At 43.5% G+C, this 71,593-nt stretch overlaps 3 protein-coding genes across 10 annotated transcripts in view; all 3 read left to right on the plus strand.

Annotated features, from left to right (window-relative positions):
• The first annotated feature begins 7,022 nt into the window (after positions 1–7,022).
• Positions 7,023–34,514, plus strand: LOC135917867 (RNA-binding protein 25-like). Of its 3 annotated transcripts, XR_010569445.2 has the most exons (9): positions 7,024–8,072; positions 11,980–12,061; positions 13,875–13,910; positions 14,405–14,440; positions 14,542–14,577; positions 19,230–19,268; positions 24,532–24,663; positions 28,529–28,682; positions 32,036–34,514. XR_010569445.2 is itself a non-coding variant. In XM_065451475.2 (8 exons), exons 1-7 carry the CDS (start codon positions 7,282–7,284, stop codon positions 24,613–24,615), a joined length of 1,104 nt encoding a protein of 367 aa, XP_065307547.2. In that variant the 5' UTR covers positions 7,025–7,281; the 3' UTR covers positions 24,616–24,663; positions 32,036–34,514. The 3 variants fall into 3 exon arrangements, 2 of the variants coding, with proteins under 2 accessions (XP_065307548.2, XP_065307547.2); XM_065451475.2 differs by lacking the exon at positions 28,529–28,682 and having other exon boundaries at positions 7,025–8,072; XM_065451476.2 differs by lacking the exons at positions 14,542–14,577; positions 28,529–28,682 and having other exon boundaries at positions 7,023–8,072.
• A 6,149-nt stretch (positions 34,515–40,663) lies between these two features.
• On the plus strand, positions 40,664–59,661 carry LOC135917869 (zinc finger protein 260-like). Of its 2 annotated transcripts, none has more exons than XM_070527763.1 (8): positions 40,664–41,115; positions 46,036–46,071; positions 46,179–46,214; positions 46,319–46,354; positions 50,825–50,966; positions 53,241–53,352; positions 58,268–58,393; positions 58,831–59,661. In XM_070527763.1, the coding sequence occupies exons 1-8, from the start codon at positions 40,759–40,761 to the stop codon at positions 59,390–59,392; spliced, it is 1,407 nt and encodes a 468-aa protein (XP_070383864.1). In that variant the 5' UTR covers positions 40,664–40,758; the 3' UTR covers positions 59,393–59,661. The 2 variants fall into 2 exon arrangements, with proteins under 2 accessions (XP_070383864.1, XP_070383862.1); XM_070527761.1 differs by having other exon boundaries at positions 40,665–41,115; positions 53,238–53,352.
• Positions 59,662–62,326: 2,665 nt separating this feature from the next.
• LOC135917863 (zinc finger protein OZF-like) overlaps positions 62,327–71,593 on the plus strand; it is a 19,220-nt gene continuing 9,953 nt past the window's right edge. The window contains exons 1-7 of one of the 5 annotated variants that reach the window (XM_065451466.2): positions 62,349–62,484; positions 64,621–64,723; positions 65,553–65,646; positions 67,257–67,292; positions 67,402–67,437; positions 67,539–67,574; positions 68,841–68,982. In XM_065451466.2, coding sequence (XP_065307538.2) covers positions 65,608–65,646; positions 67,257–67,292; positions 67,402–67,437; positions 67,539–67,574; positions 68,841–68,982 — 289 coding nt within the window. In that variant the 5' untranslated portion in view covers positions 62,349–62,484; positions 64,621–64,723; positions 65,553–65,607. Of the gene's footprint in view, positions 62,485–64,620; positions 64,724–65,284; positions 65,403–65,552; positions 65,647–65,679; positions 65,871–67,256; positions 67,293–67,401; positions 67,438–67,538; positions 67,575–68,840; positions 68,983–71,593 lie in introns of those variants that run through there. The other 4 variants (XM_070527764.1, XM_065451467.2, XM_065451469.2 and 1 more) reach the window with 4 other exon arrangements.

Genomic DNA, 71,593 nt, shown 5'->3' on the forward strand with positions numbered 1-71,593 from the left:
TCAAGGGGCCCTGAACCACTTTCAATCGAAGTGGAGAAAGACATTTGAAGTAAAAATGGGCTATTTCAGAAATACTTTGCTGCAAAAAGTACTTCATTGTGTTCAGCAGAAGCAAAGCTATTGGCAATCAAACACTGCTTCCTCTGTGCTCTGATTCCTTTTTCAATGCCTTGCACTGCGAAGGCTATGTTGGAGTAGGGCATGCCCACAATGGTTTGCCTTCTAAATGTCACTGTGGCGCGCAGTTCAAATTTCATTTTGGATGTTAACGTAGATGCCATAACTTCCGAGTTTGGTGCCTACACCGCGCTAAACGTAAGCCAAATGTGGTTGTACTCGGCAAGCTGCAGTGTGCGTATCCAGTGGACCTGTGGCGGCACCCTGTGGCAGCCATGGTATCTATGCTGTACCAATAGCAGCCACGTATGGGAATCCGCTTTATTATGAAATAAAGCATCCAGAAGAGAATGAGGAGCAGGCTTCTGTTGAAAAGAGCGCATTTGAGAGAAAAGTGACTCCACGCTCCACTTGCGAGCTCCACGCTACGTATACGACTGCAAAACTTGGCTGAGATGTTCACAGCAGCGTATGCTACCCGCGGACTATGTTATATTTCACCAAGCCCAAGGAGTGGTTCAAGGCCCCTTTAATGTTTGACAAACTTTCCCAACAGCAAATTGCAACTGCTAAAATCACCTTCGTGTACCTATAGTATGCTTAGTTCCAAATTTTCACTGGTTCACTCTTGCGGAATTTTTATTTGCTTTACAAGTGGTCCCTATTTTCTGCCTCTGTAATATCCTTTCTTCTCAGTCTTCGCTCTCCTAGGATCCATGTCGCCAATCACGAGAGGGCCAACACCGACTAGCGGCCTTTCACATGTGACATCTTCCACAAGTGCTTTAATACGAAGAAAGTTCTCAGTGTGCAACTGAGAGAGTCTACACAAGAGAAAAGCCTCACGAGTGTCCGGACTGTGGCAAGTGCTTTGCTGAAGCAACGACGTTGCATGTTGTTATAAATTGCAAATAAGCAGTGGCGAAGACTGTTATGTGTGCCTGCCATGTGACAAGAGCTTCACCTTCAAGACCAGTGTCACCAGCATGGAATGACCCACTCGGACGAGAAGCCCCATGCCTGTCCGGTGTGCAGCAATGCTTCATGCAAAGAAGCAGGACTAAGTTGCATGGGAAAGGGGTGCACAATGGCCAGCACCTACTCCACTGTCCTCATTGCTGAAAAGGTTGCTGGGGCATAGTGAAATTGACAACGTGCTTCTGTATCTTAATGGTCACAATGAAGACGATAACTTAGCTTCACATACAATGAATGGTGAAAGGATTGTGACCACAGTTCTATGACTGAACTGGGCGGCAGAAAGAAAAACAGAAAGAAAAGTTTGGCGGAAATATGAGAGGGGCGAGTACACCTAAACATAGAAATGTCGAACTTCCAGCACTGAGGGAAGACACTTGACCCGGGTGATAAGCCAAGTACTAGTGTGGCAGGAAGAACATGAGTAAATAATTTATGACCAGCTTCTTAATATATGGTAGTATCAAGAAAATGATAGGAAAAGAAACAGCATTAAGCTCGAGGCACAGAATGAGAAGACAGGTGGTGTATGCTAAACTTCAGTTTACCATATAAATAAGCAAATGCAAAGACAGACACGAAATAGAAATCAATTTCGTGTCTGTCTGTCTGTCGTGTGATAACCTTGAGTTATCTTGGCCAACAACAATACCACGTCAACTATAATGGGTGTGTACCTATGTTACTGCTGCTTCAAGAAATGGTTCTATATTATAAAAATTTTGGGTGGTGAAATTGTTCTATCACAAGGCTTAATTGCAGAGTGATTTATGCTTATGCATGTGCCTGCTTGTTATCTTGTCAAGTGCTATTGGTGATATTTCGGAATTTTTCATGAGTGATATAAGTGTTGTTATTAAAGGGGGATATTACAAGTTAAGGAAACTTTCACAAAATATCCTGCAAACAAATGCCTAACAAACGATATTCTCTTGAAATCTTCATAAGTTCTTAGTAACTCCACATTTTTGAAAACCTAGGTATGTAAATGCTGCACCTTCATAGATTCATTTCTATGCTCTCATTTCTTTCGGCACATATATATGCCATCAAGCATTTGTGCATACTCATACTGACTTCATTGCAGAGCAGTCATCACGACAAGCCTGTGTCGTGATGACTCTTTCGTGCTGTGTACCAGCATTATCATTTGCTTTAAAGGGCCAAGATATTAAGCTTCATCGACTTGTACATTACATGTAAGAATGTGATGTGCAGAGAACACCATTCGTTTTTATTGCAGCCACATGAAAAATTTTTAAAATTAGCTTTGCACATACAGTAAAGGATGTTGACAAACGGCATCGGGGCTAGAAGTAACTTCACTCCAGAAATGTGGAAGATCACCGTTTTCGGGCTCAACAGGAGGCAAAACCAGCGGGGTGATTTCTTAGTGGGTCAAAAGGTGTTCTTCAGCAGCAGAGAACCTGCGTCGCCACCCTGATGCATCGTAAAATGTCACACACGTGGTCTGAAGACGCAGGAAAGTGGGTGGTGTTGGGAGCCATTAGGCCCAGAAGCACGGACGGAGGCTTGAATGGCTGCCCTCTCGTGCTTTGCCTAGGATTAACCATGGGCAAAACATCATTAGGGTTAGGGCATCAATGGGCATGCCTCAGTGGCAAAGGAGCGATTTCAGAGTCAGAAAGATCATGTAAACCGTTATGCAGGCGCTTGAACGACGGGCTGGCACTAGAGGCACAGTCTATCTTTGGACTGATAGTTTTATGGGCCCGCCCATGATGGATCACCTACAAATCAGCATTGTATCGGTGGGTGCACTTTCAGCAGAGATGCCCCTTTACGGTATACAGCACGCGATTTTTAATTAAGATGCGAAAATGGGGCAACTCGGATGTTTCTTTCTCCGTTAAGTGTTCTGGAAAATGCTGGGAGATTTTAACATGTCGCAGAGTAGAACGGTTTGTGTGTTATTAGTGTATTCCTTGTTCATTGTTTTCATTCTCTCCCTCTACCTTTCTGAATGGTCCGAGAAACGTAGGGAGAGAGGGAGAGAAATAGCGACCAGTGAGCGACAGCCCAGTTGACCCAATCAGGCCACTGGGGTGTTGTAATTTGCCATAAGGGGATCTGGGAGGAGCAACCGAAGGGTTAAAACCTGGCTCCCGACCACTCACGGGGGTTCCGGATGCAGGAAAGGTGCTCTGCACTTTCGGCTCTGCTGAGTTGAAGTGCGGATTCCAGTGTAATGAAGGGTCTGGATAGATGAACAAGGTTATGCACTGTCGGCTATGTCGAGTTGCTATGTCAACACTGTAAATAGCTGTTGATGTATATGTGTACATAAAGTCTAATCTCAAAGTACAAACGTCTATGGCGTCCCATCTCTCATTGAAGAAAAGAAACGAAGATGACGGCAGCTGAAGAAAAGTTTCCATACCAATTAAGCTGGTCATGCCAGCTTGGAGCACTTTGTGCTACGAGTAGGAAGATAGAAACTTTAGTCATACATTGTGGCAGCGTGGTCATGATGCTCTTGCTAGTGCTATAAAACGATGAAGACTGTAGTTGCCATTAGTGCAGCACATACATTCACTTTGCAAGGTTCAAAGCACTACTATCACTCCTCTTTCATATACAAGCAACTGCAGCACATTGCTGTAGTTCGAATGGTGACTGTTGGCTCCTAGATTTTAGCGCACAGATTTGTTTTTCAGCCATATGCATACATTTTCTTTTGTTGCACATTTTGACATATGACACACAACAGGCTTCAGAAAATTGCACATGCTATTGGGCCATTTGGTACTTGTTTAAGGACATAATGCAGCACAATGATGCACCGACAATGAAAGGTATATACACACATCAGAGAAATTTATTTTTTTACTTGTGATGAGTGTCTGCGTTCCTTAATTATAATTTTTTCATTGCTCTACATTATGTTTTTCAGTATTTATACAAGCCACTTCATGGTCAAGTGCAAATATCGAGTAACTTGCAAGTAAAGCTGTCCAACTTTGTACAAATGCATGGTCAAACAACACAAAATAAATCTGGTGGTGAAGGAGGAACATACGTGAATGCCCATGTTTTCGTCTAGTTCTCTTATTGATAACAAGGACAGAGGGTCCCGATGCAGTCTTTGACTTTGGGACCCTTGTCTGTATATTGTATCTTGCCAATTCATTGCATTTAAAGAATAATAAACTGAAGCTGGATCACTCTATCCTCACATGTAAAAACTCAAACTCTGATGAACTTTCAGTACAGTAATGCACGTAGGCAATGGCCAGTGCAAAACTGTTTAGTTCTCTTTACTCCACTTAAAAATTAAATCTGCGAGTTACTGCTCAATCTTGCTGATGGATTTACAGGCAGCAAGTTAGCTGCATTAGCATGGCCTGCAACTTATAATTGTGCCAAACTAGTGCTGTAAAGTGGACTTCTTTAATATGACTTATGTCAACATGTTAATGTGCAATATGTTTCATGGCCAATGAAGATATATCCTCACAATCCGCCTCCGCAGTCCCCCTGCCCTGCGAGGAACCCTTGCTCACGTTCCATAAGGTTACCGCATACTACTATCTCAAGACGGGCATTTCCCCTCCCGCACCCCGCCTTATGCAGAGCGCGGGCGGTGAACCTTAGACATTTACAAGCCCGTGCGTATCCTAACCTTGCGTTCCTTCATGCAATATACCCTGAAAGGTATCCCAGTGCGGACTGCCCTGCCTGTGGACTAACGGCAACATTGGACCATGTGTTGTGGGAGTGTGAAGCCATCAGCTCCTCCTTCAGCGAGGATAGCTGGGCTGCGCTCTTGGGCAGCCCCGAACTCGACAACCAAGCCCTGGCCGTCCAGAGTGCCCGTGATCGGGCCGTCAAGCTCGGCTTGGTGGTCCCTACGTGGGACTAGCCGGGTGGCGCGGGGTCTCCCTTGCATCTTCTCTGGGCCTATTAAAGTTATTTCACTCACTCACTCACTCACTCATAGTGCCCTTAATGGGATGTCATCTAAAGCCTGTTTCATGCGATTTGATAGGCGCTCTCTTGCTGACTAGGTGCATAACTAAAGAGAATTGGTCTAGTTTCTACTGTTGCTTTTGCTGTGACATTGTTTCTAGTGCAACTTTTTTTTTTCATCAGAAGAAAGAGGGAAAAAGATTAGCACTCTGTCTTGTACACTCTCTTTTAAAATTTTTTTTGCTCTAGAAACTGTTTCATCAAAAGTGGACTACCTGGTTCATACTGAACAAGCACTGCATTGTGTAAAATACAAGGAGCATGGCAAACAAAGTACTGCACTAGGGTCATTTTTCCCATAGACGAAAACAGTTTCTTATTTTTGTCTTAAAAAACAGGCGACTAGTCGTGCCAAGTGTTAAACTAAATGAAGTCGCCGCCAAAATGCGATTGGGCATAATTTGAGCAACAGTGCAGCAGTGAGTGCAAAATCTTTTTTTGAACATGCGCAGACAAATATTCAAGAGCCTGTATTTTTGTTTTTGTGTTCAAAATAACTTCGTAATAACATTTTTTTTTTCAAAAGGTCACCAACTCCCTCGTCATTTGGCCACTTCAGGGCTCCCTCGCAGGCTGTGTAGCTGGACTACATCGTTAGCTTTTGCCGCTGCAGCTGTGCTCCCACAAGGGTTCCCACAAGGGTTCCCATGTCAATAGCTCCTCAAGACTCCTAGCTGGTCTCCAAACTGGAGCTGGTAAAACTGGACGTGATAAAAAAGAAATTACGATACACTGTCTACGTTTCAAAGCGAAAATTCGGGGCACCGACGAGTTGCTGGCACTTCATTGATTGACATTTGATGCCGGCCGCGCTGGCGCCGCATGAAACTCTTTGTTAAAGTCTCCCGTAGCCATGGGGTTTTTTCCTTCCTCCGTGCCCGCAGCCCAGCTCAATGTCGTGGGTTTGATGCCAGTTGCGCCAGCTGTGTTTTGATGAAGGCGAAATGCAAAAACGTTTGAGTACTTACCTTTAGATGTACATTAAAGGAACCCACGTGGTCAAATATAATCTACAGCGAATCTTAGTTTCAGCAGATCATTCGTGGCATTAGCCACTCCTCGTTTCAAAGGGAATGCATATCCATCCATTCGAGAGATACTCTGAGTGATGCTCTGTAGCTGGGCTCTGTTATCACAAAATGATGTTTGGCATCCTTCAAGGTATTGGTTGCCTCGCTTGGTACATGTCATCAACATGGGCCTGCATATCGTGAGAACAGTCGGACTAGTTTGAGTACAAGATTAAAGGGACGCTGAAGGCAAATACTAAGTCGACGTGGACTGTTTAAATACGTTTCCAGAAACCTCGCAACGCTTGTTTCGTGCCAAGAAAAGAACTAGTTTACGAGAAAATTGTGTCTGAAGGGTCCGAATACCTTTTTCGAAATTCAAATCTCCCGCCATCCAACCGCGGGAGTGGTGACGTTGCATACGCCATCACCGCCCTTTGCTGCCATCGGCGAGTAAAACGGCGCCCAACAGACGGCGGCACCGAGTCAAGACAGCGGCGGATTCGCCGCTGCAGCTGCTTTTTGGTCAAGTGGCGTTGGCCGTTCGGGCATCCCGCGACATCACATGGAAGTTGTATTCTCTGCTACTTGTAGTTTGTGCGAGTTTCGCGAGCCAGCAAAACCAGCGCAGCGCTACGCGATCAGAGAATAAAGTAGGAACCTACTCAAACGCGAGAGCGTGGGCGGCACAATCAAGTGAAAACGAAACCTTTCGACCGCCCGCGTCGTTGTCAACGGTAATTTCAATGAGTACTTTATTTCTAAATATGAAATCGAACTACACAAGTAGCATTTTATTTATTCTTATAATACAATATGAAGATGTTTTTTTTTTTTGCCACCAGTAGATGAGTACTAGCATTTATTCTATGGTACTAGTGCCAGAATTTACCTGAGTAGTGCTTTTGTCATTGGGCAAGTGCTTGAATGTCCCGGGGGAGTCTCACATCATGCCCTGCATTTACCTCGATTTCTCGATTGTTAAGGCTCTGTTCGCTCTTTAAGCACGGCGGGTGCGCAAACGTCGTTTGTATGTCGTTTGCACTAGGGTATTCATAGCATCCATCCATTTGCAAAGCGACGCTTGCTCCATAGAGAAAGAAATTTCTCTATGCTTGCTCGGCTACCCAGACGCTCCGTGCGCGTACCCGCGTTATCACAAGATCTCGGCCTGCCATGAAGTAGGATGATAGTTGTCCAGAGGTCGCCTTGGTTGCCACGCTTGCTTGTCAATATGGGTCGTCCACGTATTGTGAGGACACCATCGGAGGAGCGCGAGTTCAAGATTAAACGTAAGGAAGCAAGGCGGGCCCGAATACGTGCCCAGACGGAGGAACAACGTGCCGTTTCGCGTTCAAAGCACGCTGAACTTCAGCGCCGCAGGCGCCAAGATGCGGCATTGCGGGAACGTGAGGCCGAGGAAAGGCGACTACGCCGACAGGACCCCGTAATTCGGTACCTGGAAGCGGCCAAACATCGCGCCCGCCGTGAGGATGCGGCAGTGCGGGAACGCGAGGCCGAGGCTAAGCGGCAACGCCGACAAGACCCCGCAGTTCGGCAGCAGGAAGCGTACGCACACCGCGCACGGCGGCAGGATGCTGCAGTGCGGGAGCGCGAAGCCGAGGCAAACCGACGACGTCGACAGGACCCAGCAATCCGGCGGCAGGAAGCGGACGCACATCGTGCACGGCGCGAAGATGCAGTTGTGCGGGAACGTGAGACCGAGGCAAGGCGTCAGCGACGGTTGATAGAGCACACGGCACTATTCGGAGGACAGATCTTCAATAACCCATTTGGATATGCGTGCGATGTTTGCCGTCGCCTTGGTTTTAAAGCAGACCTTTCGCCTATCTGCGTTCCTCACGTGCCTCTGCTGAGTGCCGCGTTTCCGACCGAAGACGTGCCTTCCTTCATGCTGTGCTCCACATGCCACAGCGCACTGGAAATGGGTACAATTCCTGTGCCTCATCGTTCCACGTACGGTACCATTGTACTTCATTCAATTAATCTGCTGAGTTATTTAGAGCTTGGCTGCCTGCTTAGCTGCAAATCGCATTTCAAGCAAAAAAAGAAACAGCAGCGCCGTATTTTTAGCTGCGTGAATGAACTGAGCTAATATTCGCTTTAATATAAGGTCGATTCGTCATCAACTAGCCTACTTTAAGATCTTTTCAACATGTTTGATAAGAAAAGCTACAAGAACATGCAAACTAAATATAATAGCACGTTTTGCCAGCAGCTGGCAGAGTTGTGCGATCGAAACTTTGCCAGCAGTTTCATAATCCATGCAAACAGAGGCCCCATAAGAGCACCGAAATTATAACAAATTGGGCTGTGCAGGATCTCCAAGGCACCCAAGGGGCAGTCAGGGAGGATAACAGCTCAGACCCATTGTGTTCCTGAATTGGAGGCTTGGTGAGGCCACCATTTGCCGGGGCTGTTTAAGATTGCCCGTCCATGACTCGTGGACCAGCCTCGGGTACCGACCTTGCTGGGCTTGTTGCCTCTTTGGCATCTTGAAAGCGCCACCAAAGTATACCAAATAATGATATGTTTCTTACACTTACTACTTGCACAAATTCTCTGTTCCCTTGCAGCCTGACCTATACCAGCCAGTGTGAACGAACTGCTGACAAAATTTCTTTAGAGCAACTCTGCCAGCAGAATAACCATTCCCTAAATATGAACAATTTTAATATGTTTAAATAAAGTTATGTCCATTTTGTATTGTCAACCACATCACTAGACTAGAGTCACTTCTGGCGACACTTGCTTTTATTGAAACACAATTGTTTCATCGAAAAAAAGAAAATAAGAGAGAGAGAGCCATGGGATTTCATGGGTCATCTTCAATGGTGTGCTTTCTTGCAGGCCTTCGATTATAATTGTCACAGGAGCTCATTGCTTGTGGTCCCTTTTACAAAATTTTTGCGCTGTGCTCTTGATGTTTTACTGCAACATTTTATAGTTCATGGAAATAGAATAGCCTTTTTGTAAATGTATGAGTGGTTTAATTGCAGGGGGGAAGAAAGAGTTGGCAATATGCGAGCACAGATGCTCGCATATTGTAAACATGTGGGCATTCGACAGGGGCGAAGGAAGGCTTGACAGCTGCTCTGTCAAGGACAGACGCTCAGAACGTCTGTGCTTGACAGAGCTTCTGTGAAGTCTTTCTTCACCCCTGCCGCTGAACGCTCATACGTTTACAATATGTGAGCACCTGTTCTGTCAAGTCTTCCTTCACCACTGCTGTTAAACAGCTCATAGGTTTACAATATGCTGCACCAACTGACCCTGCAGACTACTATCAAGAACTAGCTTTTCTTTTGTAAGAACATATACCTAACGTAAACTCTAAATCACACACCTGGATAACATATTTTCCAGACTACATTCCAGAGGCCATAGTTTGTAAATAGTCCCCACAGGTGTTAGCTGCAGACTATGGTTTAAAAAATACGGTACTTAGCCCATACATTTAAGTGATGGTACTTTGCATTGATACAACACTGAAGTTTATTCATGGCAGCAATTGTGCTTAAACGTACTTGGGATTTATGCTACTTAACATAATGACATTGAACTCGCAATACAATTATGCAGCTGTGTACCATGTGAGCTTACGAGCTCATGTTGCCATAGGAAGTGAGCAATTGAGCTGTGCTCCTTTTTCAATGCAATTTCATCTGTTCACATGACATTGCTGTTTAATACATAATGCTGAAGTGAATAGCCTGTTATTCTCCATAAAGGTGCATACACCTGTGGTATCTGATACAGCAATTATCTCAAACTGTTGTCAGTTCTTTTTGTACGTGTGCTGCTTTACTTTGCCGTATCTATTCAGTAGAGGAGGGAGTCCCTGGTGGTTCTGATTGTCGTCGCTACAAAAGCGTTAAATGCTTTGTTGTGCTTCTTGAGGACATATGAGCTAGGTGACAAATGTTGAGAATTGTCGTGCTCTACATTGCATTTATATGCAGTTATTTGTCTTTTTTTTTTGTTCTATTTTAGCTTGTGCCTTCTCTCACCTTGAATTTTGCTTGCCTATCCCACGACAAGGTAGCCAACCAGTTCATAGACAGTCTAACCACCCACCCTGTCTTTCCCTCTCTTCCTCATCCCTCCTATTGAGTTTTTCATTACTTTGTTTTTGTTTCTTTTGGTCCTAGAACTGGCAGAGGCTTTGTGAAGTTGACCATATTTGCATAATTATGTTGTGAAAGCTTACTCCTAGAAGCAAGCATTGTAATATCCTGATTCACTGCCAGCCTCTTGCATAACCACCACTGATCCCGATGTTTCGCGAATGCTAGCTAGTGGAGACCCAAAATGTTTTGTTTCAATCAAAGCAATCATCTGAAGCATCACCACCTGTGCAAGAGACTCAGGTGGCCTCAGAATTAGCTTGGTCATTCAAGCAATGCAACATTAGCTGTTTCATATGTGGGCACCAGTAATCAGTCCAGCTAGTGCATTTTGTTATTTTTGTTGCAAACAGATGTGCTCGTGTGTGTTATACTGACATGATTTGATTCTTGTCATGGTCTGAAAGCAAACCAGAAGGAGAAAGAGTTAGCAAGTTTAGTTCACATAGGTTTTGTACTTCTGTTCATCGTAATTTAAAATGTAAATATTTTTCTGTGCACAGAATAATTTTTACCATGTCACATCAAGCTGACATGTTTTTCAAAAATAGTATGATCAGTAAATTTTACTATATTCAACTATTGATGCCTGAATGCACTCATTATCAAATAATGTTGTCACTTATGCTATCATTGAATGCAATCAGCTGTCAAATAAATTTTAGGCAAGGGCCTTCGTAAGTTGAAGAAACTGTGGCTTTTTGCTCCTGTCCTGGCATATTATTTCTGCAACAAAATATTGCTGAATAAGGGAATGTTAATGGTCAAATTTGAATTAGTGGCACCTATTACAAATGTGCTTTTGTTAGAAACATAAACAAACGCAAACAAACTAGTGGGTAGAAGCGCTGTGTATGTAGTCACTAAACAACAAGCAACAAGAGGACAACAAGCAGATATCCTATCTTCCTCCTCTGTTTAAAACACGTTGGCGGGCTAGTTGGTTAGAATCCATGGTAGAGTGTGTAAGCGCGACTGTACGAGGACGTAGGAAGAAACAGATGCACACACAGTGCTTCACTTTCAACTATAGATTTTATTTTTGCACGCATCGATAAATATATACCGTCTAAGTGGAAACAAATGTAACAGCAAAAAAGAACATTCAGTGGTGAATTTCGATAAACTGTGCACATGTGTAAGGCATGGGGAAGACATGTACTGCAGTGTTCACAAAGATAAACTGATGAATCGTATGTCCTTTTCAGATAGTGATACCGAAGACTTGCTTACCCACTTTTCCTCTAATTTTGCAATCTCGTAGGCCTCCACAATATCCCTCGTCATCCTGCTATGAGCCCTATACAAAATGGAAGTACTTTCAAACATGGGCATGCAGGAAGAATCTCGGCAGTGAATACCCAAATGACCCGAGATTACCCTAGTGACGTCATATCGATGCACTTTTAATCTCTCATTGATGCATCTGCCGGTTATCGATGCGTGCGAAAATAAAATCTATTGTTGAAAGTGAAGCGTTGTGTTTGTGTATCTGTTTCTTTCTAAGTCCTTGTACGATCGCGCTTATAGTACACTCTACCATGGATTCCTCCTCTGTACTAGAACTGGTCACTGAGTTGTGTATGTTGCCTCTTAGTGCCACATTTAAGCTATCCAGAAACTGCATCTGCTTTGTTTGACAACCTGCCTTATTTTAAGCATATGAGATGTGCATTGTGCAGCTAGTTGAGAAACATGCACCAAAGGGGTTTACATAGTTCTCTTCTTTATTGCAGAAGCAATGATAAAGATTTACAGAGTGCTTTGCAGAACCTTGCTAAAGAAATCTACTCCAAACAAAATGCTCAAGAAGGCAAGGTAAGGTTGTTATTCTTGCATGCCTCTAAGACTGACTGAAAATATTTCATTGGCTTTAAAAGGACAATAAGAAACGTTAACTTAAGTTGTATTGAATAATTACACTTCTGCAGTTGCAGAACAGCCCCTCTTGGCATGAATGGCAAATGGTTGCTAGAAAAAAAATTAAAAAAACATACTTGTCAATACTTAGAGGTGCACATGAATACATATTTATATGTGTAGATTATTTGTGCACTCTTAGTAATCTTTCCGGGCAGAAAAAAATGATTTCTTTTACCACACTTGTTCCTCTGCATAATCCCTTTTGGGAGGTGGGAGTTGCCTGTAAATAAATGCTAAATAAATAAAATTGTGCATATAGTAAACAAAAAAAGGTGCAATACTTTACTGGTAATCAACTTTCTCCTGCTAAATAGTAATGTTAAAAAAATTCAGCAAAATCCATCTCACAATTACTGTCGTTGGCAACGTGATTAGCATTCAAGCAGTGTAGCAAAATAGCATATTGCTGAAGACATTTATTTAGAATCAGTAGTAGTTATTCTGTAGCTTCCATTGCTTCGGCTATATGTAGCATGCATTGTTGCCGGTAGCAGCCCACTTTGCTATGACACTCGCATGACCAAGGCCGGCCATGAACATGACAATGACGCAGGGATGATATGGAACGACAAAGAAGGAATGACATCAATAAAATGACGAAGGCAGTTTGACAACAGTGTGATGACAAAGATGATTCTGAAATGTTACCAACACATAACAACGACAATGTGACGACTATGGCATGAGGACAATGTGTGACAATGATGGAGTCGTGATGACTGTATCCGGCAGATAGTATGTTGTCTAGAACCGGATGACTAAGATGGGATGACTGCGATGGCATGACAACGACGGTATGATAACAAATGCAGGACTATCATGAATGAACACAACGCAATGACAATGATGGCATAACAACAGTATGACAACAACAAGATGAACCCCAGTACATGATGACAATGACGTGACGACGATGGTGTGAAGACGACATGACGAGAGTCAGATGATGAAACTGGAGTGACTACGACAGCATCACGATGGTGGTGTGATGACAAATGCATGACGACTGTATCAGGACGATGTCATGACAAGAGTCAGATGATGAAACTGGAGTGACTATGATGACATCACAATGGTGGCGTGACAACAAATGCATGATGGCTGTATCATGACGATGGCATGACGGCAAAGTTATGATGAGAGTCCGATAAGAAAGCTGGAATGACGCCGATACAATAACCACTACGGCATCATGATCTTGAGCACAAACACACTGGCCCAAGACAACTTGGGCCATTGTGTCGGTGTAAAAAGGGTGGCGACGAAGCATGATGAAAATCTGAAGACGAAGCTGGAATGACAATGATGGAACTACCCTGTCAGTATCACGACCATGAGCACAATGAAGTAGCTCAAGCTAGTAGGCAACTTATGCCAATGGGTCAGCGTAAGTAGCTAGTTAGTTAGTTATTTAGTTAGACAGAGAGACAGGGACGGACGGACGGAATGGATGGATAGATAGGCTCAAAGGGCATAAAGTAGATAAAGAATGCCAATCACATCAATAAAGTCTTAAAACAACCTGTTGCCACTGTTTGCTAATTTAGTATTGCACCTTACTGTTCTTTTAATTGCTCTTTTTTTTTCTATTAAACTCTATGGAGAGCATTTTGCCGCAGAAGTCTGCATTTTTAAACATCAACTTGTATTATCATGTGTTTAAACTGGAAGCACCACTAAATTTATACAAAAAATTTATTTGTCACAGGTTGACTGTTGCTTGCAGACAGATGGCACTGGAAAGGTGAGTTTTTGAAAGCTCTTTTTACAGCAAAGCTGTTTAGTGGTGTTCCGCAACGGTTTTGACACAGTGGTGAGGCACAGCGTGTAATGGCAGGGTCGATATCAAATTTAAATAATATGCGTTAGAGCTGGAATTTGATTTGAAATGAAGTGATCAGTGATTATAAAGTAAAAGTTATGTTGCGTTATATCATTAGAATGGACAACTTACTCGCGTGTTTTTTTTTACCACTGAACCATAAATTTTCTATGTTGCCTTATAAGGGGTCCACATTGTAGTTCACCTAGCTGTTAATACGGCCGTAGTTGTGAAACCTGATGCCATAGTGCTGCAACACCACCTGCGTGGAGACTGCAAGCGAGCAAACAGACCCCTTAGTACTTCAATCTGAGGGTGTGAGAACTCACTTATACAGCTTTGCTATCCTTGTCTTAATATTTTAAGCGTTGGGAATCAAAGTTTGCCATATCTGTAACAAACATTATTTCTTCCAGACTGATTGCTTTGTGCAGACTGAAGGTGCCTCAAAGGTAACGTGTGCAAGTTCTTAAGTTCATTCTGAATTAACCTGACATCATGTTGCGAGCCATTTTTGCCTATGGCGATATGTTTGTTTTCTTATTATCCACAGAAAACGTTTGAAGTGCCAACGGTGAAATGCGTGAAGGTAAGAGTGTGTTTTATAGCAATAGAAATTATATTGACTGTCAGGCAGATTTTTGCCGTCATTCTCACGTGCGATAAGATTGCACTCCGCGCATTGGCAGTTGTGAGTGCAAGGGTAAGCGATCAAGGGTGAGAGGGATGGTGACTTAGGCTTGATGCGTACCCAGTGTCGGAGGTCACGTGATCAAGCACTCACTAGGGGAGGAGAGCATGCATCTTTTCCTCCAGCTTTCTCTAGCTTAGCTGTGACAGTGCATGCCTGTTGGCATGACAATAACACAGCTGAACGCATATGCTTCCTATGCGCCATATCTAGGAGGTTATCTGCAGTGGGTGCAAAAGGCTAAGGGTGAGTCAGAGATGCCAGCATAAGTTGCCTCTTGCACATGCCCCCGACTTAGGCTTAGTTCCACCCTTTGATGAGGGTGATGCCATCATGCTGGCCCCGTGGGACGCGCCGCCACCATTATTTTGGCCACTCCTCTCTGCGACGCCAGTGGTAGTGCTAGGAGGTGCTTTTCTCTTGAATTTCCTTCTTGGTATGCATATCCAAAGCAGCAAACATTCTAGAAATAGTTGGAGGATGTTTCTTTTAGGCTTGTACAGGCCTTGAAAATTGAGACTCTATGTCAGAGTAGTGCCATATTCTTTCAGATCCCCTTGGTCGTTGCGTGCTTGTGGTTTTAAGCTCAATACTTGTGCAATCCGTTGTGTAAGAGAAACATGTCATTTGTCTCATTTATTGCAGCAGAACTGATAGTTGGGCGAGTTGAGCAAGCGCTCGTGTGTCTCCCTTCGCTGTGTCCTTGTCAATTGTGCGCACTAAATATTTTACTATGAAATCATTGCATTTTCATGCTGACAGAGGCTTGACTTGAGATCACGTTACTTCATGTAAGCCAGAGTGGCGTTGTCCATACGACATGCCTTCTTCACTATTAAATCATGTATGTACACAGAAAACATCTGTTTCCTGTGCGGACACTTTGCGTCTTGGAGCACATTGCCTTTGGTAGCAGACACCGAGTGACCAAAATTAGATACAAAATGGAAAAGACTACCATTTGCAGTAAGCAAAGCGCGCAATGTTTCTGCTTGTGTGCTACTGTTTTATGCAGATTACCTAATGTTACTTTCTCCAACTTTTGTCACTTTGCATGATAGATGTAGTGCACGACTTATAGTTGTTTTTAAGGTTTGGGTGACAGCACTATGTAGTGCTTATCATAAAAATTACAGGTGCCGATAGAAACCCGAGTAAATTGTGGAGGTTGCAGGTCTTGTGCATGAAATGCAACCCAGCCATTATCCCTGCTAGCAATGTGCTCTTTATTCCCCACATTCCTGTCTGCCATTTTTATATTTCCTCACTACATTAACGCTATTTTAAACTTTCAAATTGGCCAAAAGACCCGCTTTGAAGAACGCAGCTGCGAACCTAACCCCACGGTCTGGTGAAGGAAGCTCAGATCAACGGTGTTGCCCTTCAGAAATGAAGTGATTGTTGCGTTTCGGTTCACTGTATGCATTAACAGAGGCTGACTCTTACAGCGAAACTATTAAGGGCCACTTTCCCCATTACTGTGTCTGCGTGTAGAAAAAAATCCTGAAGATGGTGCAATGCTGGGCTGACCGGTGGTGGAGGTGACACTGGCATTAAGCACTCCCCATAAGTGGGCTGATCCTGAAGATAGTACACAATACCGGGCAGATCCGTGGCAGAAGTGAAGCTAGGTAAACACTCCCCATACGTGAGCCGATCCCAAAGGTAGTTCAATGCTGGGCCAAATCGCTGTGGAGGTGAACCACGTGTTAAGCACTCCCCATACATGAGCCGATCCCAAAGATAGTGCAATGCCGGGCTGACCTGCGGCGATAGTGCAGTTCACCATTAAGGGGCCCACATACATAGCTTCGCTGGTCATCCTTCTTCACAGAGTGGAAGGACACCGAGTTTTTTTGACAATGTCACATCTGCAGCATGCTTGTGTGGTGGGGCCATTGAGTGCTAAGCAAAGTACAGTAAAAAAAAAAAGTCAGAAAGCTGATATTTCTTACCTTATGTTTTTAGCGAGGATGCACATGTATAAACTCGCATAGTTCTCATTTTTAATTGTCCATATCTATTTACCATTGAAGTGTAAAGAAAAAGTCTTCTGCAGAACTGCCCTCATGCTTCAGTTACTAAGTGCCGTGTTCTGCACATTTTCTGACTGCTGCTCTGCTTAAAATGCAACAGCCACCAAAAGAGAAAGCTGTACCTGGAGCTTTTAATGAACAGATGGATGAGCCATATGATGAAAAAAAATTTTTTACATTGTATATAGTTGAGATTGGCTGCTTGAAGTAAACTCTATGCTTGAGGTATCTGAGCGAACTCACATTGGCAGTACAAATTGATATTGATGACTTCAAGAAAAAGTATGCTGAACTTTTAAGAACAGCACGCTATGACTAAAAACTGTGCATTACAGAAAAAATCTAAGTGAATGCGAAGCTAGAAATTTTGCAAAGAACACGTTTTTGTCACTGAAGACCAGCCCAACTGCTCTTTCTAGAAAATGAGATCCAAGAGAAATCTTATTCACAAACAGCACAGCAATTAAAATTTGTAGCTAATTTTGCTTGTTGAACAACAATGCACATGACACTGAAAAAAGGACATCTCCTTGGAAGAGGGCCTCGTAGTATCTGAAATATTGTTTCATGAGATAATATATGTAAGTGTATACATCTAGAAAGTTATATATAAAATATTACCTAGATATGCTTGCCTTGGGGGGAATGACTCAAATGCAAGTCTGTTTTCTGATGTATGGAGGGGAGGGAACTCCCCTCTTTGTGTGCATTACTGAAATCAGTTCGATTCTTTTTTTGTTTTACTGTGGCAGCATTAAAGTACTCAAAATTGGGTTTCCCTTGTCCATCCGCCTGTCCATTTCATAATGCTGGTGACAATCTTTGTTGTAATTGATGTGTGTTGCTATTGTGAGATCACAAACATAGGTTTTGTAAAGTTACACATTTTCTCTAAATGAACATAACCTATCTAGGCATGTTTATCTGAGAATACTAAGGTCTGTCCACATATATTTAATTTCACAAAATTAATACCCACGTCATAGAGAAAAGAACTTGCATACAGAGAAGATAGTGTCACAATCTACCAACTTAAACACTTTTCTTTCCCTAATATCACAGAATTAATAATTATCATTTAAATATTATATCATAGATATCATTTTCCAGCTTCCTACTTAAAATTGCGTTACTTTGTTCTACGACCACACCCATCCCCATTCCAACCTAGAACCCTGTAACCACTGGCTTCTTGCACATCCCCTTGCTCTGGGTGAGTGAGTGCAGTTGTTTGAGGATAAAGCAGGCAGGCAAAAATCGGTGGTGGTCTTTGTTGTGGGCAGATGCTTCCATCACAATAAATGAGTGATAGAAGAGGCGAAAAAATTGAAGTCTGGTACCGCTTTTTCTTTTCTTTTTTTCTTTCAGTTAGATCCAGTAGCAAAACTTGACGGTGTGGTAGCTGTGACTACTCAGTTATGTCGTTAGACACCCGAACATCGTTTAGTGCTCGCACCGCTCTTTCCAAAAAAACAGCCCGCATACGTCATTGGCAGCTTGGTTTGTCTTGTACCATGTAATGACATTCTGTATGCTTTTAGTTGCGTCAAAATATAGCAGAGCATTTCATTTTTCCTTTTGTTAAAGTGGGGGCTTGGCGCGAGGGAATCGGAGCTCTAAGCACGCCACTTTTCTTGCCGACTGGTGAGTCAAAGAATCGGGGCTGCCATAGCAGATGACGCAGTTGTTCTTAAGTTTCAGCTGAAAGCGTGCGCATTGAGGCACCCTACGCTAATGTGTTCTGACCGCGAGTGGTTGTGGTCATCGAGTGAGATCCATTCATGTTCGCCACTACAGACATTACACCATGCTTGCTAACTTAATTAGTTTACTAATGTTTACTGCAATTTATATGGCTGATAAAACTAAAAACCTTACTCATGGCAAATTGGTTCTGTGAAATCCTGCAGGGGGCCCAGACCAGTACAAATTTTTCTTCAACTGCAAGGCTTCTTTCTGAGAAACCCATATGGGTTTCCTTTGTAGCTTTATGCTACATTTGAGTGGATGACAATTTTTTCTTTTGTAAACCTTACTTGTGTAACTATATAATACTTCGCTATCACTATCAATGCTTTGCCTTTCCGACTAGACTGCAACCTTTCGTTCTTTTTTTTCTTATTTTTTATGGCCTGAGTTTATCTGCACCCTGACTTATCTAATATGTACTACAGTCGGGAGCAGTTAAAAATTGTCACGTTGGTGGTACATTTTTGTTTGTGAGACAGCAGTAATGAAGTTGACATGATTTGTCATGTATGACTGCCGTAAATAAAAAAATGCATGCACCATTGTTCATCCTGCTCAAAGAGTGCAATGAAGAGAAATAATGACCAGAGCTAGTGATAAAATTTTTGTTTTTTGTTATGTGATAATGACATGGGGATGTAGGCCAGACAAATCATGGGGTTGGCAGTTTTCTGTGTTTGAAATTGTTACTTACCTTTGTCGTTTGTTCATTTGGAAAACTAGGTGGGCATGTATGTGAAATGTGTGTATATGATGCTTTTACAGATTGCTGCAGTGCAGACTGAAGAATGTCCAGAATTAAAGGTAAGCTAGTTGCCTACTTGTTCATGACTTCCAGTACTGACAAACAAATGTCAAATAAGGACAAGGCTCCCCTGTGTGCTAAGCTAAAGCATAGACCAAATAAACTGAGCATTAACAGCCATGTTTACTAGTGGGCTTCAATGAAAACCTCTTCCATGACTCTATTGAATGTAAGCCAGATGCTCTGCCTGGAAGCACAGGGCAACAACATGACTGACTGCTAACATGTGGCACTCCCCTGGGCTAGGTGTTTCAATACGAGAGCCAAATATTGAGAAGCGCAATGCAACTATGAGGTGCTACACAAAAGTTCTGGGAATTTGAAACACGCTGGCAAACTGAGAGTTACAAATTTCCACCGCTAGATATAGCTAGCAGTATGCCTTGTGGATCAGTCTAAGAAGCATCTAAGAAGTATTGTTTTGCAAAGTGTTGTTTTGCAACACAATATTTCACTGATTTGGCGCATTTCTTGGCAACCAATATGGGAGACTTCAAGGAGCAAAGGATTTGCATCAAGTTTTGTTTTAAACTTGGCAAAACTGCGGCAGAAGCTCATCGTATACTAGAGGACGCTTTTGGAGTTGACACCGTGAGCCAAAATTTTTATGGCATAAACGTTTCAAAGAGGATCGAATATGTGCTGACGAGGAACGTTCTGGACACCCATAAACAAGCGTGACTCTGAAAACAATAGCGGAACTTTGTAAGGCTATCCTTGGAAATAGCATACTAACTACAAAGGATGTCTGCAACATTGTAGGACAAATGTACGCCACAGTTCAGTGAATTTTGTCAGATGTTATGAACATCAGGCGCATTGCTTCAAAATTCGTGCCAAGACTGCTCAGTGCCGAACAGAAGCTACACAGTGTTTCTGTCTGTACGGAACTGAAGCAGCAAGTCAGAGACAATCCCACATTCCAATATAATAACTGGAGATGAGAAAGGGGTTTATGGCTACAATCCTGAAACCAAACAGCAGTCGTTGCAATTATAGTTGCGAAATTTTCCACAGCCAAAAAAGGCATGTCAAGTTCGTGGCAATATGAAATCCATGCTCCTTGTTTTTCTTTGCCTACATGGAATCATCCACAGGGAATTCGTACCTCCTGGACAAACCATGAATAGCGAGCTTTACTGCGACATTTTGAGGTGCTTATAAGAGAGCATTCATCGTTAATGTCTGGAGAAGTGGAAGTACAACTGGCTTCTTCATCAAGACAATGTCCCCGCTCACACATCACTCATTTTTTGACAGTTCCCGACTTTCAGACAAATCATAGTACTTCCGCACCCACTGTATTCACCTGACCTCGCCCCTTGTGACTTCTTGTTCCCAAAATTGAAGTTGAGGCTGAAAGACGTTGGTTTTACAATGTTGAAGATATCCAGTTGGAATCAGAGGTGGTCCTCAGCACACTGTTGCCTGGATAGTTCCACGAATGCCTGAAATTATGGCAGAAATGCTGGTATCGGTGCATACATGCTCAAGGTGACCACTTTGGAGACGGAGCTGATTAGGCATATGGTGAAAACAAAATTTTTTTTTACGATAAAATTCCCGGAACTTTTGGGTAGCACTTCGCATGTGCCAGAGAAAACGTACAGAAGACAAATGCATGTGTCAGCAATTTACATGGTGAAGCAGTAACTACATGTAGCTAGAGCATGTGGATAGGGCTTTGTTTATCCCAATGTGCGCTAATGTCATGGCCACTATTACAGTTCTTGTTTTTCACCCATGCTTGGCAAAACTTATCTCGATGAACTTTACTGGGTTAATTTTTCAGTGAATTAATAGCAATAATGAACGCTTTGTTCATCTGTACACTTGCATACTGGAGTGTATCTCTGTTACACTACGAACCAAAGCGCAGTTGTCATGGACATAAATATCTCGTACATTTATTCTTCTTTATCTCATTGCGGGTTTAATTCCCAGCATCTTGGTTGCACCGAGGTGACAGTGAAATGTAAAAACGTGTGTGTGCTTAAGTATAGGTTCACGTTAAAGGGACCTAGGTTGTCAAAAATATTCCAGAGCCACTACAGTAGCTGAGGTTTTTTAGCGCACAAAAAGGAAAGAGACAGAGGCAAGACATGGACACAGCGCTAAAAAACCTCAGTTATGGAATACCAACATGCCCTAACCTACGCTCTTTCACTACAGTAGCTCAGTGGCTGTATTGTTGCCAAGTATGAGTTTGCGAGTTTGATCCTGGCTGCAGCGGCCAGGATCAGCAGCATCGGAATGCAGCAGCACTCGTGTGACATTCATGGGGCACCTGTTAAAGAGTCATGTAGTCAAATTGATGTGCAGTTTTGACACATTAAGACTGGCAATTTTTTTTCAATTACTCCAGAGCTTTTGTCTCTACTGTCTCTCAGACTCTTTGTTGATTTGATACCTTGAACTATCAATTTGAGTTTAGATTCAACAGTTCTTTTTTTTCTCCCTGCCACTGCCAGCAAGGAAGTAAAGCTCTAGCTGCTGCACAGAGAGACACGGCACATTCTATGGTGTAATTCTTTGTTTGTGTCACTCAAAACTTGATTGGGCAATGTCACCTGCTGCGGTAGGTCAAAGGCTCCGTAATTCTGCAGCTGTGCACAAGGTTGAGGGTTCGATTCCCAACTGTGGCTGCTGAACTCCAGTAGGGGCACAATACAAAAACATTCATTTACTGAGTTGTCAGTACCATCAACATGGCACTCGCATGTTTCTAATGACTGAACTCAGCTCTGCACTGAACTGAGTGGAAGCAAGACATTCGCTTTTATGTTCTGCAAGAACATGAAATGTTCCTCCAATTTCATGCAGCATGACTAACATTGACTCCCCACACCTGTCGGCTCTTAGTACAATTCAAAATGTCCTCACAAGCAATGACATGGGTTTTCGAGAAGTAGGAATGCACTGGATGACTTTTTTTGCATGTGGCTCATATACCGTATTTACTCGCATAATAGTCGCACTCACATAATGATTGCACTCCTGAATTTTGTCGTGAAAATTCGATTTCTTTATTTCCCGTATAATGATCGCACCCTGAACTTGTCACAGTGATATGTCGCATGCGAGGTCTAGCTAATGATGATCGCGCTTACCATCTGTTAAATGCAACGCGAACGACTCTTGAAGACATACCAAGCGGTCTGCATGCACCCAACATTCTTAAGCAGATGCCCCATTTATTCCTTTCATCAGTTTCCGCACTTCCATTAAAAAAAAGCTACAACCAAACTTGCCTCGGCTTTATTATTTGTAGGCTTCGTAATAGTTTTGGTCAACAACAACAACATAAAAGGCGCCTTTCGATTCTTCTCATCTGCACTCGTGGGCACGCAACAAATCGCGAGCGGCAACGATAGTGGCCACGTTTACACTGATACGTTAGAAGTGTACCCTATTCATACGCTGACGCTTGTAACGCAGCTAAAATATTTGCCCACCCTTAGTGGAAACATGCCGTATCAGGATAGGAGTGAAGACAAATGCCGCAGTTTCAGCAGCATGCCCTCCATGTGTTTTTACGTCACTGGCAGCTCAGCGTGCCCATCTGTTTCTGTCCCCTCAAAGTGGACATGGCTACGTTATTGTCGCAAACATGCCGATATAATATTATTCATTACTGATATGGAAGAAACTCATGAAAAGAAAAAATAATCGCGTTTGGCACATTCGGCTTGCTCCGCCGGCCGCCATTTTTGTTTTGGTGTCCCGCACTGACAGCGGCAGCCGCCTGCTTGTTGACCCGTTGTCATGCTGCAGCAAACACAGGATGAAAAAATAAAATGTTTCCTTTTGCGGGAAATTTAACTCTCGTAATGATCGCACCCCAGAATTCGTGTCAATGTTTTTGACAAATAAAGTACTATCATTATGCGAGTAAATACGGTGTGTTTTCTTTGCCCTTTGTGTTTCTTTATACCACCACTTCGTATATTCACCCGTTATGGAAATGCATGGTGAAAGACTTGGTCAAGTCCCACATTTCACAATTACCCTTGTAAATGTGGTAATATGATCATAATTTTAAGCAGGCTATTCCAAAGAAATTTATGTCAGCATGTTAAAGGGACCCTGAAACCATTTAGATTATTTTGTACAAACTTATTGAGTTATTAGGGTAGGTCCTTCTGATTATTAAGTGACATATCATTTAAGCGTTCTGTCTAAAGCGTGTAATTTATCATAATGTTTTAGAAATGTACATCACTACCGATTGCAGTGGCGCTGCTCCCCTGAGTTTTCAGCCTCTCTTTCCCCTGCTACATAAAAGGAGTGCATGACCTCAGTCGGGCGAGCTATCTGATTGACTGCCCACGTTGCCAATGTGGATAGGCAACATAGATATTTGATGGCTGTCCACATTTCCAATTTTGTGGGGAACAAATGTTCATAATAATTGTAATATTGGTCAATTTGTCTCAATATAAACAAAGTAACAGAAAGGGAATACACAAAAATTTATCACTTCACTCAAGCATTTCCAGCGCACAGCAAGTGTTGTATGCTTGTGTTACAACATGCTCCATATTGACGTGAGCTGCGCAGTCAGTGGTGGTCTCGAGGCTTCTTTTCACGAGCACCATGAATCGCCCTTGTGTTGTAGGCTGCAAATCTAGTGATTGGTGAGATGTCAAGCTGTGGCATCAAGTCTCTCTGCAAGGCAACAGGCAAGTGGAGTGGCTGCAGCGTTCAAGCTGTCAGTATACAATCGGCGCCAGAATCTGTGCGTTTTGCAGTTGTCACTTCATACCCAAGGATTACTATCACAGCACCATACTCGTGCAGCGATTGAGAGCTGCAACACAATGCTAGACGCAACACAACATAGCTCTCGCTGGGTATCGATGGCCAGGCAGCTAGCGGAGAGGTCGAAGAGGCTTCGGGCGCTAGCTTTAAGGCACTGAAATTAGACTCGACATCACATGATGACACAGAGCTAGTGAATGTGGAGTTGAGCCTCACTTGCTTGGTGAACAAGTTGAGGGAAAAGCATGGCTACGGAGAAGGGTAAATTGTAATAGCCTTGAGCTCCTAATATGAAACGGTTCACTTAAATTGTGGTGCTGGTGTTTTACTGTAGCAGTACCCTACGTGCTTACAAAAACTGTTTCAGGGACCCTTTAAGGGCACAAGTATGCCTAACATGCATTTTGTGTTGTCTTGGGAGGCGAGGATAGTGTACTAGTTTTTAGATGTCCAGTCTGCTGATCTTTCTCTCTCTTTTTTTCCCTTGCAACAATACTTCAGTTCTATAAGCATACCTGTGATTCTGCTGAGTACGAGAGTGAATGCCCTCTTGACCTGGGGGTAGAAAGTGAAGACTGGCTCTAACGTCAAACAAGGGCAGACGGTCTAACCACAAGGAAGGCATCCTATGCAGTAAGTGTGCCTGTTTTTTACATTGTATAACTTGGGGATGCAAATTTTTATGTATTTATGCTACCTCTAATCACTTTCTTCCTGGTTCAACCAGAGAGTAGGTTCTGAAATTTTTTGCATGCTATTCCACTTCGTTGACATTCCCTTTGACAAAAGTGTGGGTCTCTTCACTTTATATCTGAGCACACCTTTTGGTTCAAATAGTATGAAATTCATGTTACAGAGTGCTTTATGTAGCACTTTCTGCATGTTATGTTTCAAATATGCTCACTAAGCAGCGTCTTCTGTTTACCTGGAAATAATATGTCAAATGGTGTGAAATGTTCTTGTATGAAACGTATGAAATGTTCTTGCGCAATATTGGCCAGTCTTGCAGGGCCCACATGATTTCACTTGCAGCTTTCAACCAGCCAGGCTAATCTTGCCACTCTAGGAGGCATTTGCCAAACACTGTTAGCACTAGTCAGGTAATGAAGCAAAACAAAGAAAACCGTGCGCCTCTGGCTGAGCCAACATTAAAAGTGAGAACACCTTGATTTCCAGACTAGTGTGCTGCAGCTAGGCTACGAGTCCTTTCCTCATGATGAATCATAACTTGGCTGTCTGATTTCAGTAGTACCAGCATGTATTCAGATAAGCTGTTGCTTCTTTGCAAATGTGTGGTATCCATATAATGGAAGCATGTCTCAGAATAAAGAGCTAAAGCGAGGACTACTGTATATACCCACGTAATGAATGCAAATTTTTTCCCAATATACTGAAGCAATGTTGGGGGGTGCATTCATTGTGCGGGGTAAATAGACACTTTCAGTTTAGCGTACACTATACCATTGCGTACGCTATAAAATAGCGGGTCGTCACTGCGCATGTGCATAACGCTAAACGACCCATAGCGTATAGCATACGCACGCTATTTCTCTGATTTAGTGTTAGCGTCTCTGCGTGGTTTGCAGAGTTTGCGTGGAACATGGCGGTGGCCCTGGCTGCCCGCTTCGAATTGAATTTGGCATTGCTTTTGTAAAATGCACTTCATTCATAGCAAATGACTGTGTAAATGGCTTTTGCTTATTCTCGGGCGGCTTCGACGACAGAGTATTGTGGATAAACTTCTGGTGTTTTCGAGATCACTTCTCGTTTCGAACGAGTCGAAGCCTAACAGAAGAAACATTCAAGATGTCAGCGCCACCTATCGCTACAGTCGGGAGATAGCCGTAATGACGGCATATGGCCTCTGAGATACGAAGATCTTGCTGGCCATAGAGTTTCATATCAGTATAACTAGAGGGAAATCTGGCGCTGCGATCGTTCAACCATCATGGGAATGATGGGAAGTACAGGCAACAGATTGGCATTCTGTTGACTGGCGAACTAGTCTACAAGTATTTTTTGGCTGTTTTGGTTTCGCTCCGAGCGCAATTGCTATAATCTGCAGTGGGATAGTGCAACGGAAAGCTCTCTGCCTTTGTTCTGTTGCTCAAAGTGGCGATAGCACGTTGGGCCAGCGGCTGGGACAATGTGTCGCGGTGTGATGTCAAAACCCTGACGAGAAAACGACGGCACCGTAAACATTGAAAGAACATGTTTTGACCGTTTGGACCTTGGTTTGCTATGTGTGTTAGGTCGGCGCTGTAGTATTACGTGCTTTATGAAACTTCAGCATAGGAAAAAGAAGGCATTACTGATACAAGACACAGACAGTTGTACTTCTAGTGGCTTGACAATCAAACTTTATTGAGGGCTTCATTATGCATTGCTCGTTTATGTGCCAATTGAAATGTGTGTTTTAGGACATTGAGAACACAAATTTGTGGTAGGAAAGGTTGCTGCTTCCTGGCTGTAGACTGGTGCCGCAAAATGGGTAACTGCAACGCCATGCCGTAACGCTTAGGAAGCGGTACTTACACATAAAATAAAATAAAGCATACTCGTAGGAGGCCGCAAGCACACCCCTGTATTTAGATGTGCGCTGCTTAGCATATGCTACACTATAGCGTATAGCGTTTGCTATAAGTTGCATACGCTAAACTAAAACTGTCTAATTTCATAGAGACATTCTTCAAGCAGCAAAAATTGAAAAGTAAGATTGTAATGATTTGGAACATGCATAAGATAACCTATCTTTGCAGTAAAGACACATCTATACCATTTGCAAAGTGTCACTTCACTCTCGGAACCACCAGACCTCTTGTTCAGGTCTCTGGCTGCATCAGTCGCGCGAAGTCGGCGTAGCCTAGGCCGATTGCATTAGGCAGAACTGAGCACTCACTCCGAACAGCCATCTCAGATCACGCCCGAGCTCATCCTCGCAGCCGCTTCCAGCCGTCTGCTGTTATCGCAAACATTGCGTTGAAGTGTGCACCTGTTTTGACAAGCATGCAGTGTGCGTCTCTTTCTTCAACCGTCCTGCTCATTGGCATGTAAGAATTTATTGGTGTCTGATGAGCATTTACATTTTGTGGGCAGATAAAGTCTATGTCCCGCAGCAGGTGTATAACTCGACTTTAGGCCCATCACACACATCGAAACCCAAGGCAAGCAGAAAACCGTGCGACAGACGCACGAATTCAACACTACAGCCGACTATGACCACTATGGCGATCAAGTGCCGGCCATCCCTTCTTCACTTTGACTCTCCGATGCGCTACGCCCGGCCGCGTATTGCGCGTGCTCTCTCTCCTATTATGTCAGCATAGGCTAAGTAATCTCCATGTATTGTGGGGAGCCAGTTGCATTTTTTTCTTCCTTGAATATGCAAGGTGCCTTTGCGCCGGCAATGGCAGAAAGGATGTGGTAAGCATTAAGTGCGCTTGCTTTAAACACATGTGCAAGAGTCAAAGATTGTAGCCTCTCCAAAAAACTACAGCACTGCCATTTGATCGTGGGACTGCACAGTAGTAAAGTTAGGGGTGCGTTCATTATGCGAGTAAATATGGTAATTAAATACATTAACACAGTTGTAGCAAGAGAGATGGTGGCGGTGATGAGATGAACAGAGGAGGAGAAAATGTTCTGACAGAAGCTAGGCATTTCATGCACTGGCTCAAGTGATGATCAATCTTCATCGATGCTGCAATGAATAGCTTGAAATTATGCCTACTTCTAGGTGTAAATTGGATACTTACTAGGACGTTTCAGCATAATGTTTCAAGAATGTTTGTGCCTTTATTCAATGCATGGCTAACATTACGGCATGTACAGACTTTCAGGTTCTGTGAAATTCAGCGTGTATATGTGCAAGGTGCAAAGTGAATTTCTGCCCTCATCAGCCTCTTGATTCGAACTTTTTTTGTGTTGTCGACTCCCGTTAATTCGAGCCTTGTGAGACTGCATCATTTGGTGGAATTAGCAAACGGCAGCCAAATTAACGAATTCGCATTTTTATCGCTTGAAGTAGTCGTCGTTGCTGGACTGCTTCAATGCGGTATTACAGTACATCTGTACAGTAAGCCGCTGTTAACTCGAACTCCAATATTTCGATGGTGGTCAATGGTGGTGGTCAATATTCAATGGTGGTCAAGTCAAAATTCATTTTTCACCGTGCTATGAATCCGTGTATTTTTCACCCCTTATCTCAAAAAGCTTTCTGCCGGATTCTGAATATCTTGAAATCTCGGCTTCGGAAATACCAGAGAAAAGGCAATAGGGCCGGCAGCATGGGCAGATTCCCTTGCACTAGCATTTCATTCAGTAGAAACTCGCTAGCCATGCCAGATGCTGCGTTGGGCTGCCTGCTTATTTTTCCTCCTCCTTTCTGTCTGTCACTGCTCTTGTGCACTTGCTCGGCTGCTTGCTGCCACTTAGTTGTGGCCTCATGCAGCTGCGGTGAGCTGGAAGTCTGTCTTATTTTTTTTTCCCTCTCATTTAGGATGCTGTCAGGGATGCATCAATGTGGTCACAGTATTAATCGCGACCTTGAGCAAGATGATTGGCACTTTTGAGCAGGTGTGATCAGCCGACTTGCCAGCCATTTCAGCAAAATAGCAGCTTGATAAGGATGCTCACTTCAAGCTCGCGCAATGGTAGGTCATGAATGCTGCGCTATTCGTGGACGTCATGCTAAGGCATGACAATTGCCCTCTACCACAGTTCAGCTTCGGTTTTCGAAGTGAAATTGATCAGAATTAATTACAGTACAAAAAGTAGCAGTGTCAGCTTTTTGGATGCCTGGAACTGGTTACGCTTGAATGAATGACCTCAAATATCACATTAGGTGTATTTGCCTTGACTCTGTGGCAAGCGTGCAGTCTTTTCACAGTGCCAGTGAGGCTGTTGCCCATAGACACCGACATGTTCGGTACCGTTGCACGCAAAATCGACCGAGAATATTACTGGCGGCATTTTGGAAAGGTTCCATGTGGTCTGTCCGGCCAGCAGGCGTCTAATTTCATGCTTTTGCTTATCTCGAAACTCCGCTTATCTCGAAATTACTTCCGGTTATTACAACTTTGGAGTTCACATCGTTTTATGGTACATGCTGTCATTGGTCAGACGCCAAAAATTTCAACACTGTCAGCAGCCCTGGCAAATTCCTCAAAAGAGAAATCGGCCAGGCCAGACTATAAGTTGTCATTATCACTGCAGGACAGGTTGTTTCAGTCGCTGCTGTTACGAAGGAAATTAGTAGCAATATCTGCTGAATGTATTGTGTTTTGAAGCTTTTAGTAAACCAGCACACACGAGAGGGTGCCAGTGGGGGTCAATGGGGTGGTCGAATTAACCTGAATGGCATGCCTTTGTGTTTGAACTGAACAAGTTGTCTTGTCATACTGATGCATGGTTTCTCGCTAGGACTTTCCAGTGCAGTCGAGTTATGCAAGAAGTAGAATTAGTTGAGTCAAATTAATGCGGACCGACTGTACAAATATGGCGACTGCCATTTAAGTGGCTTCATACTTAACCCAGTGGAAGCATTTTCACATTCACAAATAATTTTTCACAGATATCTAGCAGCTAGCCGTGGAGTAAGACTCGCTGCTTCTGGTTGCAGTTTGGCTTCAAGTGTATGTTACTAGTGGTGCAAACAGGGTAAATGTGCTGTCATGCGACTTGTCGCATTGTATAATCTGTTTGTTGTGTTAAATGCAAACCAACTAGCACAACCCTAGAACCTTATTTTATCAATGCCATAATGTCAATTTTTGTCAATTCCAATGTGCCATTTTAATCATTCTTGAAAACACACGTGCAAATGAAAGCACAGCAATGCACATAGCAAATTTAATCTAGGAGCATTAAGTACATTTTGTGAATTGTTAAGTATAGGACCATTGAGGTGACTTAAGGCTAAAAAAGCACTCAAATGAAGGGAGGACGAACCGAAGCTATACTCTGAACCGTTTATTAGCAGGAAGGGTCCTTACATATATATACATCTTGCCATGCATGCACAAAAACAATATTTGGAGGACGCTTAAGCTTCACCTTTAAAAGTGGAATGCAATAGCATTCAGAGATCCCTCACTGCTTCTCATGCTTCCTGGCAACTGCAGTGCATGCAACTGTAATGTTTACCGGGAAACGCTGGCGGCGAACGCTATGCATGAAAGCAGGCTTTCTGGTATAAACGCGTCCTGTTGTGTGGGCCACAATGAGGCAGAGGCAAGCGCCATCTGGAGGTGTTGCAAACAATCGGGCGCACTGCTCCGTGGTCTCCAAGATATTCACGCGCCGGCGTGTGCAAATGGCAGACGCCGTGGCCGGTCTATGAATGGTAAAAACGCTGGAAAGGGGGTTTGTTTGAGTTTTTGTATAACAGGATTATGTTTTCTCAGATATTCAAGTCACAATCCGATGGTAGGTCTGTAGGTTTGTGTGCAAGTCTCACTTTATGATTTTTCTATGTATTTTAGCTTGACAAATTAAATTAGTTCAGTAACTTCCTTGCGCCACATGGAGGGCCTACGTATGCGTGGTTTGAAATTCTTTTTGCCGAAACAACGTCCGACGCCAGATTTTCTGCAACACGGGGTACTTAACGCTATTGTATTAATATATACAACACTATCAGTACATAGTGGGGGCTGAATGATATATATATAGAAGTGTGCAGTACTATAACGGGTTGACATATGCAACAGTAAATTTCATTTTTTATAACATAGCTTTCCTGATCAAGCCTTTAAACGGTGTTACCACTCCTGCCTACAATGTTTGTCTCCTAGATGCGAGGCCCACAACCACACGTAGTCACACAGGCTACTAAATGTGCTCCATTGGCCTCTCTTTTACTTAAGTTTTGCACATGCTCCCAAAAGCGGCACTTCATGGGACATTCAATTTGGCCGATACACATTTTATTTATTTATTTGTTTAGTCACTGTTGACCTCCCTTTGAGGGTCGCTATAGGGAATGTACAATGAATGGAATTTACACACTAAATATGCATACATCTTCCGATGGTCAATTAACAAGTGAAAGTACATTTATCGAAATACTTATCTAGGCAAAGTTCAAAATCACAGAAATAGTCTTTCTCCGCAGCATCATCCAGTAAACTATTCCATAGGTTTTTAGTCTTGGGAAACGAGAGAAAAGTGAAATGAATCAGTACGGGCTCACATTGATTGCACTAAGAGAGTGCTGGTTGTTCGCAAGCATCAAGAGATTTTTTTTTTTCACAAAAATAGCCTTCCTGGCAGATGTCATAGGGGTGGCATAAACTGCTCCTTGGGAACACTTAATGATTGGATTCTTACGTTTTGTGCAGCAACCTCATTTGCTGTCACAGCCTGTGCAAGAATCTTGCTTCAAAAGCTTGTTGGGAGCAGAAATAATAAGAGCTTTTACCATGTCAATTTGCAACCAATTTAAAATTCTGTGACACCTTGTGCACATATGGTACTTACTACCTTCAGCCTTAACTTTGAACGTTCGGCTTTGACACTTCCTGCTAATAAACAATAGACAGTAGCACTTGTGTTCATCCCCGCATTGCTTGTGTAAGTATTCTTCTTGCACTAACTTCTCTCAACAGCTATGCAAGACCAATCAAATCAAATGAAGTTTATTTTTCCATGAAGAAATGGAGGGAGGCCTAAACAAAAAGTGAAAACTAGTTCAGCCCAGCCAACCATTAAGTAGGCAGCTGTGAAAAAAGAAAAAGTGCGCCAGGGCAAGACGAAGCCTGATACTCTTGGGCTCTCCTTCTGTGTTGTGCATGTTCCCTTGGTTGTTCCTTATAGATGTTTGACAAACTGTCCCAACAACATGGTCCTTTTCTAGTGTGAATAGTGCTTGCAGCTGTTCTAATTTCCTTTGTTCACCCAAGCTTAATTACAAGTTCGCCCTGCTTCACTCTTGTGGCATTTTTGTTTGCTTTACAAATCGTCTGAAGTTTCTGCCTCTGAAATATTCTTTCTTTTCTATCTCCAGTTTCACGGGACCCACGCCGCCAATTGCGAAAGGACTAACACTGGCGAAGGACCTTTTATGCATGACGTCTGCCAGGAGGACTTCTCTTGCGAACAAAGTTCTCGGCGTGCACCTGAGAATTCACATGTGGGAAAAGCCTCGCGAGTGCCCGGACTGTGGCATGCATTTGGCTGAAGCATCCCACATATCATGTCATCGAAAGTTGCACCTAAGTGGTGGTTAATGCTGTTACGTGTGTATGCCGTACGACAATAGCTCCATGTGCAAGACCATCCTCACCCAGAATGTGATACCCACTCGGACAAGAGACCACATGCCTCGTTAATGTATGGAAAGAGGTTCACGCAATGCAGCGGCGTCAAGATGTATGAAAAGAATGTTGCAGAAGGTCTAGTACCCACTGCACTATCTATACTGCAAAGAAGGTTACTGGAGGAGAGTCAGACTAACAACCCATGTGCATGTTTGACACGGCAGCTCCACATTCAGGGAGAGCTGAAAAGATCGTGACCATGAAAGGTGTATTACTGAAGTGAGCAGCAGAAAGAAAAGCTTGGCAAGTTGATCACTAAATGAGAGAAAAGGATAGTGAAAAAGCAAGTGTAGCCGACAAAAAGATTGAATTTCCAGTGGTGTGAAAAGGCACCTACTGGAGACAACAGGCCAAGTAGGGTGACTGGGAAGACATGAGAATCAATATTATAGCCAGTTTGTGAATAAACTTCAGTATCAAGAAAATTATTCTGGAAAAAGCAGTGCTAAACTTGGGGCACGAGAGGACCCAGAATGCTGTGCTGCGTACCAACTGAAAGGTTTGGTACGTACACAGTGGTACATAAATCTTAATGTAGCTTAGTCATAAATTAATGCATAGATGTGCAAAAAAAGCTAAACTTTGACATTTTAATCAACAAGACCACATCAACATTAATAGGTGAGCACTTCTGCAGCTTGCTGCTTCAGGAAATACTGCATTACGCAAATTTTGTGCGCCAAGTAACCTTTTTTTTTAAATTTACACAAAAGAAATTATGAAACGGGGATTATCACAAGTTTATCAAAAATTTCACAAAGTAAGGTATCTTGCATGTGAGTGCTCAACAGTATTCTTAGTAAATATGTTCTTAACACTGTAAATCCACAGAAACAGTTCTCAGTCAATCCACATTCACAGAAATATAATTGTTTACATTGCAGCTGCATAGGCAGATTTATCTGTATTCTGTCATTTTCTTGGGCACGCATATGCTATCAAGAATTTTTACCTACCCATAATGACTTTCGTGCCAAGAAATAAACGTCGTACTGTCATCTTGTGCCATACGACTATTATCATCTGGCTTGGTGACACAAAATATTAACAAGCCCGTAATGATGACTTGTTACCTAATTGTACGTTGCGCATAAGCACCAGGTGTCTGCAGAATGCTGTTCCTTTACACACAAATTCACACTTTGCATTGTGCAGAAAACACAATTTTTGTTGGTTACAGTCAAGAAACAAAGTCCTTGAATTAACTTTCTGAACATACTGTCAAAGCATTGCAATAATGCAATGATGGTCTTCCTATTGCCATAAAATAATGAAGACTAGCTACCTCTACTGTGGGACATGCTCACACTTGCCTTGTAAGCTGCAAAACACTGTCATCGCTACTCTTTTAGATACCTGCAACTATGGCAAACCACTAATGCTTGAACTACTGAAATCATGCTCGCACCTGCCCCAACCAAAAGCATTAAAGAAACAAAGTATCCAATTAAAACTAACTGACAGGATTTGTTTTAGCAAGTGCTTGTTTCTTGAACACAGTGCTGCTGATGTACCTGCTCATCAACTTTCAGGTGTGCATTGACGAACTAGCACTTATGAGGCACTGATACCATGTGCCTTGGTGAAGCCTATGTTTTTATTGTCGCACAGTATTATGGCGCTATTCAACAGGAAATGATGACTTCTGCCATACTCAGTTTCGGTACACACATCTTTTTCTGCCTTATATGTAACTATCTTTGTTTTGCGCGGTTTACGTGAGACACAAGAGGCTTCATGAACCAGTGTAAACACCAAGTATAACTTATTGTCGCAAGTACAATAGAGCAACTTTGCATGAATCCATAGTGAACGGAAAGAAGTAGGATGGGGGGGGGGGACGAAAGACAAGCGCCTATGCATCTCTACAACTGTTTCTTCTTACTTTTGACGATAATTGCTCTTTGCAAACAATAACTAGGTGAGCTGAATTTGTTGTGCAGTTGTGCAGGCAGGCTAAGGCCGGTAATGGGCTGTTTTAGTTCTCCTTATTTCACTTAAATGTAATTTGCGTGAGAAATTGAGGTAAATGGCATTTACCTCAATTTCGTGCACATGGAGGAAGGAAACTGAGGAGAGGTCCTACCCCCTCCGCGCGCTAGGAGAAAAGTGTAGAAAAAGTGACGTAGTGGGTTCCTTTTTTTTTGCTGATCTTTTATTTATTAGTCGTGGCCACGCCTTTCGGGCCACAACGGCGGCTCTGTTTTGGTTCTGTGCGCTCACACGTGTTGCTCCGAAGGTTTTGTACCGTGGCAAAGGCACCAGGCGGGCAGGTTTGCGTTGGTCTCCGTGTTTTGTTGCGCTGCGTTGTCTGGACCGTGCTCTCCCGGATGTTGCTGTGGCCAGGTGGGACAGGAGCAACTAAAGTTCGTGAAATGAACGCGCATACAACGCTGTACGCAATGTACCGCGCCATGGCAATGGCAACGGACGAAGAAATATCCGCGGGAAATTTTGCCCTCTTTGGCGGAATCATGCTAACGTGCTAACGATTGTTTAGTATTGCTGCGGAGCGCGCGGGTCCGAGCAGCACGGTTGCGCACAGCGTGGCGTGGTTTCGCGAGAAATGTAATCAAGACAGGAGAGCTGGCCCGATAGGCGGAGCAACGCCATGAGTAACGCCAACGTCCGGCATCACTTAAGCTTCAAACTCTATGCTTCACAAAGAGTGACGTCAGGGCCTCTCCTGAGTTTTCCTCCGTGTAAATCACCGTGGTGTAAATGCATGACACGATTTGAGACCCCCCCCAGCGACATTCCGGTACTAGCCCGATGACGAAGGCACTCCTCATCATAATGTATGTTACTAGTGCTCAACCACTCGTATTAAAAAGATCATTTCATTAGGTTATAAGACTGAAGAAAATGCTACTTGTCTACTTCTGTTCGATTCTAAGAAAAAACAATTTGTCGTTACCCTTCTGCAGTATATGGATGGTCGAAAAGTTTCGTTTTCGCTCGACTCTGCGTCGCGCGCGCTTTGAAGTTTCAGTGGGCTGCCTTTGAATCGTCGCGACGAAATGCGCGGCGAGGTGTGCGCGGCAACTCGTGCATCGTTTGCACGGAGGAAGGAGAAAAGGAGAAAAGTGTGGCGCGCTAGGAGAAAAGTGTGGCGGAAATGACGTAGTAGGTTCTCATTTTTTGCTGCTTTTTTTTGTTGTTGTATGGCCACGCCTTTTGGGCCACAATGGCGGCGTTGTTCTGAATTTGAGCGCTCACACGTGTTGCTCTGGTAGGTTTCGTGCCGTGGCAAAGGCGCTGTGTGGGCGGGTTTGCGTTAGTCACCGTGTCTTGTTGCGCTGTGTTACCTGCACCGTGCTCTGCCGGATGTTGCGCGAGCGTGCGCGAAACCACGCGCAGCGCGGCGTGGTTTCGCGAAAGATGTAAACAAGAGAGGAGGGTGGCACAAAAGGCGGAGCATCGCGATGAGCAACGCCAACTTCCGGCTTCACTTTTGCTTCACAAAGAGTGACGTCAGGGCCTCTCCTTAGTTTCCTTCCTCCGTGATCGTTTGGGTGCGCGTCCTCTTCCTCCGCCGGGCGCGACGCGACGTCACAGAATAAAGCGACGTCGAGTGAGCGCAGTGCGTGCGGACGCGTTCCGACGCGTACGTCTGGTTGGGGCTAGTATGACCATTTTGACCCGCCGTGGTTGCTCAGTGGCTATGGTGTTGGGCTGCTGAGCACGAGGGCGCGGGATCGAATCCCGGCCACGGCGGCCGCATTTCGATGGGGGCGAAATGCGAAAACACCCGTGTACTTAGATTTATGTGCACGTTAAAGAACCCCAGGTGGTCAAAATTTCCGGAGTCCTCCACTACGGCGTGCCTCATAATCAGAAAGTGGTTTTGGCACGTAAAACCTCATAATTTAATTTAAATGACCATTTTGCTCACCGACGGCGCAACGTCACTATGAGACCATGCGTATAGACCGTCAACCATTACATCGGTAATATACAGGCTAGCAATGCAGGCAATCAAATTGAAGCTTCAAGCATGGGCAGAGAATAATGGCATTTTTGGAGAGCTTCAGAATGGCTTTAGAATAGGTAGGCGTTTGGATGATAACTTGTTTGTTCTGACTCAGTGTATCGAAATATCAAAAGCAGAAAGCAGACCGTTGTATGTGGCCTTTTTGGACATTACAGAAGCATACGACAACGTAGACTGCAACATTTGTGGGATATTCTGGAAGGGGAAGGCACGATTGTCTACAGCTTTTAAGAGAGATTTACCTAGAAAATACCGTTTGCGTTGAATGGGAAGGGATGAGAAGCACGGAGAAAGTTCAAATCAACAAGGGACTGAGGCAGGGGTGCCAATTATCCCCGCTGCTGTTTATGATGTACATGGTGAGGATGGAGAGGGAGCTAGAAGGAAGTAATATCGGGTTTAATCTCTCGTACAAACAGGCGGGTACAGTAATAGAGCAGCAACTCCCAGGTTTATTTTATGCGGACGACATTGTGTTGCTCGCTAACAAGCAAAGTGATTTGCAATGTCTGGCTAATATCTGTGGACAGGAAGGCAACGATTTAGGTTTTCAGTTTAGTGTTAGAAAATCAGGTGTTATGGTATTCAATGAAAACAGTGAACAGACAGTGGAGATACAGGGCCAAGAAATACCTGGGGTAACAGAATATAAATACCTTGGTATATGGATAAACGAAGGCAATGGATATATGGAAACGCAAGAAAAAACTATAACAGTAAAGGGGAAGAGAAATGCAGCCATAATGAAGCACAGAGCGCTATGGGGATACAATAGGTACGAGGTCCTCCGAGGTATGTGGAAAGGTGTAATGGTTCCAGGACTTACTTTTGGAAATGCGGTTGTTTGCTATAAATCAGGGGTGCAATCAGGACTCGACGGGAACCAAAGGTCAGTGGGTCGCCTCGCATTGGGCGCTCACGGGAAGACTACAAATGAAGCTGTGCAGGGTGATATGGGCTGGACTAGTTTTGAAGTGAGGGAAGCTCGCAGTAAAATTGAGTATGAAGAACGGCTGAGGAATATGGAAGAAAGTAAATGGGCTGGAAGAGTGTTCAGGTATCTGTACAGGAAAAACATTGATTCACAGTGGAGGAAAAGAACTAGGAAGCTTACCAGCAAGTATGCGGCCTGTAGGGTGGACAACACAACAACAAAGGTCAAGCGGAAAGTCAGAGAAGCTGAATCAATCTCATGGGTGGCGGCAATGGAAAAGAAACCTGCCATGAGTAACTACTTAAGAGGAAAAAACGAAATCAGGAAAGAAACCATTTATGATAACTCAAAGGGAAGCTCATTACTTTTCGAAGCGAGAACAGGATGCCTTAGAACACGCACCTATAAAGCGAGATATAAGAATGAAGAAGAAGCATGTGCTTGCTGCGGTGAAGCTAGGGAAACGACGGAGCATATTTTATTAGAATGTGAAGACGTCTACCCAGCGGTCGATTTAGGCACCACTGGCCTCCTTGAAGCCCTTGGGTTCAGCGGGAGCAGTGGTAAAGCAAACAGGTCCGCAATACACATTAGTAAGAGGCGATTGGAGGATTGGTGGAAGAAAAGTAGGGAAACGACAAAAGACGGAGACGTACAAAAACACAGTTCGCAATAGGGGATCAGAAAATTTGGACGTGTTAGTTCATAGAGTTTTTTTTTCTTTTCTTTTTTCATTGGTTAACCTAGGTAGGATATCAGGCAGCATAGTAGCAAGAGCTTGGTGGCGCAACCCACCGCCCCGTTCCAAAGGGGACGCTCATAACATCCACCCATCCATCCATCCATGGCGTCACCACTCCTCGATCGGAGGGGCAGGCGAGGTACGCGGACGCTCCAGAACGCATTTTCTCTTGAAATAAGTCTCTTCTCATGAAACAAGCGTTTTGAGATTTCTGGGATGGTATTCAGCAGTCCACGTTGACATAATTTTAACCTTTAGTGTCCCTTTAACCACAGCAATGGATTTACTACTAGTAAGTTAGCTGTGTTATAAAATAGCCTGTAATTACGGGCGATAATAAGAGCTTTACTCCATTCCAAACCACTGCTGTAGAAGGTATTGCCATAAAAGTAGAGATATTTAGCTGTGCATTATATTTCTCACATGGCTGGTCCAAATTTGTGTCCCCACGATGTCCATAATGAGATGTCACGTAAGGACTGTCTCCAGAAATAAAGAATGGCATGTGATATCAACAATTTCGTAGGGGCAGTCAGTCCAGCCTTTTGTAACCTGATGAAAAAATTATTTTGAAGGTGAAAACTTCAGCGCAAAACCCCGGACAACCGACAAACCCCGGACAAAGTCCAACTCACAACCCACAATGTTGTTAGTCAGCTGACACGGTATTTTGAAGGTGCAAAATTCAGCGCAAAACCAGGACAACCCGCAGAGACGAGACAAGCACTGGGGCTAGCGCTGAATTGTACACCTTCAAAATACCGTGTACCAACTAGCCGCGACCAAAGTTTTATTGAAGTCCCAAATGACATATAACTGCGGTATTTTTAGTGACGTACTAATTTCAGATAATACGGAAACGGTTATTCGATCATTTTCACTAGTGAATTCTGAAGTCGAATACGATCTGAACAACAATTACCATTCGATTAGACTATATGTTTCTACTTCATTTTGCCTGCATGCTAGATTGCTAACAAACCACGGAGATCACATCGGTAGACTTCCCGGTCTTAAAGACTTACCGTTCGTAACCAGCTGTCAAGATTGGAGTCGGGCATGAATTAGAGCGTAGCTGGCCCATGCCGTCGTCCAACTTATCCACGCTGAGGACGTTGTTGAAGGGAAGGACTGCGTCTCATCGAGAACGAGAAATATGGGTTTATTTACAGTATCTACATAAGGACGTTGCAGTTCATCAGTCTAGCATGACTGCGAGAGAAAGTACACTGAGCAGCCGCACAACAGCGGTTTATAAACACTCGGTCCTCCCTCGATCCCTAGGTGAGGGAAACGTTTGACCAGTAGACGAGCCGCCTCTCTGCGGGTTACACACACACACACTTCCACACAGGCTCACGGTCCCCACCGACGTCAGACGGTCTTCGCAGAACTCGGGGCTTACGTCAGGAAAGGCGTATCTTATTCCCCGAGCTGACCCCCGCAGCGCGGCCGCCGGTTGTCCATTGTCTTGCGTCTTGAAAGGTGCGTGGGAAGGGGCCTCCAACTACGTTCCCTAGTGCACTCCCTTGTTCACACCAGACCGGGTCGGCGGTGGCGGGTTCCGTCGCAAAGCCTGGTTCGTCGAACTCATCTCGGCAATCCCGCGACGCAGAGTGGCGGACGTGACGCATTGTCCTGCGGACACAGTAGACTTAGTGACGCCGTTTGGCGAGAGGATGGTGGTGGCTTTCCAGGAAAAGTTGACACCGCTGTCGCAACTGGCTGGAAAAACTTGCACCTCAGCGGGCCGTTCTTAACAATAGGCAATGTCTTTTCCCTAACACTTTTGTTCATATTAACATCTAATAATAGCCTTGATTTCTTTTCCCGGGAAGTCCATTGGTTCAATCACCTGGGGCTGGTGCAGCTTTTAAAAGAAACACGCTTATTCCGGTCAGGAGTTTTCACTTTTTCTATCAGTGTGTATAGAATATTTGATAATTTTCTTTTTCATACATGTTGTGGATATATATGTCTATATACCCTTATATTTACCTAGAAATACATTGGTCATCTACATGTCTTTGCACCACGCAGTTAATAAATCTTGTTTATTTCACTTTATTGTTATCCTTGATAATTATCCTTGATGAATATTCCACCAACAAGAAGCGCGCGTAAAATGACACGATATCAATGAAATTTTCTTGCGTAGCTTCATGTTGCAGATAGGCGGCTTCTGTCGCAAAAAAATTCGTGAACACAGTGTTAAAAATAGGAGTTCACCTGGCTAAAGTTACAATAGGCACCGGCCGACAAGAGTCGCGGGCGCACAGAAGCATGTAAAACCACTAAAAAATTTTACTGCACAGACTTTCTGCGAGAAAAATTGGGCGTCCGCCAGTGTCGGCGCAACGAACGCGCGCTCGCTAGCAGACGACGCACTTGACAACAACAAAATTGAAGACTTCATATTGTATAACCCATGGCTAAAATATGTATGCGTAGCAAAAAGGTTTCGCTATAAATTTTCAGTTGATATAACGCACCATTATAAGAGGGTACGCGTGCAATCGGTCTCAGTGCCCGCGGCAAAATTACGTTGAATATGCCACTCTATGGTTCGGCCCACTACAACGCACCTACACTTTACTATTTTCGGGCTGCACTTCGAAAATCATTTGGCTGCCTTTTGTTGGGGTCATCTGGCAACCCTGGTTTTGACAGCGCGCCAGGCGCGCGTTCTTTTGCTTGGTGTCCTGCGCTTTCTCCTTTTCGCTGCTTTCGCCTTCGCCCCATGGATTCAACTCGGGCCAAGCGACAGCGGGAGCTCGCAAGAGAGCGGCAGCGTCGCCGTCGCGCAAATCCCGAGCTTCGAGAGCGGGAAGCGCAATTAAAGCGCCAGCGGCGGAGAATCGCTATCACTGAGGTTCGAGAACGGGAAGCCCTAGCCAAGCGCCGGTGGAGGCAAGCCAACGCACAGTTTCAAAAGAACGCAAACGAAGGCAAGCGCCAGCAGAGGCAAGCTAACCCGCAACTTCGAGAGCATGAGGCGGAGCAGATACGTCGACTCAGAGAGGTTCCTCCCACGGAGGGTGCCGATGCACGGTTCAAGAGAGAATTCCTCGATCGTGACATTGGCCACGGCTGCAAGGTGTGTGATAGACTGTGGTTTGATCACAACCTCACGCAACTTAAGAGTGTACGCACTCGGAAACCGAAGCTTGAATCTAGCAAAACGACGACGAGACAAAAGACTCGTGAAAATCGCGCTAAACACGAGTTCAAACTTGATAAAACGACCCTTCGCTATTTCGACAGCTTTCACTGCGTGGATCGGGCTGTACTTTTTTGTGGCTCGCCGCGGTGACAAGCGAGCAGCAAGCGGTTAGTAGCCCCGTTTACATGAATGCGACAGTGGCGCATCGCATTTCCAAGCGCATTTGGGAAAGGCACGTGGGGAAAGGCGATGCGACGCCGTTTACATGTAGCGCCTTAACTCTCGCTAGGGTGTAACTCTCGCGAGAACGTAGCGCCACATGGTGTCGTATAAGAGACGTGCTACCGACTTCCGGTGTAATTGGTTTCCGGTAGTAGGCCGAGTGCACGTTGGTGGTTGAGTGCCGAGAAGTAGGCAGTTCTAGTTTAGCGTACGCTATACGCTATAGTGTAGCGGTCGCGAAGCCGCGCACGTTTTTTGCAGCTTTAGTTGGCCAGCGCATAGAGTTTCCTACAACATTACTGGAGGGAACTCTGGCGCTAGTGTCTACGTGAGCTACAATGGGAGCGGTTGTCCCAGCATGGGAATTAGGGGAAGTACATGGATTTGCCTAAAGTTCGTCTTTTTTGGCTTCAAACGGCTTTGTGACTTTGTAAACTCGTCATTTTCAACAGTTTATTGCGTAATAAATAATTAAATAAACATCATTAAAATTGCCCGACGGCAGGATTCGCACACAGGGACTCTAGTAAAGAAGCCTCATATTGAAACCATTAAGCCACGGATGCATGTATCGACAAGCGAATGAAACGCACTTATGAATTTATCGCGGGCATGCCAGTGCTTTGAGACGCTTGGTGCGTTTCGATTTGGGCACATAGACAAGCTCAATCGTTGCAATTAATAGCAATTGGGCGCGTTCCCGGCGTCTTCTGCACTTCGAAGAATATAGATTGCGCTGAAATATACGACAATAAGATTTATATAGCGTAATATACACAGCCACAAGAACGCCTGAATCCATAAGCACGAAGATCAGACAAATCCATGTACTTCCCATCATTCCCATGGTAGGACAACAACTGCAGCGCCAGAGTTCCCTCTAGTAATTTTTGTAGGCAACTCCATGGGCCAGCGAGATCTTCGGATCTCAGAGGCCATATGCCATCGTTGCAGCTATTTTCCGACTCTAGCGATAGGTAGCGCTGACATCTCGAATGTTTCTTTCGTTAGGCTTCGACTCGTTCGAAACGAGAAGTGATCTCGAAAACACCACAAGGTTATCCATAATACTCTGTCGTCGAAGTGGCCTGAGACTAAGTGAAAGCCATTTACACAATCATTTGCTGCGAACGAAGTGCATTTTACAAAAGCAACGCCAAATTCAATTCGAAGTGGGCAGCTGGGACCGCCGCTACGTTGGTGGCTAATTCCTTCCCATCATTCCTAATGCAACGATCCTGCGTTTACATGCTCCGCGAAAGTCGACTCGCGCCCGTAAATCTACCCTCGCCTGGCGGATTAATACGATGCGCCTTCCTAGTGCATTACTGCTGTTAACATGAATGTGATGTGCTAGAAATGCGATGCGATGCGACACTGTCGCATTCATGTAAACGCGGCTAGTGGCTCCTACTATGACGTACGCGCGCGAAACTGGTACCATGCGACCCTACCGACCGTACTCGCGTCTGGTTCAGCCAGACCGCTTGTTTTGCACTATCGTCTGCTCACGTCATCTCTCGCTCGTGCTTATTTGTTTGCAATGACGTGCCTAACCGAGACGTCCAGATCGAAAGGTTGTTAGAGACAGTGCGCCATACCCGATTCTACACAAGACATACCCTGAATACACGGACGCGAACGCGACACCCAGTATATACTCCATTCTCCTTGTCTTTTGAACACGGCGACGCCGCAACAGAAAGAAGCACACCAACATGATTATGATCAGTGGCAACGAATTCGTCATCTTGATGAGACGTGATTCCCGTTAAGAACGCTGGACGAAAAAGGTAAACAGCGCCGATCTGTCAGCAGACGAAGGAAAAAACGTGAGCAGGCAGAGGGAAGCAGCAGCGGAGGCCCAGTCCGGCCTCGGCGACTCCGCTGCTTCGGTGGCAAAGGTAATTAGCGCCATCCAGCAAGCTGGCGGGTAAGCAGATTCCCTTCCCTCCCGTCCTCCCTTGTAACTACGCTTCCCTCGTTCGCCGTCTCAACTCCCTCATCTTTGACGGTCTCCGCGCGCTCCCGCTGCGGCGGCTCTAGACTAGCCCGCTCCTTGAAGTTTCGTTTTCTACCATTATCAATATAGTGTACTAGATTTGGGATAGTGGGCCATGGGAAGGCCCCGCGGTGAAGCAGTTTTACCAGAAACATACAGGTGGCGCTGCTGCGCCTTTCACCTGGGCCCTTCATGCACGCAAACACGTCGGACGTCTCCTTGCCCGGCCAGAAAAAATCGTTTCAATGCGCTCCACCGCACTCTCTAATATACAGAAATGAGATCAAGTGGGGAAAAAAAACAAGTTGCTTCGTTTTCTTGTGAGGACACAAGATTAAAAGGTTTCCTTGGTACTTGCGAGTCCAAGCACGTGCCGGTGGCACGACTGGCTTATTGGAGCCTGCACTGAAAAGAAAACATTCAGTGTGCACACAGGTTTAGTTCTACAGAGAGCGATTTATTTACACATAAAAAAATTGGCTCCAGTCCATGCTGTAAAGGTGGTTGGACAGCGAAGCTGTAAATGACAACTAGAATGATTACCCTTTGCGTAGTAGTTTGAAATTATTCACGTGGCGACATTCACATGCACTTAATTATTATGCTTTGACAGCCTGTGACTTGGCTTGTGTTGCTACTTCGTGCACCTACGAGTGAGCCAGAGATAAGAGAAATTCGCCGTGCCTTTTACGCACACTGCTCTTCAGAGGTAATCATTATACGTGCATGTCACAACAGAAATCATTTACTAGGCTGATTCTTGCATGTACGAAAGTGTAGTTAAGTCACTCCCTGCTTTGTATGCAACCGTCGAGCTTTCGTCACCGCAGCAGCTTGTGCAACGGTAATCTTCACTGGGAAACGTATGCAGGGAGCGTTACGTGCTTCACATTGAATGTAGGCGTGTCTTATCACCAATTAGTGTATTATCACCAATTATGCACGTGGTTCAGATACTTGTCTTAAGCTTGTTCTTCATTAAAACATGCTGTTCTGTATGTTGTATGCATGATTCCAGAGAATGTGTGCACAGTTCCCTTCACTTTGGTGAGTGCTTGTAGCCTCTGCCTCACAGAGGTATGAGCCATAAATGAGAATAGTTTTCTGTTGATGTTACGCCACGAAAAAATCCTGAGATGCTAGTCATAGACAGCTCTGCTGTGAAACAGGATGAAAAAAGGTTGCAGCACCTGTTTCGCTTCTTCCATGGTGTGTGAGAGTGGTTCTGATATTAATGCATGGCAAACATATGTCCGGCAGACAATGCCGCCTTGTGTACTTCCGGAGTCCATGAAGACAGTCTTTTCGATCATGACAGCGTGAGACTGACAGTTAAAAGAGGCGTGAATATAAGCAGCACCACCATCGTTGGGAAATTTGTGAGCAGCCCACTGCTCTGTCGACTGATACTCGTTCCATAAGTCAAACATGTACTGCACATCGATTGCCGGCCCGTCCATTCGAAGCTCATCAACTTGCAAGCAAGGTTTCTTAGACGAACCACCCACTGCAGGTTCTGCGCACACCTTTTTTCTTGGACGTCTTTCGTATGCTGGCACCTTCGACGGGTACTGCGGAACATTCGGCAGAATGGTCAGTACTGCATACAGTCAAAGTGAGGGCTTTTCACGTGGTATCCGCACTGCCTTTCCATCAGTGACGTGAACATAGTCTTGAAATACATACTTTGCTTAGAATTGTAGCCCACGCACAGCGTCATTCAGCTCCAGGGGCTTATCAGCACGGTGAATGTTCTGATTCCGAACACAGCGCCTTTCGTCGTCCTTGGGGACACCAAGCAACTTGGGCACGTTCTTCACGCCACTATATCCACTTCTGCAACCGGGAGCGAAGCAATTCTTCCGACGAGGCTTCGTCATATCACCTTGCCAGTCAGAGAAAAAAACTTCACACGAAATAACAAATGCGTGCACAAAACACAGAACAACATAAATACATGGACGAATGCAGGTGACAGGCCAACGTGCGAGCGCGGCCATAGAATAAAAAACCAACTTTGTCATGCATTGGCACAGCGGGAACTGGTGAAATAAGGTGAAAGGCTCCATAGCGCCGCCTCGTGGCTGCAAAGAATTTGCGGATTTTCTGCTTAATGCACGCGCATTGCTCAAGCCTTCCCCTCAGCCCACTACCCCTGCTCTAGTACACTATATTTATCAAGAAGCGAGCGTTGGCTGGTGTGGGCAGTTTCGTGGTTCTCGCTCGCTGTGTGCGTGCGTGCCACAACATTTCACGACTCGCACTGCACTGTTAATGCATCCTGCTGTGGTGCGCTGATACTTCAAAAAGAAGTCCTTTTCATTCAAACAAAATTTTGGGCCCCTTCGAGTTCAAATCATCAAGACTCGACTGTATGAAGCAAAATCAAGGTTTATGCCTCAAATTATGGTGTTATTCATAGGGCTTCTATAAACAGCTACTCAGACAACAAATTTTTGTCTTGCTCAATGTGTTTTTTCAAGTGTTTTCATGCTTTTTTTAATGTCCAGAACAGGCATAGCCATGGTTAAGACAAATTTGTTTATGGTAGCATGTTGAATATCGTGTTCATGTGTTTGTGTGTCTGAGAAACTGCCATTCAATTTCTGTGGTAATTATCTCCCTTACAGGTTGACTTTTGTGGGCAGACAGAAGAAGTTGGAAAGGTGATCTTTTTGTTGTTTCTGAAACATTGTAGCCACCATTTCTCACTCTAGCTTTACTTCCTGTAACGGACCGTCGGGTTTTCACACACACAAAAATTTGCTTCTAGGTTGACAGTTGTGTACAGACTGAAGCTGCTGTAAAGGTAAGATAAATTATTGAAAGTTGTTCCCAATTAATCTTGCATTCTTGTATTCATGTTGAAGCGTTGGTATGTACAGTAATGAAGTTCGTCTTGTCGATTTGCAGAGGACTTGTGAAGTACAGACTGAATGTTCCGGGAAGGTGAAACTTGAGCTTTGTTTCAATCGTTTGTATTGCTTTGAGTCTTGTAACCAAAACTTTATTTGTACCCAGGCACATCTAAGTAATATTTATGTAGGAATTTTAAGAGTTCCATTATTCTCCTCTATGGATAGCACATGCAACAACAAATTTTGCCCTTTCCTCCAATCCCCCAAAATCACCGCCAAACAAGCAAATTACAGATTTCACCTAAACCTTATTCTAGCTGCATTAAACAGAGGAAAATTCCAAAAGGTCTCAAAATTAAGGTTAGATGTGCCCTCGGTTCTTTACCCTCCAGGCTATCATTGAAGTAGAATGCTGTCCTAGAAAATGCATCACTCTCTTTAATTGATATGCTCGAAGAACACTGCAAAGAACAAGTTACGATAATTGCTGATCAACTCGACAGCATAAATTTATCTGAACCGGAAAGAAGAGAACGTGAACAATTCGTCGAAACTAGGGAGGAAATATTACTAGATAAATACCAGCACGAAGATAGAACTGCAGATCCACCCAAGGAAACTAATGTAACCCCTACAGCACATAGCTCCATCAATAGTCCTACGGGCGAGCATCCAGAGCACTGCAGCAACGTAGTAGACATATCCTAGAGTGTAATCCCCGAGGAAGTTGATCTCCTGAAACATGGTCTAACGTTTCGTCCCACGAACAATGCAGTTAACGAATACGAACTCCACAAAGATATAACAGAGTTTTCAAGACGCATGCGCATCAAGGAGTTCTTTTTCGATAGGCCAGAAGTAGGAAAACAAGATAGAGACTCTCTTAGACCATCTAGCATGTGGACACCGAAAACCGAACAGTGCCCAGATCTGAATTTCTACATCCAGCTGATCTCAAAGGAAATTCTAGAGTGAGTTGGCATTGCCGGAAACGCACAAATTTTTTCCCTGCTCAGCACCAAATCCTTAAAGAACTTCCGGAAAGGAATGATATTGTAATAAAACCAGCAGATAAAGGCGGCAGTATCATAATCTAGCCTATAGAAAAGTACAAGAATGAGGCCTCCAAACAACTGAGCAACTACACCCATTACAGAAAACTCGACTCTAACCCAACTTAAGACTACAGCAATACTGTGAAAAACACAATAGCGGAGCTCCTGTCCAGGGAACTAATCACGCAATCTGAATATCGCTTCATGATGCCCAAGAACAAAAAAGCAGGCCACTTTTATCTTATTCCTAAAATACATAAAGTACCGGTCGAAGAAATATTTGCAGTGGAAATCCCAGGTCGGCTTATTGTGTCTAATAACAACACACCTACTCAGTCGCTACCTAAATTCTTAAATCAACACCTGTCAAACATCCCCACCACCCTCCCATCTTTTGTTCAAGACACACCGCACTTCCTTTGAATTATCGATGGCATTATTGCCAACCAAATCCTTTCAGATTGCACTATTTTAGTCACTTTGAATGTTTCTGCCCTTCACACTAGCATACCCATGAGTGAATGAAGGAATTAAAGCCATTTCTAAACCCCTTGCAATCAATCCCCAAGCGCATGCTCAACTTTTTCTAATTCTATTCTATTCACCAGCTGCAAACTTTCAGCAGTAGCACGGGAACACCATTCGCTTCCACGTATACAAACATTTTCATGGGACAGCTTGAAGCAGACCTGTTGAAATCGTACTCTTTAAAACCCCATACCTATCTTTGTGCATTGATGACATATGTATAATATGGGAACATGTCACAGGCGCGTTAACTGACTTAATTAGCCATTTCAATCACTTTCACCTGAGTATTAAATTTACTGCTCACCACTATCCTAGTCGGATCAACTTCCTCGGCACGACAGTCTACATAGAAAACGAAAAACTGACAATGACACTTTACCGGAAGCCTACGGATAGCCAGCAATATTTAGACTACAACTGTCGTCACCTGTGACACTGCAAGCGAGGAATTTTTGTCGAATAAGCGAAACAAATAAGAAAAAGCTGCAGTGAAGACCACGGTTATAACCACCACCTAAATGACCTTAAAACGATGCTAGCAGAAAGAAACAATCCATAAGTTGCTCTCGATAGAGCTTATGATGTTGCGTCAAGATTGGAGAGACAGTCGGAATTAGCGAAGAAATAGCCTATACCAGAATCTGACAGACCACCAGCCTTTATAACAAAATATTCTAATAAACTCCCAAACATAAACAAAATCCTACGAAAATACCGCCAATATCAAGTAACAAGCGTCTGAGAAAAACGTTCCTGGATGTACTAAGGGTCACCTGTCACCGCAACAGGAACTTTAAAGACATGTTAGTACAGGTAAAATCCAGCCAACATCATTCCCCTGTAATAAGAGGAGGCTGTTGCTCCAAGTGCAAAACCTGCAGGCACCTTCAAAGTGACATAAAAATCAAAAGCACGGCAAATAGTTATAAGAACGAAGTCAAATCTAGCTTCACTTGTACAAGTTCGGATGTGATTTATATGCTTGAATGTTTCTTCTGTAAGAAAATATATTGGTGAAACGGGACAGTCAATGAAGTCGGACTAAACGGACATCGCGCGGACACAGCTAAAAGCCTTCCCAAAGCCGTTGCCGAGCATCTCAACTAACCAGGTCATAACATTGATGAACTCAAACTTTACATGTTACAGTTAAATTTCCGTTCTGAACGAGAAAGGAAATATAGAGAATCATACCTTATCCAAAAGTTCAAGACATTGCAACCAATAGGCATAAATGTTTCAAAGGGGGCTTTAGAATCTATTCACTATGCTAAGTTTCAAGCTATAGGCAACAACACTTATTTATTTATTCATGTATTCACACTACCTTACAGGTCTATCGAAGGGCATTGAGTAAGGGGGGCAACAGTAATTACATGACAAAAATTGTTTCATACAGTAATAATACGCAACGAATTTAGGTTATCGCGGAATGTTTCACGATTAGAGATGGATGCAATGTGATCCGGGAAACTGTTCCAATGTGCAATACCTCTTGGTAGTGGTGATGAGTTAAATGCCTGCGTTTGACCTTGAATGCACGTGAAACTAAGTGCACTGTTAATGTGATGAGATGTGTGCACAGAAGCATGAAGCGGCAAAAGTGAAAGTTATTACTATAAATGTACTTGTGAAACAGATGTAAAAGAGCAATCACATGGTGATCTAATGACTAAAATGCAAGGTCTTGTTTTATTCGGGTAATGCTCGAATGATAGTCATACTTGCCAGAGATGAATCTGGCTGCCCTATTCTGAACGGCTTCCAACATACGGATTAGATAATCTTGATATGGATACCATGTGGATGAAGCGTATTCTAGCTGTGGGCAAACATAAGTAAGATGTGCTAGTTTTCGTACATTAGAAGGCGCGTTACGCAAGTTTTTATGCAGATAGCCGAGAGATTGAGAAGCTTTGGATGAGACAGTTGCTACATGCATTGTCCAAGATAAGTCCATTGAATGGTAAACGCTGAGATATTTGTACAATGGAGCAGCCGAAACTACAGTATTATTAATTGAATAGTGGAACACTGAGTTAGTGCGCTTTCGACTAAGCGAGATTAACTTGCGTTTGGAGGTGTTAAGGGACATCCGCCAAGTTAGGCACCATCTATAGGTTAGTTCAAGGTCATTTTGGAGAGTAAGGTGATCACCGAAACATGTAATGTTCCGGCAGATGACGCAGTCGTCAGCAAACAACCTAACTGAGGATGAAAGGTTAGCGGGCAAGTTGTTGATGTATATTAAATGGACCTAGCACAATGCCTTGGGAAACACCGGACGTGACATCGCAGAGGTTAGATGAAATGTTGTTGACCACTGTAAATTGCTGACGTGAAGACTAGAAGTTATGTAGCCAAGAGAATGTTAATGAATCGAAACAGCGCAGACAATTTGGAAATTAAATGGCAGTGAGGTATAGTGTCGAATGCCTTCGTGAAATCAAGAAAGAGGCAATCGGTTGTTTGATCATTAGAGTTCATGTTAAAGCGAAGGCAAGTCGTGAATTCCAATAACTGAGTGTCACATGAGTAGCCTTTTCTGAAGCCATGCTGATTAGAGAAAAAAAGTTATTTGGTTCAAAGTGACCGTAGATATGAGAAGCTATAATACATTCAAGTAATTTGCAGCATATGCATGTTAGTGAAATGGGTCAATAATTACAGGGGACTGACCAAAAATTTTTGATGATCTTATTGGCATATTTGTTGTGATCATGCAACATCAAAATTTTACTTGTGTCACTCTAACCTCTATGGCTCCAGTGAATTAATTGGTGCATGACGAATTGCAGTTGTTTGTCAGAACCAGTTATTGATTATGAATTACCTGGTTTCATCAATACAGTTGAATTAAGCTACATTGACTCTCTTATGTCAGCTTGTTACGCACTTGATAGATATTCTTCACTTGCAGTACACCTTAGGCTTTATTTAGTGATGCTGCTATTTCCTTTTTTGCATGCGAATAGACATCAGAGATGTTTGTGAATGCCCATGGAGAGAAGTCACTAGCGGAGTCCATCCCATTACAAGCGATGTTGAATACTTTTGTCGAAGATGACAGAATGCGCATCTGCGAGCCTGCTGGTGATGTATGGGATGATGAAAGCGGTGAGTGTTTGCTTTTTTTGTGGGTGAGGAAGTAAAGATGGGCTTCAGAAAAGAAAGGAAAAAAAGAATGCAGGTAGACAGGTTTGTATATCCCATTTTTTAGTATGTCTGGTATTGCTTGAAAGCAGTAATCTGGGAATGGTATTTTTTCTCCATATACCACAATGGAGTACGTAACACAGCATGGCCAATGTTACGCGCTTTACAACTACTGCATATGCGATGGGCTAATTTTATTTCTTGCTTATCTTGACAGATGTCTTAAGCTTTGACCATGCTATCTATGTCTTCAGCATTGCAATTTTCGAAAGCATGCGAGTCGTCTGCCAACCAAAGTTCTGTCTTCCCCTGTTTCCATGTATTTTCCTTTGTGTCTTGTTTCCTTCACCCTTTCTGAGTTGCATCAATTTAAAATAACATTGTAGTGTGTAGCCTCTGTAATAGTGAAAAGCATGTAATTGAAAACAAAAAAAAGGAATTATGGTCTGCTTCAACTTTCATGTTTCCTCTCTAGCCCTTTAAGTGCCGTGGCCAGGTGTACTCATGTGAGTTCCTATGCATTCCCTTGCCGTAGTGAAGCCATGACTTTCTGCATACTCTCTGCCCTTCCCAAAATAGTTTGCAAGCATGAAACATCTGTAGAATGGTAAAAGAGAATGTGGAGGTTCTGACAGAACTTGGAGAGCAGGTTGCTTCAAACCGACACTGCATGAATTTGAGTCAGTGGCATCTGGCAGATCAACCCTAACATCTCTGCAGAAACATGCAAGCTGGAAATATTGAAAGATTGTTTCCTCAAGAGCATGTCGACATCACTGTAGAAGGGAAAAACCTATTCTGTCAGCAGGTGCTTGTTGCCTGCGCACCTTCTCTGTCCAACCGCATTCATGATTGGACGGAAGTCGCACTAGGTGAAGTTTACATTCTCCTGGCTGGTAACTGTGCTATGTTACTATGAAAAGGACGTTATGTGGCGACTAGTTATCACTGGACCCACTCATCAGCATGCCAGCTTTCTCGAAGCTACTGAGCCACAACCGCTACTTCTTAATTCTGTGTTTTCTTCGCTTTGTGAACAGTGATGAACTGGCATAGGGTGGCAGATTACACAAGTTGTGGTTGATAATCTCTGCTCTTCAATATAAGTGCCAGATCAAGGGTGGGTGAATATTCGAAGTTTTGAATGCGAATGGGATATTATACACTAACAATTTGTATTTGTAGTTGAAAATGAACTATTTGGTATTTTTGAATACTGAATAGCAAGCAAATATTCCACAACAACTTACTGTTGAAGTCTTACTAGTGTTCTTTCCCTGTCTGCTGAGCAAGGCATTGCGAATTATCACAAGTGAAACAACGACAAGTTTTCAAAGCAATGCAGATACAAAATAGGTACTGAAAGCTTTGTTCTTGGTTTTGTAGTGGAAGCCTAAATGACAATCATGATTTTAGCTTGTAGTTTGCAGTTTAGTGTTGTTGGAAGTCTAGCCAGGCAGTAATTTTATTTCTTATGCTATAACCAGTGATTTTTTTTTTGCAGTAGGATTGTTTACTTGTGTTCACAACACACAAGTCCTTCAGTGTGGTAGATGGACAAACAAGTGGTGTGCATGCTTTCAATTAAACTAATTTTGGAGGCTCCAAGGCAGGACAAAAGGAGCAGTGGAACCAAAATGATACCTCTGTGCATCAGCAAGTACAATACCTGCATAGGAGCTGTGGACAAGGCAGACATGATCGTGACAGTTTCAAATGCCGTTATTCAAAAGTCAGTGAAGTGGTACATTTTTTTCATCTCCTTCATTATCTTGAACCACGACATTGTTCATGGGACGCTTGATGGCAAGAGAAGGATGACAGGCTACCGGTTGGAACATATCCGCCAGCTCATTGGTAAATATTAGTAAAAACCTCCAAAAAAGAGTCTAATACAGGCGTTGAAAGCAGATGACCCAATGCATCTGACAGGCCAGCAGTTTATAAGAAAATACCTGTCACTGCAGCAAAAGAGCATTAAACATGAGTCTGCCATGTCTGCACACAAACACAGATGCGTCAAAAGTGCTGCAAGGAATCTCGCTAAATGTGCCTGACCTGTAACCATCTGTGCCCGACCTGTACGGCTGTGTACTGAGCATTGGATGCACAACAAAAAAACCCAGGTACCACTTTGTGTGGTTGAAAGGCTAAAACTTCATTTCTGCTTAAAACTGTTTTTCACAGCTTTTCCCAAACAATGTCTTATTCTTCTCCCTCTTTTGTCTCAAGAAGACGAAACCACTGCCACTGTTTTGCACACGGTCTACCCCTGCAAAGAATGTGGTGATCTCTTCTTGAAGGAAGATGTGTTGAATGCACACTTGTGGCAGGACCACAAGCAGAGGTGAGGAAAGTTGTGTTGCGCATACTCCATAATTTGGAAGTTAGCAGCGTCCTGCTTCACTCTGCCATGTTGCATTGCGTTTCAGCTACTTATCAGCAAGGACATATCACTGAAAGGGACTTTTTTGGAATTGTACTTGTTTATGCCATTTAGCCTCTCGGTGTAGCACAGCAGAGTTGCAGTTGCTCCAAAACTGTTTTGCAGAATTGCTGCTGCAGCACCACATTTTTATTGCTACAAGAAGGCTTGTACCTGTTCCTCAGCTGCAAGCCTTGAATGCGGGCTTAAATGAGTAAGGCCCACAACTGCCACCTGTCTCGTGCATGTGAAGGAGGAGCAGTAGTAGGGTCCTGGCACAGACTGTTCAGCTTCAGCTGAACATCGTCACGGGATTCTAAACAACTTTTAATTAGGGGTGTGCGAATACCGAATAGTAGATTTCGAATCAAACTACGAAAAAAGAAGCGGAATATGAAATCGAATATGAAGTAATTTTTCACAAAGTTTAATGCTTGCAAACTTTAGGTAAGAAAATATGGTACCGCACATGCTCGGGAGTCTCCTGGCATTGCATAAAAAGAATTTAGAAAGCTATCATTAACTTGGGTACATAGAAATTAAGGATATACAGTATGGCCTACCCTTATTAAAGGGAACACCACGTTGCTATACCAGCACTGATTACAGCTTAGTTACAGTACAGTTAAACATAGATACAACGAAGTTCAATGTAGCTAAATTCTTGATATAACGAACAATTTAACTTTTCATAACCTCTTGTCCATAGAGCACCATGTATTTAGAACGTCAGTATAACGAGGTGTGCTTGTACGCTATTTCAATATAACGAAATTTCACTGCCAAGTACCGCTATGGAATATACCGAGACAATAAATCAAAACTTCCACTGACGCAGAGGGTAAAATGATTGAATTGCAATCAACTGCTTGGGAATGCACCTCTTAAATCGCGCACACCACGACAAGAGCGAAAGCCGAAGTGGAGCAGCGTGATGTTTCGTGTAAAGTCCAAGTGCGATAAGATCCTACTACGCCCCACGCACTGTGTGATTTAGGTGCGAGTGAAAGCATGCGAGGGTGAAATGATAAAGATGCTGCCTTCATGAGTGCCGCTCCCGCGCAAGCAAAGGAAAGAGGGGCAGGGCAGCGAGCGAGCTTTGGCCTCCGCGGCCCCAACCCACAGGCCACCCTGCTTCCAGCTTTGTTCCCCCCGCTACCCCTTGGGTGCCTTGGAGATCCTGCGCCGCCTGCTTTATTGTAACCCCAGGCGCCCTCCTGAGGCCTTAATTTGTTTGCCGGTTACATGTGCCCTTCTGGAGCAGTGTTTGTATAAAATGCAATCTATTGTTGCAACTAAAAAAGCGACCCGCGACTTATACAACACCAGTCAGAACCTTGCCCCTTCAGACACAGTGATCACCAAATGGGGCATCTGTGCCCACTGCTTCACTGCGCGGGCAGCCAGCGGCGGAGCGTAAACAAACTGGACCGCACTCCGCAATGTTGGCATGCCTAGGGAATAAACGCATACAACACGCGTTAAGAAACCTCCTTCGTTGTGCATAGGCAGACTCACATATTGAAGGAGCAAAGGCCCCCAGATTTTCTCTCTCGCACCCGCTCTTGCTCGCGCCCGCGCAGAAACGTCGAGTGCCGGGAGAAACGCCCCGCCGTGCTGTACCTACTAGCAGTTGTAAAAACGCCACCGGGTCACGAGTTTGCCCACTTTAGCCCTAATCTCCCCCTTGTTGTTCAAGATTGTGCTGAGTAGCTAGTGCTTCTCGGAATCTTGTACGCTGCATGGTCATCCGACTTTTCACCGTGTTCCGCCCAATTTACGATTCCGAGCTTCCCGGCGAAAAGCAAATTCTGCCGCTTCGTCACGGCAACACTGCGGGAGAAGGCGGCCCACAAGGCGCAAACACAAAGAACTCGAAAAGCAGCGAGACAACTCGCACTTGGGCCATCTTGCACGATTGGCTGTATGAGCAAGCGCTGCGGGCGGGCCAGTATCATTTTTTGCAAGGAGATATCGACGGCTCGCCTGATGCAGCGCGGTCATGGCGGGGAGAGCGGTTGGATGGAGCTATGACGGCAAGGAAACCTGGCAGCATGGCTCTATCGAACCTCTTACTTACTCTTACTGGAGGGAAAGCCAACTTGTCGGGAGTTGCTGCAATTTTCATAATTTTTGTTATGTATGCTCATTGTAACTATACTGTGTTCAAAAATTTTTCAATATACAGAATAATTTGATGTAAACTGGTTCGATATATAGTCAGGTTCGACTGTATAATGAATCACGCAGAACTGCTGAAAATCGTTCGTTATTCTGAAAGATTGTTATAGTGAAAGACCCAAAATGAAGCATTCTGCTCATCAACCCATCAGTTCATAAATTTTCACTGTTCGGGCTATTCATGATAATGGCACTGAATTGGCTCTCAACCGGTGCTGTTGAAATTTTTCAGATTCCACCACCATGCACCATCGTATAATAACAGTGACATGTGCAAAGCAGACGCTGAGAAAACTACTGACAAAAAGAAAGTTACATGTTGCCTCTAAAACATAGTGTTTCTTGTTGTTTTGTTTGTTCACATTTCTTGCCGTGCTGGCTTGTGCTGCAGTTTGGTGTGGTCGGCAGTTACTGGATTGACTAGGCTTCTCTAGTTTCAGTTTTGAGGAGGCGCTACTGAAATGGCCGACGACCGTGCTGGCAACATATGAAAACCAAAATATTGTTACGTGAAAGCACAGGAGTGAAACTATTTACAGGGTGTATTTACAAGGGTAACAAGCACCGGCCAGTATGGAAGCCAGCCAACATCAAGCAAGGCATGTCGTTGTCGTCAGATCAGCAGTGGGGGCTTATGGGTATGTCCCATTATATCCAAGGGTCAACATCATCGCCTTCTAGTAGCACATAGCATTATTGTTATTTCTGCTCGACTTTGTGGCCAAATCACCACGTGATCATGTAGGCAGAACCTGAGTATCAAACGACGCATTGTAAGGTTTATGAAATTTGAAAAACGTATGTCAAGACACACCCACCTGTCATGAGTTACTGGCAAGACCTGTATGACAATGCCAAAAAGATGAAGATGCCGGTCGAAGAAACAGAGAAGGTATCCGCAGGTGAGAAGCACGTGAAGCGCGAGAGAAAAGAAGAAATGAAGAAAAAGGAGATGCAGGTGGAGATGAGCTGGCATTGCTCACGTGGTCGAGAAGCAAGACAGTGGCATCTCCAGCTATGCTCTGGAGACTGGAGGCAGCAGCTTCGGTGACCACGAACCGGAGACGGGGCATCCGTAAGTTTGCCAGCAACAACTCCGGCTCTGAGCCTCAACTGCGTCGCCGTGGCTGTGTTCTGCGGCCCCAGTTCATCCCCACGCTGCCGTAACCGATTGCTAACCCATTGCCACGAAGGCAATCGCTTGGCCACGTCAGCAGCACAACAGCCGACTGGGCCAGACCACGTCCTGTGCCACGCGGGTCTCTGCGGAAGACTACAACCTCGTCGCTCTCATTGGAGGTCAACGCCCACACTGCGTCAAAACCACGCAGGCCAAAGTCCTTTAGCACGCTGGGACGGAGTCCGACACGACTGGCGACAGTCAGAACGTTCGTTTGCTCGTGATTGTTGGTTAGTCGAGCGGAGGAACAATATGTAGTTGAGGGCTTGTTTGTTTTTATTTATGTGTATACCTAGTTTTTGGAGTGTCTCGTGTGTGTATAGTGTTTATAGTGTGCCAGGGTAGTTTGCTGTGTGTTTCCTTTTTTATTTTATTATTTTAGATAAATGTTTTTTAAAATATTTGAATTGTGTCTCTGTCCATTTCTGGAGTACTGAAATTCGTGACGCCACCAAAACAGCGGTGCATCAAAGCTATGCATTGATGGTGGTCTGAAGTGCGCAGCTAGGGTGCCTACTGCAGTTTTCTTTTTCATTTCGATTTTTTATGCTATAGACGTTACATTTGGTACTTGTTATTATAAGCCAAAATCTCAAAGTGTAATGCAGAAATGACAACATGTCAAAGGGGATTCTAATACATAGGAACCCTTTGTTTGGACCAGGATTCAGTGACGTTATACCTGGGAAAACATATAAATGAGCAACATGCCAGCGGGGTTCTACTGTATTTGTTGACGGGGCACCTATAATCTTGTTATATAACAAAGTTTGCATCCCTCCTTCCCGTGCCTTGTGGTGTCATGCTTTCCCCAAGCGTGGAGTGAGAGCCCATGCTGCTTTCTGTAGGGAGCGCCTGCTGCTGTGCATTTGTGCGCTCAGGACGTCTTACTCAAAGGTTGTGCATTGAATTTTGTGTCTTTCAGTTGTCATCCTGTGCTTGCACTGTTTTTTAGACATGTGAACCTGCATGCTCATGCATGCTGTACACATTTGTCAAGTGAGCTTTTGTCACTCCCACACCATCTTAAATCTGTGAGGGCACTATCAGTGGAAACATTCCGTTGACGTCTTCCGTAAAAATCCTGGTAGTGAGTTATTGTTTTATATGCAATAAGAAGTCGAAACCTGCATACAGAAACCTGCATACTGCATACCTTGAATAGCATGTGTGCATCGATCTCAACTCCAACTGCTCCAGCTCTTGTTACGTGCCAGCTATGACAAATTAAACAGTGAAAGAAGCTGAAATAAATGCTTCCCAAGATCATCACATATGGTGGCAAGTATGCCTGTTTTCAAAGTTTCAATGTTTTTGGTTACTCCTGCAGGCACCGCACTCAAGAAATTCAGATGCGAATTTAAGAAAAAAGAAAAGGGGGGGGGGGGGTACTTTTATCTGAGAATATATTATATTTGTATCAAACACTGTTTAAATGTTAACTCTCACCCTTCCCATTTATTCTGCACTTTGCAGGAGCCATCTTGGCTTGCATAATTGGACACCCAGAGGCGTGCAGCCATTTGAGTGCCAGTTCTGTCAAAAGGGCTTCAGCCAGCGGGAATATCTTGACCGGCACCTAAAAGACCACTTCGATGAAAGGTTGTACGAGTGTAGATACACATTTATTTTTTGGTTAGTCATGTAGGCTCTACACTGAAGAAATTTAGATGCAGTCTTGTTTTCTTTAAAAGGGCGCCCGCCGTGGTTTCTCAGTGGCTATCGTGTTGGGTTGCTGAGCACGAGGTCGCGGGATCGAATACTGGCCACAGTGGCTGCATTTCAGTGGGGGCGATATCAGAAAACACCCATGTACTTAGATTTAGGTGCACGTTAAAGAACACCAGGTGGTCCAAATTTCCGGAGTCCCCGACTACGGCATGCCTCATAATCAGAAAGTGGTTTTGGCGCGTAAAAACTTGATAACAAATTTTTACAAATTTATAAAGGGCAGCACTTATGAGAGAACACGGTATGACATTTGTATCAAACTTTATATGGCAACTGACATCCTTCACTTCTATTCTGCACATCTTTAGGAACCATCTCAGCTTGCAGGAAAGGACTCTCAGAGGCGAGGAGCTGTTTCAGTGCCAATTCTGCAAAAAAGGCTTCAGCCAGCGGGAAGATCGCGACCGGCACCTGAGAGACCACTTGGTTGAAAGAGAGCGGTCGGACGGGATGTTGTACGAGTGTGTGGAGTGTGGGCAGCATTTCACCCAGCAGTCTCAGTTGGCTTGCCACCAGAGGTTGCATGTGGCCGATGACAAATCCACCAATGTGTGCCCCAACTGCAGTCAGGCCTTCACGCAAAAACACATGCTCATCGAACACATGCTGTCCCAGCACATGGACGGGAGGCCTCACGCCTGCCAGGTGTGCGGGAAGACGTTCACACGAATCAGGAGTGCAAGGAGGCATGAAGAAGTGGTGCACAGAGGCCATTACCAGTACCACTGTCCTGTATGTAATAAAGGGTTTTCTAAAAAAGACAAACTAACGCACCACTTAGAGTCACGTTATGGCCATGGAGGAACACAGACTCAGGATGCATTGAGTATTTCGCACTGCTTGACCAGAAAAGCAGAGGAGCATGATTAAAGGAGATAAATTTAACACTGTAATGGCATAGTGACTTTGGTATTGTTTTGATTAGCACGTAATCATGCGTATTAAATTTTATATTCGGCTGTAGAGGCTACATTTTGATGCAAGTGGAATGCAAAACACTCTTACTTGTAGTTAGGCATGGGGCACAGGAATCTCTGGTGATTAGAATCAAGCTGAAGCTTACTGCTGTCATTACTCATAAACCCTATATAGCATATGTTAAACTGTAAATTATATTATCAATAAAGAAATCAAATGGATTTCAGTGATTTATTTGGCACTCGCGGTGGACACTGTTCCCAAGAATGTCTTGCTATGTACACAATGTCAACTAACAACACCTGCTATGAGCTACATCATCGCCTATAATAATGAATGTTGTGGCCTCTCAAGTACATGTAGGGACATAACCATTCTCAGTGTCCTCGTGGCCACTAGTACCTTTTACAGATTACCAAGCATGAACATCGCACAATAGCCTAGTGCGTCTAGCTCTCAAGCACACTGCTGCAGAAACTTTAAGTGAAGTAGCAAGCACATGAGCATAGAAGTGCTTGTGTGGCTATCTTCAGTGCATTTTGTTGTAGCTTGCATGGGAAGGCACGAGGCAAGCTGTGTCCCACGTATTTAAGTCGGAACAATGGGAGGTGATCGTGAGCCGAGATTTTCTCCCGCGCCTGGCTCTAGCGCGGGGAGCACGAGGAGTTGCAACTTTGTTGTCATCACACTGGCAGTGATGGCTTGCCATATATGTGACACACAATGTGTTGTGACATTACAGGTGTTACCGACTTGTATGAAAAATATTTAACATGTGATGTGTTGCAACATCTTAGGGGTTACGTTTATATGATAAAACCGTTGAATATCATGTACTCTTCTATCAACTGGTGTGTGTGCTTTTCAGATATCCATTAGCCAGATATGTATATGTATGCCTGCCAGGCCTACCAAATTATTGTCTCCTGGTTAGCAAAACCCAATGGCTACAACACTGATAAGCAGGGTGGCCAAAGTTTAAATGAAATCTCCCGCTAACGCCGTGGTCATCCCAAAGCTGGCTCCCACTCCGGCATTGTATATCTCAATATAAAGAAGTCGGTAAAATAGGCACTTCGTTATATCGAGATATCATTGTATTGAAATTCGATCTTTTATGCAAATAAGTTATAATTGCCAGTGGATGTTTCTTACATGGTATGGGGCATAGAAATTTCCACTTTATCGGACGATCAGAAAAAATGAATTTCAATGATAAAGTCGGTGTTGCCCGAGAGGCAAAACATTGGTAATGATGGAAAGGTATTACACAACTACACGAAGCAAGTTATTTGGCTGTATAAATTGCAGGAAACATTAACATATTACTTAAATTAGCAAGCATGATGTCGTATGCACAGGCAAACATGAACAAATCTCACTCAATGATTGCGAACACTTGCTATAATAATGCTGGTGTGATAAAGAGTGCAAACAGAGGGGAGCGAATGCTTCTACTTCTCACCATTGAATGCATCTCTGAAAGTTTAGATTACGCAGCCTCCAGGCACCAGGTGCACATGAAGACAGCGCACATGGGCAGTCCATGCAGATGTCAACAATAGTTGAGTCTGTCAAATTTTTTTAGTTACTTTGGATCCTACGTCCCGGTTAGTATGTTTTTTCTTGCAGTTATTTCCGCAACGTAAGAACTAGGTCCTACTGTATTACTTTATTCTATGACTGCACCCATCCCAACCAAGAACCCTGTAACTGCTGGTTTGCCCCTGCTGTGGGTGAGTGCATTTACTTAAGCATAAAGCAGGCAGGCAAAAATAGGTGATGGTCTTTGTTGTGAGAGAATGCTTTTGTCACAATAAATGAATCGCAGAAGTGTCAAAGAAATTTTGTGAAGCCTGCTTCTGCTACTCCATTCTTTTTTTCTTCTGATGTATCCTAGTGGAAAATCTTGACTGTGTGGAAGCTGTAACAACTCGGTTCGGTTGGTAAATGCTTCAATACCATTTAATGCTCACATTGCGCTTGCCAAAAACGCAGCCCACATACAGTCATCGGCAGCTTGGTTTATGTCTTGTACCATGTAACGACATTCTGTGTGCTTCAGTTGCATCAAAATATTGCAGGGCATTTTTCCCTCCTTGTGAATGTAGAGGATTGGTGCGAGCGAGGGAATCGGGGCTCTAAGCACGCCACACTTCTTGCCAACTGAGGCGAACCAACGAATCGTGGCAGCCGCAGCAGATGACGCAGTTGTTCTTAATCTTAAGCTGAGGGCCCGCGTATTGAGGCACCCTGCACCAGTGTTCTGATTGCGAGTGGTTGTGCACTGAGTGAGATCTATTCATGTTTGCCTCTACACACATGACACCATGCTTGCTAATTTAATTAGTAAACTAATGCTTACTGCAATTTATATGGCTGATAAAACTACAAACCTTACTCATGGCAAATCGGTTCTCTGTAATCCTGCATGGTAGAAGCGCAAATCTCGAACCAAGATGAATTTTTCTTTCGACTGCAAGGCTTCTCTCATAAAAACCCATATGGGTTTCCTTCGCAGCTTCATGCTACATTTTGGTGGATGACAATTTTTACTTTCATAAACCTTACTAGTGTAACTGTGTAAATACTTTGTAATGCTATCAATTCTTTGCCTTTCAGGCTAAACTGCGTCCTTATTTTGTTTATTTATTTTTCTTACTTTTTATATCCCGAGCTTCATTTTTACCCTCGCTTAAGTACTACAGTCAGGAACAGTTAAAATTTGTTGCGATAGTGGTTCATTTTTGTTCATGTGGTAGCACTACTTGGAGATTGAGGGCCTTATTCGGCCGCCGATGCAGCCGCCGCCTCACAGAATTTATGCAAAACTAGGGAACCGCCGCTACAATGGGAAAGCGAGCGACGTAGCGGGCATTGGCCGGTCCATTGGCCGGTCATGGTTGCAGTGTGTAGCGCAGTCGCTGATAGCCAAGTCGAGCCATGTTAGCAACCGTATGGTTGTTTATGCGGCCAATGTTTACGCGGTAGTCAATTTATATCGTGCGTTGCGCTTATGAACGGTCAAGAAAAGGGTACAGGATGTAAGCATTCTGGCTTTCCGTTTTATGTCAATTCTGCAGGTTTGCTCATGTCTAGACATCGCAGATTTATCTGGCGGATATTCACTGTAGCGCGGTTAGACGCTGATTTAGCTAGCGAGTAGGTGAGCATGGTTAGCTGTGTCCTCTTTGCCAAATGCAATGAAGAAAGAGCACATCTTTAATGGGTTATTAGCCTCTAACTCAGAGGCTGAGGAGTGTAAATGCTTACAGCGTTTCCAGCGTGCAACACCCCCCACGACGGAGTAGAATGACAGGCTACCTACCTACAGACTCCGCAAGTGAAAGATCTTCAGCTTTCTGGAAATTTTGATTGGCAAAAATGTAGCATGCTTGTCAAGCCATGTCATATTTTTAGTTTCATTTATAGTCTTCTGAAATTCGAAGAATTTTCTTGGAGAGGCATATTCAGATGTCCTAAAGCTTATTCGATCATTGAGGTAGCTCAGTGAAACTAGAATTGCAACTACGCGGTGTTTCAGTTGTCATTCGACTATTCTCGAATGACGCACGGGCTGATGCAAAAGCGTATAGATACGTCCTAATAACTTCAAAGGTATGTGAATCTGTGTTCGAGAACTAGGATCACTTACAGTGCGCGTCACCCTTCACTCTAAGAACAGTTTACACCCTTTGGCTTGCCCCTTCTGCCACACAAAAATAATCGTCATCTGCCTTGATGCGTTTCCTTTCTTTATCGCTGCGAGCCCGGAACTTTCCAGTAACGAACGGCACGCGCGTTATCAGCATAGAACAGTTTACACCCTTTGGAGTGCCTCTTCTGATAACGCGCGTGCCGTTCGTCACTGGAAAGTTCCGGGCTTGCAGCGATAAAGAAAGGAAACGCATCAAGGCAGATGACGATTATTTTTGTGTGGCAGAAGGGGCAAGCCAAAGGGTGTAAACTGTTCTTACACTCTTAAAACGGTTGCACCCTTTGGGGTGTATATTTGTCCCGCAGCAATAATCGTCATCTGCCTTGCTTGCGTTTCCTTTCCTGAAAACTCGGCGCTCGCTACTTTCCTGTCGATAATGCTGCGTCACACTGATAAGGCGCATGCCGTTCGCGGCTGGAAAGTACCGGGCTCGCAGCGTTAAAGAAAGGAAACGCGGGCAGCACGGATGACGATTATTGTTGTGGGACAAGATACGCCCCAAAGGGTGTACATTTTTCTAAGAGTGTAGAGTGTTGTGTAGAACGCGAAAACAGTGGCCGCTAGGGCGCTCCGGATGCAGCCAGCGACGTGTAGCTGCTGGGCTCGAGAACTATCTCGAGGCCACCGTTCCCGCGCTCTACACAAAGGTGGCGCGCATACGACATGTCTGTGATAAACTAAAAGAAAGAAAGGATTCACGGCATTTGAAGCTTGCTAAAATTCAAAACTATCGATAAAATACGTCTTTTCTTGTAGTCGGCGTAAAATGTGGATGCAACTGGGAAATGTTTTGGCCACCTTTTAGAGGAAGCCCATAATTATTTATTTCGTCTTTAATCTTGCCCTCTACATGATCGCATCATTCACTGGTTTCTCAAGCATTGAAAATTCTATGTTGTGGATTAGAGTGCACTGGCACATATGTTTGAAAATGCTATGTGGAGACCAGTGTATTGCAAGCCTTGTTAAGGAGTGATATACAACTAGCTTTATGCATGCAGTTCTCTCAGGAGTGCAAATGTAAATATACGCCATTGCTTTGTGATCTTGGTGCAGTTGGAAAGGTGGCTCATGGAAAGTTTTTGTCAAATAGTTGTCCCAGCAGTTGGTTTTTGCATATTGATAGGCTGTCCTCAATGAGGAAAGAAAACAATGTGATGTGTTCTGTTGCTATGTTGGTAGCTTCTTTTTGAAGTTGGCATGATTTCTGTTCATATGCATTCTGACCTGCACCACTTTTGGGCACCTGATATGTAGCAGAGCAAGAGTACACTGTGAAGTTAATAATAAAATTTGCTATCTGTACGCTTGTTTGCACTTCATTTGTCCAGAGCAGTACCATGTGCTTGGCGTGTTATTTCATGCTCATGAAGGCCAGCAATTTGTGCTCACAGTGTTTGCCTCTAACTTGAGCGGTTTAGGTTTGCATCGACATGTTTACGTCTTGCTTTCTCTTGTGCAGGGCTATCAGCCAATGTGACGGTGCTGTATGATATGCAGCGTTGAATTTGCCCTAAGGTCGCTGTGCTCCATACAGAATCATGCACCCCACTAGAGGCTTAGAGGTTTGTCACTCCACCTAGTTTCGTGATTATTTTTCTTGACGTTTTTATTTTGGGTGTGTTATATTCCTAGCTATAGCATATATCATGCGAGTGGATTGGTGTAGTCAAAACAGGAATCATTTGTTCACCAGCAACACGTTACAACCACTGGACCATAAATACACCTTGCCAGATGTCACAAAACATTTTTTTATTGTTACGTTGTTGCACCACATGACAAAATGTTTTAAACTTTCATGAGTTGATGCACTAACAGGGAAATATTACCCATGATGTTGAATGTGAATGCTACGTTTATGTATGGTTTCATTTATTTATTTATTTATATTCATTTATGCCTGACATATTGTGGTAAATGGAAATAAAGTACTTAGTTCTCAGTGTATGAAGTAGCGGAAGGCAGTGCAAAATGACACGTGAAACAACAGACACCATTCACCTAATGCCATCTGTCATGAAAACCCTTCACCTGAATAGCTTCAGGGTGGGGGTGAAGCATGTTGCTAGCTACTCGCTTCAAGTGAAGCAAAAATCTTTAGGATTCGAGGAATTAATCTACAGGAAAGAAAGATCGGTGGTTGCATGTGAGCTGGTGGAGTGACCAAATGGGCAGCAAATTCTGCACTTGCTTGTTTTTTCTGAGGCCTGCAGCAGCACTAGGAATGGCCAAAGAATCAATGTAAGTATTGGATAACTGTTCATTAGGAAGGGTTTATGAAGTTTCCAGCCCTTCGCTTTTCTTCTTTCGACAAAAAAAAAGAAAGCTTTTCATTCATTGTGTGAATATAGTGCTTGTTCCTAAAGTGTAATCTTCTGCCTCTTTGTCTAGGCTGGTCAGAACATACAAAAGAAAATTGAAGAGAGCTGACTGGTGAGAGGAAGACATGAAAGACGCACTGGAAAGAATGCTTGTGGACCACATTATATGCATAGAAAAGTCTCTCTCTGGGCTCACATACAAAGATGTCCGGAAGCTTGTCTTTGCGTTTTGCGAGGCAACAAAATAGCACATCCATTCAACAGGATAAGTAGAATGGCAGGGAAAGACTGGCTATACTCGTTCGTGAAATGTCACAAGAAAGACATTAGTCTCCAGAAGGCTGAAGAGCTTTCCCTTTCCAGGGCTCAGTCGCTAAGCAGGTTACAGGTGAATCAGTTCTTTAATCACCTGGAGGCAGTAATTTATGGACAGTGCCTCGCTCCATGTTGCATTTTTAACATGGATGAAATGTGTCCCAAATGTGCATAAGCCCACAGTACCCATTTTATTTGCTTTAAGTGTAAATAATGGCTCCCAATTCCTCTTTATGCATGCGTCTCATTTGCCCCACGTGCTCTCATTTTGCCCTGTAGTTGGCAGTAAAATCACGCATCAAATTTTAAACATACATATTTTCCTTGTGTTTGGCAGCACCTAGCATTGTTATTATTTGTGATTTCAAGACCAAAAAGCAAAGAGTACTCGTGTATTATTAGTTTGTTGAGTGTTTGGAAAAAATAAGAAATAACCTTGATATGCAAATTTATGTCTTAGTTTGGCCCACCTTTCTGTAAAGGCTAGAAGAGAAAGAAATTAAGGGACAAGTTCTTGGCAATATTTGCAATGAATACTTGCAATGCTGCCGCTGACTACAAAGAAGTGACAAGTCATTAACCTCTGCAAATGTCAAGAGCACCGAGGTGAAGTTAAATGCATTCAACTAGCAGGAGAGGCATTTGCAGGTGGCTCAACTTTTTAAGAGATACCAGGCACTTATGATAGAGGGGGCCTTTCAGAAATGGGTAAATGACGGCATTTCCAATCGCTTGGCTCAGACATGAGTGTAACCTTTCTCTAAACAGACACTGAGAAAATCCAGACCGCGAGGTTGTCAAACTGCAAGCTATGCGGCCTTTGCAGCAATGAGCTGCAATTCCACAAAATGTTTTGTATCTTGTAACAATGTGTGAACAATTTGAATACCAGTTACTGCAATGCTTTAGTGTGTGCAGTGGAAATCCATACCATTACAAATTCAGTATTACTGGGATGCCATTTGCTATTAGCAAAAAACATGTTTGAACATGTTTTGCAGCTAGTTGAAAACCATTTGCCCATATGCTTCACAAGTCTCTTTTCCCGCTTTGCGGCACTGACTTCCAGCACTTAAAATGTCTTGAGTGTAGCCTCACAGAAAGACTTCATGGTGAACAGAAGTTGGTGGATAGCAGAGTCAGATGTGTTCACTGAGCACATATTAAATGATGCAATTATAGAAATTTATCCAAAAACATAGTATAAGGCAAAATCAGTGTTTGTGCCCCAAATTCTGGCGTTCTAAATAGGGCTTCTATAAATTCTTACTCAAACACAACAAAGTATTATGTTGCTCAATGTATTTCTTCACGTGTTATTGCGTTTTTTTATGTCCTGAATGGGCATAGCAATGGTTAAGACAAATTTGTTTATAGTAGCATGTTGAATATGGTGTTCATGTGCTTGTGTGTCTGAGAAACAACCATTCAATTTCTGTGTTAATTATCTCCCTTACAGGTTGACTTTTGTGGGCAGACGGAAGAAGTTGTAAAGGTGATTTTTTTGTTGCTTCTGAAACATTGTGGTCACCATTTATTACTCCAGCTTTACTTCCTGTAACTGAGGCCGCCTGGTTTTCACACACAAAGAAATTTGCTTCTAGGTTGACAGTTGTGCACAGACTGAAACTGCCATAAAGGTAAGATCAATTATTGAAAGTTCCCAATTAATCTTGCATCCTTGTATTCATATAGAAGTCTTGGTATGTACAGTAATGAAGTTTGTCTTGTTGATTTGCAGAGGACTTGTGAAGTACAGACTGAATTTTCTGGGAAGGTGAAACTTCAGCTTTGTTTTAATCTTTTGTATTGCTTTGAGTCTTGTGACCGAAACTCTTATTTGTATCGAGGCACATTTAAGTAATATTCATTTAGGCATTTTAAGAGTTACATTATTTTCCTTAATGAAACAACAAAGAGGAATACTAAACAGCTTAGTGGTCAAACAATTTTGTGCAATACCAGAACCAGAACAGGCACTCTTGCTTCAGAGGACGCTTGTTAAATCGGAAGATAGGGCAAACGAAAGACATTTCGTTGCTCCTGTGCCAACTTGTGATTTCACATATATTGAGAATGTATACTCAAGTCTGGTTAATTGTTTATTGGTAAAGAAGTACTATGCTGCATTCTAAAGAAACCAAAGACTCAAACTAGCAAGTTTCAAGAACTTTTCCTGCACCAGAACGCTCCAAATGCAAGAAAGTACATTGAAATCAATAATGTAACGCTGCCATTCTGCCTATTAAAATTTTGTCATGAAATTGGAAAAGCAAGAAGCTTGGCTTTAATTTTTCTCTGCTCATAATCTTAATGAAAATGACCATATTTAAAGAAGATGTTATCAGTCTAAATTTAATGTTCCCGTTTGGTGCCCCTACCTTATAGCCAACAATGTAGGATAACATTTGTTCTGTACTGTTTAAGTGATAACATAAGTGACTTTTGTGTTGCAACAAGTCCCCACTGCAATGATCTTGTGTGCTTTGTGTGTGGTTGTGTAGTGGGCTTCCTGCTTGACGTTCACACCACCTTTCACTTGCTTGACCCTTTCCCTCCTAAGATTCGGATGTATGTTGTCTACTGATGAACCAAGGCAGCGTCATGGCCCCTTTTCTCCAGACTCTGCAACCTCTAAGAGGAACTTTCCTTGCATTCTGTCTTTTTTTGGGTGCAGTACTAAGTGCAGGCATAATATGCTCGCGACTGACCAAAAATTTTTTATGATCTTAGTAGTGGCATATTTGTTGTGACCGTGCAACATCAAAATTTTACTTGTGGCATTCTAACCTCTATGGCTCCAGTGAATTAATTGCTGCATGACAAATTGCACTTGTTTGTCAGAACCAGTTATTGATTATGAATCACCTGGTTTCATCAATTAAATACGGTTGAATGAAGCTACATTGACTCTCTTATGCCAGCTTGTTATGCACTTTATGGATATTCTTCACTTGCAGTACACCTTAGGCTTTATTTAGTGATGCTGTTATTTCCTGCTTTATTTAGTGATGCTGTTATTTCCTTTTTTGCATGGTAATAGACATCAGAGGCGTTTGTAAATGCCCAAGGAGAGAACTCACTAGCGGAGTCCACCCTACTACAAGGGACGTTGAATACTCTTGTCAAAAATGGCAGAATGCGGGTCTGCGACTCTGCTGGTGATACATGGGATGATGAAAGTGGTGAGCGTTTGCTTTTTTGTGGGTGAGGGAGTAGAGATGGTGTTCAGAAAAAAAAAAAAAGCTGGTAGACTGGTCTGTGCATGCTGTTTGTGAGTGTGTCTGGTAATGCCTCAAGGCAGTAATCCACGAATGGCAGTTTTCTTTCTTCAACTATCAAGTCAGTACATAACAACACAGCATGGTCAATGTTATGTGCTTCACAACCACTGCATATGTAGTGGGCTAATTTTATTTCTTGCCTAGCTTGACAGATGCTTAAAGGCTCAGCCATGCCATGTATCCCTTCAGCATTGCAATTTTCAAAAGCATGCGAGTCCTCTGCCAAACTAAGTCCTGTCTCCCTCTGTTTCCATGTATTTTCCTTTGTTTCTTGTTTCCTTCACTCTCTGAGTTGCTCCAGTTCAAGATAACGTAGTGTAGCCTCTGTATATATGTGTAGAAGTGTGCAATTGAAAAAAAAAATTGTGCTCTGATCCAATTTATATGGTTCCTCTCTAGCCCTCTAAGTGCCGTGCCCAGACACTTAGAGGGTTCCTATGCCATGTGGATTCCTATGCACTCCCTCGGCCGTGCCTGAGTAAAGCCGTGACTTTCTGCACACTCTCTGCCTTTCCCAAAATAATTTGCAAGCATGAAACATCTGTAGAATGGTTGTGCCATCTACATTGAAGGTGGTTAAACTAAAATTGTATGGCAGGTTTCGTTTTTATATGGCGGAAGGCTCAACAAAGCTTATCTGTTAATGCTGTTTACATCTCTGTTTTTCAGCATGACTTAGTAGTGCAAGAAGCCTGCATGTTTAAAACAATACAGGAGTCCGAGGACTTCTATCGAGCTCTGATTCACTGGACCTTGATAATGATTACAATGTGTCGAGTGGTAATGACAGTATTGAAGATGCCAGGTTGCTCATGGAAACGCGTGCAAAAAGAGGCTGTAGAGGCTCTGAGCAAACTTGGACAGCAGGTGACTTCAAACCGGCACTACATGAATTCCAGACAATGGCATCTGGCGGATCAAACTGTAACATCTCTGCAGAATTGTGCGAGCTGGAAATTTTGAAAAATATTTTCTTGAAGAGATTGTCAACATGATTGTAAAAAGGACAAATCTCTTCCGTCAGCAGGTGCATGCTGCCTGTGCACCTTCTCTGTCCAACTGCATTCATGATTGGACAGAAGTCACACTAGGTGAAATTTACGTTTGCCTGGCTGTTAACTATGCTATGTTACTATGAAAAACACTTTATATGATAACTGGTCATCACTGGATCCATTCATCAGCATGCCACCTTTCTCAAAGCTAATGAGCCGCAACCACTACTTCTTACTTTTGCGGTTTGTTTGCTTTGCGAACAGTGACGAACTGGCAGAGGGTGGCAGATTAAACAAGTTGTGGTTGATCACCTCTGCTCTTCAAAAGAAGTTTCAAGATCAAGGGTGGGTAATATTCAAAGTTTTGAATTGGAATGGGATATTATACACTAACTATTCGTATTTGTATTCGAAAATGAACTATTCGGTATATTTGAATACTGGAGACCATCAAATCTATTGTAACAACTTACTGATAAAGTCTTGCTAGTGCTCTTTCCCTGTCTGCTAACCAAAGTATTGCGAATTATGACAGGTGAAACGACGACAAAAATTTTGAAAGCAATGCAGATGCATAATAGGTAATGAAAGCTTTGTTCTCGGTTTTGTAGTGGAAGCCTAAATGACAATAATTATTTTTGCTTGTAGTTTGTAATGTAGTGTTTTTGGAAGTCTAGCCATGCAGTAATTTTATTTTTTATGCTACAACCAGGGATTTTTTGTGTAGTTGTCCTGTTTACTTGTGTTCACAACACACAAGTCTTTCAGCAACCTTTCATTTTACACTACTTGTGTTCTTTCTTCAGCAACCATTTATTTACCATTTCTGGAAGGCTAGTTATTTAGCAGCCATTCATTCTAGGAAACCTTGTTTGCAACCAGGTTCTGAATATCTTGAGAGGGTATTCGTACGGTTTTGTGGTAATGATTAGAGGTCTTGGTGTATGAAACATTATAGAAAGCTACCTACGTAACTGTACATTCCGGGTAAAAATATGTAATGCACTGTTGCGTGCATTCGTACAGGAAACTGGGGTACCTCAGGGAGGTGTGCTCAGTTTCATGCTCTTTGTTGTGGGGGTGAGGTTACCTCAAGCCGCGTCTGTGCGGCTTTTCTCCCTCATCCACCTCCATTTACCACTCCTCTGTACATGTGTGTGTGTAAATGGAAATCAATAAATCAAATCAAATCAAATCGAAGATGAACACATTTCAGGCATTCTTACTACCAGCTATTTTCTATTCTGTCTACGCAGACAACATGCAAATAGGTTTCAATTCATGCAACCTTACGGTGTATGGGAGACAAGTATAACAGTTCTTGAACTAAGTATCTTAAGTGGGTTGATGAAAACGAGTTCAAAGTGAATCCCCACAAAAGTTCATGTGTTCTTTTCACCAGGAAGAAAGGGCTTGTTCAGGTCCCACTATCGAAATGTATGGGAAACAAATACCTGTGAACAAAGAGCGCAAGTCTTTAGGCATCATACTTGACTTTAAACTTACTTTCATTCCAC

Source organism: Dermacentor albipictus, chromosome 10 (assembly GCF_038994185.2).
Source record: "Dermacentor albipictus isolate Rhodes 1998 colony chromosome 10, USDA_Dalb.pri_finalv2, whole genome shotgun sequence".
Taxonomy (NCBI): domain Eukaryota; kingdom Metazoa; phylum Arthropoda; class Arachnida; order Ixodida; family Ixodidae; genus Dermacentor; species Dermacentor albipictus.

Bases quoted from the DNA above. Each gene is read 5' to 3' on its own strand.
- LOC135917867 (XM_065451475.2), top strand. From the start codon at position 7,282: ATGATAGTTGTCCAGAGGTCGCCTTGGTTGCCACGCTTGCTTGTCAAT. The intron at 13,911-14,404 runs GTGAGTTTTTGA...TATTTCTTCCAG, and splicing joins AGACAGATGGCACTGGAAAG to ACTGATTGCTTTGTGCAGAC. The intron at 19,269-24,531 runs GTAAGCTAGTTG...ACAATACTTCAG, and splicing joins AAGAATGTCCAGAATTAAAG to TTCTATAAGCATACCTGTGA.
- LOC135917869 (XM_070527761.1), top strand. From the start codon at position 40,759: ATGGATTCAACTCGGGCCAAGCGACAGCGGGAGCTCGCAAGAGAGCGG. The intron at 46,355-50,824 runs GTGAAACTTGAG...GCATGCGAATAG, and splicing joins AGACTGAATGTTCCGGGAAG to ACATCAGAGATGTTTGTGAA. The intron at 53,353-58,267 runs GTGAGGAAAGTT...TGCACTTTGCAG, and splicing joins TGGCAGGACCACAAGCAGAG to GAGCCATCTTGGCTTGCATA.